This window comes from Arabidopsis lyrata (assembly GCF_000004255.2).
Source record: "Arabidopsis lyrata subsp. lyrata unplaced genomic scaffold ARALYscaffold_7, whole genome shotgun sequence".
Lineage (NCBI taxonomy): Eukaryota > Viridiplantae > Streptophyta > Magnoliopsida > Brassicales > Brassicaceae > Arabidopsis > Arabidopsis lyrata.
In genome coordinates, this window is record NW_003302549.1 from 23,177,906 (window position 1) to 23,245,678 (window position 67,773).

The 67,773-nt window shown below is 33.9% G+C and overlaps 8 protein-coding genes and 1 pseudogene across 11 annotated transcripts; 4 read left to right on the top strand and 5 right to left on the bottom strand.

The window, feature by feature from the left end:
- Positions 1 to 566: 566 nt before the first annotated feature.
- Positions 567 to 3,882, bottom strand: LOC9306848 (annotated as a pseudogene).
- A 6,100-nt stretch (positions 3,883 to 9,982) lies between these two features.
- LOC9304791 (SNF1-related protein kinase catalytic subunit alpha KIN11) lies at positions 9,983 to 13,372 on the bottom strand. The gene is made up of 11 exons (XM_002870733.2): positions 13,147 to 13,372; positions 12,837 to 13,045; positions 12,180 to 12,364; positions 11,912 to 12,094; positions 11,687 to 11,818; positions 11,407 to 11,592; positions 11,232 to 11,321; positions 11,050 to 11,139; positions 10,836 to 10,964; positions 10,490 to 10,666; positions 9,983 to 10,287 (listed from the first exon to the last, which is right to left on the bottom strand). Exons 2-11 carry the CDS (start codon positions 13,024 to 13,026, stop codon positions 10,174 to 10,176), a joined length of 1,476 nt encoding a protein of 491 aa, XP_002870779.1. The 5' UTR covers positions 13,027 to 13,045; positions 13,147 to 13,372; the 3' UTR covers positions 9,983 to 10,173.
- A 4,780-nt stretch (positions 13,373 to 18,152) lies between these two features.
- LOC9306851 lies at positions 18,153 to 21,605 on the top strand. The gene is made up of 9 exons (XM_002868673.2): positions 18,153 to 19,020; positions 19,116 to 19,196; positions 19,289 to 19,732; positions 19,843 to 19,981; positions 20,075 to 20,237; positions 20,312 to 20,440; positions 20,530 to 20,724; positions 20,812 to 20,934; positions 21,021 to 21,605. Exons 1-9 carry the CDS (start codon positions 18,870 to 18,872, stop codon positions 21,144 to 21,146), a joined length of 1,551 nt encoding a protein of 516 aa, XP_002868719.1. The 5' UTR covers positions 18,153 to 18,869; the 3' UTR covers positions 21,147 to 21,605.
- Positions 21,606 to 28,113: 6,508 nt separating this feature from the next.
- LOC110226267 (probable serine/threonine-protein kinase At1g54610) lies at positions 28,114 to 31,868 on the bottom strand. The gene is made up of 9 exons (XM_021017270.1): positions 30,915 to 31,868; positions 30,539 to 30,823; positions 30,131 to 30,448; positions 29,551 to 29,778; positions 29,367 to 29,464; positions 29,178 to 29,286; positions 28,684 to 29,100; positions 28,440 to 28,569; positions 28,114 to 28,346 (listed from the first exon to the last, which is right to left on the bottom strand). Exons 1-9 carry the CDS (start codon positions 31,242 to 31,244, stop codon positions 28,330 to 28,332), a joined length of 1,932 nt encoding a protein of 643 aa, XP_020872929.1. The 5' UTR covers positions 31,245 to 31,868; the 3' UTR covers positions 28,114 to 28,329.
- Positions 31,869 to 35,015: 3,147 nt separating this feature from the next.
- LOC9304792 (probable mitochondrial saccharopine dehydrogenase-like oxidoreductase At5g39410) lies at positions 35,016 to 37,138 on the top strand. The gene is made up of 3 exons (XM_021017289.1): positions 35,016 to 35,507; positions 35,808 to 36,132; positions 36,270 to 37,138. The coding sequence occupies exons 1-3, from the start codon at positions 35,161 to 35,163 to the stop codon at positions 36,957 to 36,959; spliced, it is 1,362 nt and encodes a 453-aa protein (XP_020872948.1). The 5' UTR covers positions 35,016 to 35,160; the 3' UTR covers positions 36,960 to 37,138.
- Positions 37,083 to 39,517, bottom strand: LOC9304793 (phosphatidylinositol 3,4,5-trisphosphate 3-phosphatase and protein-tyrosine-phosphatase PTEN1). Its single transcript, XM_002870735.2, has 8 exons — positions 39,233 to 39,517; positions 38,875 to 39,157; positions 38,611 to 38,787; positions 38,425 to 38,538; positions 38,183 to 38,362; positions 37,855 to 38,097; positions 37,679 to 37,780; positions 37,083 to 37,602 (listed from the first exon to the last, which is right to left on the bottom strand). Exons 2-8 carry the CDS (start codon positions 39,154 to 39,156, stop codon positions 37,462 to 37,464), a joined length of 1,239 nt encoding a protein of 412 aa, XP_002870781.1. The 5' UTR covers position 39,157; positions 39,233 to 39,517; the 3' UTR covers positions 37,083 to 37,461.
- Positions 39,518 to 45,058: 5,541 nt separating this feature from the next.
- LOC9306852 lies at positions 45,059 to 48,067 on the top strand. 4 transcript variants are annotated; one of them, XM_021017282.1, is made up of 4 exons: positions 45,059 to 45,355; positions 45,659 to 45,719; positions 46,132 to 47,691; positions 47,775 to 48,067. In XM_021017282.1, exon 3 carries the CDS (start codon positions 46,159 to 46,161, stop codon positions 47,671 to 47,673), a length of 1,515 nt encoding a protein of 504 aa, XP_020872941.1. In that variant the 5' UTR covers positions 45,059 to 45,355; positions 45,659 to 45,719; positions 46,132 to 46,158; the 3' UTR covers positions 47,674 to 47,691; positions 47,775 to 48,067. The 4 variants fall into 4 exon arrangements, with proteins under 4 accessions (XP_020872941.1, XP_020872940.1, XP_020872939.1 ...); XM_021017280.1 differs by having other exon boundaries at positions 45,060 to 45,428; positions 46,132 to 48,067; XM_021017279.1 differs by having other exon boundaries at positions 45,060 to 45,355; positions 46,132 to 48,067.
- A 1,085-nt stretch (positions 48,068 to 49,152) lies between these two features.
- On the bottom strand, positions 49,153 to 53,598 carry LOC9304794 (putative serine/threonine-protein kinase receptor). The gene is made up of 6 exons (XM_021018525.1): positions 52,306 to 53,598; positions 51,061 to 51,200; positions 50,770 to 50,980; positions 50,448 to 50,685; positions 50,199 to 50,352; positions 49,153 to 50,110 (listed from the first exon to the last, which is right to left on the bottom strand). The coding sequence occupies exons 1-6, from the start codon at positions 53,585 to 53,587 to the stop codon at positions 49,787 to 49,789; spliced, it is 2,349 nt and encodes a 782-aa protein (XP_020874184.1). The 5' UTR covers positions 53,588 to 53,598; the 3' UTR covers positions 49,153 to 49,786.
- A 623-nt stretch (positions 53,599 to 54,221) lies between these two features.
- LOC9306853 (putative defensin-like protein 40) lies at positions 54,222 to 55,103 on the top strand. The gene is made up of 2 exons (XM_002868676.2): positions 54,222 to 54,344; positions 54,735 to 55,103. Exons 1-2 carry the CDS (start codon positions 54,278 to 54,280, stop codon positions 54,956 to 54,958), a joined length of 291 nt encoding a protein of 96 aa, XP_002868722.1. The 5' UTR covers positions 54,222 to 54,277; the 3' UTR covers positions 54,959 to 55,103.
- Positions 55,104 to 67,773: the final 12,670 nt, after the last annotated feature.

Sequence of the window (67,773 nt, forward strand, 5' to 3'; positions counted from 1 at the left end):
TCAAAGAAAAAAAATGAAGTTATCTAAAAAAAAGATAACTTAATCCAAAAATAGATCAAACATAGCAAATATGAACTCATTCTAAACATTGAAACAACAATCATCTGAAAAACATTGATGATTGAGCATTAGAGCACACCTAGCTCTGTGAGAAAATCAGCACATAGATCTAAGAAGATAAACTGATGTCCATCAACTCTCTGGATGTCCAGCAAGTACTTGCCCTCAGACCATACGCAGTGGGGTATTCGTTGGTCGAGTGTGTGTAATTAAATAATCGAAAATAAGGCAAAAGTTGTGTAGGAGTCGGAAGGCGAGTGTAAACATACACTCGGGTGTGAGGGACAGGTGTACTTTTGTGGTTGGTTCGGATTTTTGATATTGAAATATTGTTACTGCGTGTGGCTTACGCGCGAGCCAAACACATCAGAATAGTGGATCCCACATTATAGTATAGTTAAATCTAGAACATTATTTTATTAGTAAATGAACACAAACTCATATCCTCAAAGATACCCCATTGTGGGTGCTCTCACTTACTTTGTATAGCTATAACAAAAACAAATGATACAAAAATTATTTTTAATTATAATAAGATTTGTTTTTCCTATGAACTATTAATTCTAGTATATTATACTTTAATTGAAAATATATACCTGAAGTTCAAATTTGATGACAGTTGGTAAGACCATAGAACATTCATCCTCAATCATGTTAGATTCATCTTTGAGGACATTATCCTTTTGATTTTGATTCTTGTAGTTTGCAAAGCTTCGAACCCATTTGCATTTTATATTGTAGAGTCCAATCTTTTTCCAGCATATTTTTAGACTTTGAAGAGCCTTAAAAACCTCACTCATGATTTCACGAGGACTCCCTTGAGACTGTAAAAATATCAAGATGATCCATTTTAATAATATGTTTTGACTAGTTAAAGTACTAGACAAATGGAATTCGAAGAAAAGATAGCTAATGTTAAAATAATATGAGCTAAAAAGATTCAACCAACCATATACTAACCTGAAGTCCAAGGGTCCAACTTCTATTATCTTGGAATTGTGATCTTAGTCCAGTCAATGCAGGAAACGAATGTCCAACATTTGAAGCAATCTCTTGATCAATTGGAAGTATCGAATTAAATATACCATCTTTTGGGGGTGAATGAGATCTCATATGAACACCATCCTATATTTATAAGATTAACAAGAAAATATTTTTGTTAGAATAAAGTTTTTATTAAATAACCATGAAATGCTAATAGACTAATTCTGTTGAATAATTAATTTTATTTATTTTTAATCATATTTTAAACATGTATTTTATATAGAGAAGTTAATTTTCTTACACGTGAAAACTAGAGAGTTATTTTTAACGATAAAATAGAAGAATAAAATTTTCTAGACGTAAAACTTGTGAACGAGTACTAGTATACTATTTATCATCAATGTAGGAATAAAAATAAAATTCACATAGCATATATTTTCTTGTCAAATTATTGCATGTCTTTTTGGCATTTTTTATTTTTATTTAGCATTTATGTTGTAGAGAAAGGGAGTAAATAGTATACCGATATCTCTTTAAACTTGGAGTGAGAATGGTCATTAGGAACACACTTTCGATTCTGGTCGTTCAGTAGTAGATGGTATGCAACGGTAGCCTAAAACAATGTCAAAATGAAACTTTAGTAATCATTTTTGAAACTATTAAATTATAAATGTAATTATGATATGAAAACACTCATACCTCATTTTGGACTCTATTGACAAGAGATGCAACAACTTGGGTTCTATCAAATCATATGTTACCAACTTTTTGAATGATCTCTTCATCAATCTGGAAATAAATATTAATTCGAAACTTAATGAATTCATACACATGATGTTAGATTACTTCATAATACTGAAAAAGTTCTAACCTTTTTAGCTTGTTCTATAGTATCTAATGGATGAATAGTAAGATAAGGAGGAAGATCATTATTGAACCAAGGATGCTGACGAATCTCAGCAATGCTAATTCTCATTAGAGGATCCACCATTAGTATCCTTGGTATCAAATCTCTAGCAAGAGGTGATAAATGATCTGGAAGAATATATATTCCTCTCTAAACAAAAATAAAAAACATAATTACCAGACTACAAAGCATGTATAACAGAATTTTATAAATATATCAGTCTATTAATACCTTTATTTTATCGAATAGACTAGGTATATTTTCGTCGCTGAAAGGAAGAGTACCACATAAGAGAGCATACAATATCACTCCGCAACTCCATATATCTACTTCTGGTCCAGAATAATGTTTTCCTGAAACAACCTAGATAACAATTTTGGGTATGAGTGATTGAAACTTAGAATAGATACCCAATTTAATGAACAAGAATCATAGATATGTTGGTTTTTCCAAATTTGTATACCTCGGGAGCAGCATAATTAGGGCTTCCACAACTTGTTTTAAAGAAGTGACCATCTTGCATGACATTACCCAATCCAAAGTCAACAATTTTTATGTTGCATTTTGAATCCAAAAGTACATTCTCTGGCTTAAGATCTCTATGAACGATTCTATTGTGATGACAATACTCCACACCAGATATGAGCTGAGTATATACAATTTTATTCAAAATGTTAACAATAAAGAAGATATGATCTCTTATGAGCGGTTTGAAAGAAAATTTATATCAAACCTGTTGAAAAAGATGACGAGCCTTGTCTTCTTGTAATCTACCGTTTCTTACAATATAGTCAAATAATTCTCTAGACTTAACATATTCCATCACAACATAAATGTTATCAGGCGTCTCTATACCTTCGTACTGACGGATGATATGAGGATGCATCAACAGTCTAAGAATTTTGATCTCCCTTTGCACTATAAGAAACCAAAAAAAAAATCATTTCTTATATTAATAATAATAACGAAGATAGTATCGTTTTACCTCTACCCAAACGTAGTTCAAATGACAAAATATTAACTTATGACAATGATCGATATTAACAAATTGTATTTTTGCTTTGAGACCTAGATTTCAGTGAACGTATTTTATATAAATAGCACACGTAATATAAATATGTTTTGTCGGTAATTCAAAATTGAATATCTAAAATTTTAGCATATATAGTCCATACAAAAAGCTATTTATATTATCAGAAGTATAAATAATTGATTATTTATGTAAGAAAAATATGTAAGAATATAACATATTCCCCTCTTCGAACTTATTCCAAACGACAAGAAGTAATTTTTTTTGTCCTAAAGGAAGAATAATTCATGACGATGATTGGCATTAATAAGTAATATTTTCACTTTGAGACCTATGTCTTGAGTGAATTTTACAAAAGCGTATTTATATATATAAAAAACATTTAGCAAAAATATTTTGGGTCTGCTTTTCAAGGTTTAATATGAAATATTAGCTCACAATGCATACGAAAACTTTTTTAGTATCAAGACCATAAAATCATTGAATATTATAGATAGTCACAAATTTATAATTTTACTAAAAAAAATAAAAATATATATTATATACCTTTGATGTCTACGTCCATTTTCTTAATCTTAAGACGATCAAAGATTTTGATAGCAACGTTGTGCCCAGTAGCTACATGCACCGCTAATTTCACTTTTGCAAATGATCCATGCCCAAGTGTTTTACCAATCATATAGTTTGGTAGAACTGATTTCTTTCTACTAGTAGTCTTTCTCGATGATCCCTCCATTTTACTATAGGTAGAAAATCTGCAATGCATAAAAAGACATAATTAAACTCTTTGTATTAAAATCATATTTTAAGTCGAATGATATAATGAGCTATCGAAAATAACCAACGGTGTTCTAATGAGGTAAATAGGAACACTAACAAATCGTGAATTCCCAATCAGAACTATATATATATATATATATATATATATATATATATTAGTGAATTAGTTCGTTCGTTATGTTAATCAGTGTCCTAGTTGAAGGAAGAAATTTGAGATCTCACTAAAAATATAAACGAGTGAAAGCAATAAACTCATAAAATCCATGCCTTTTATCTAACACTTATCTTGAAATTGAACAGAAAATAATGTATAAAAGATTATCTAAATGTAGAAAACTCTTAACATAATCACCAAGAGTCTAATTGATATGAACACTTACACCAAAGAAAACTGTTTATAGAGAAAAGATGAAACATATAAGAAAAAGTTTACCTTTGTCCATGGACACATATATTAACTTGGTTCTTTTGTTTTTTTCCTATAGCTTTGCTGATGTAAATCTGAGTCACATTGTTGACCAAAAACCAAAAGTTCACACTTTTTTCATGACTCATTATTAGCAGTAAATTAATTTCCACACTACATGCCATAAATGTCAATTTCCGTTTTTAGCAGAAAAATTACTTTAAAATTATAAAATATAAAATATAAAATATATTAGTATAATTGTTAGGTTTTCTGTGGTTATTAAAATCTGTTTTACACAGGATTTTGTAATACAAAATATATTTCTCTAAAAAGACAGCTGCAATTAATATTAGTGAGTGGTTTGACTAACTATACAAAGATAGTCATATTTGTTTTTGATAAAATATTTTCTTTTATGACCTCATATAAAAAATTATAAAAAAAAATCTTAAATCACCAAAAAAATATAGTACACACAAATGTCTATTTATGAAATATCCAAAACACTTAAAATCCTAATTCTAATTAAAATAACATATCTTAACAAAATATAGTAATTAAACAAAATAATACATATTTAACTTAGTTTTAGTCATACATCGTCACATAAAGTAAATGACAATATCAACTTATTTAACTAAAAAAATACCGATCATATATTTTTACATAGATCTCATGTCGATTGATGTTCTGACATTACATTGTGTCCTTTCAACGTTAAGATCTCGTTAACGGCTAATTTACTGTTCGTGCGATAATAATTTAACCGTCGATCATTAAATGCATAACACCTACATAATACTCCATTTGTTATTTTCTAAAAACGTGCATATTAAAAATTGATTTTTATAAAAAAATCATTTAACATTTTTTATTTTAAAAAATTAACCTATAGATAATTTCCTTTATTTTTTAAAAAAAAAATTCTTGTTTTTAATTATTTTATTTTACTTAAAATTCTTTTTAGAGTTAGGATCTAGGAATTAATTTTATCCGAGGCAATAATATTAAATAATAAAAAAAACTCTAATTTTATTAACAAAAATAAATCTTCTAAGCAAGTTAAAGTATTTGATTAATTTTTTCAAGTTAACGAAAGTGATTTAAAGTTATTTTCTTAATGAAATATGAACTTATTTACAAAGAAAAAGGCTTTTGTATTGTATTTGTATTGTATTATATATAGATTGGATTATATGGACATTAAATTATAGATTGGATTATATGGACTTTAAATTATAGTATTATACAACACAAAACTTCGGTGTAAGATGAAAATAGAGTAATTGGGGGCATTAAACAAGTACTTGACAGGGGCATAATTAAAAGCTCTTGTAAATAACACCAACTTTGAAAAATTTACCCGTGGCAAATGCCCCCTTATTCGTAACGTACGTCCGCCCATGCGCTATAGGTAAACCATTAATTTTCCGTTACCTATAAGAACCCCCCCCCCCTACCTATTGTAGGGTTGATGCAATGAGAGGTTGACTAAATCATACGTGACATGTTGTGTCCCTAGGGTTTTGGTGGCCGCAAGCAAAAATAACTTTTGGGCCACCTAATTATTGATTTATCCAAAAAAAAAAAAAAATCTTAAAAATGTACTTAGGGGAAATCGAATCCACGAGCCTCAACTCTTAAAACAGCACCCATTAACCAGCAAAGCTGATGACTTCCTACAGAAATTGGGGCCGATTATATTAATAAACCCTTGTACGGCCGTAAGGTGGTGCTTGGCTCGCTTGTAGTCATGGACGGCTCTGGTGTCACTCTTGATGTCTAAATTCCAGGGATTGTGACTTGCTATAGTGGTGAGATTTTCACGAGGTAATCAAGGAGTTGGCGGGTGATGTAAAGTAAGTAGCAATGGTATTTGTGAGTGTTGTAAAGCAGACTACAACTAATTAAGAGCATCTCTTAGCCGAGTGACCTTGTATACTGCATAATTGACATCAAAGGGTTACGTTGTTGGTTATTTTATTTTGAATTGTTCTAGGAACGTTAATAAGATATGAAGAGAAGAAACATGAGCCGAAGAAAGCAACTTAGCTTCATGATTGAGAAGTTTCTCATAAATCTCCATGAGAGTTGGTGGTGTATCACCGATTTGATCAATCACCGATTTGTAATCTTTTAGAAGGTCTTTAGATATATATTCAACTTGATCTTCATGATCAATCAATTTGCTAAACGGAGTTAGATGATCAAATGTGGTTGATAATCCTTGAAAGTACTCATTAATAATTTTCGATCATTTGTTCCATTGCTTCAGCTGTTTTATGTGGCATATATATGGTTTCACAAATGTTGAGGCAAGAGTGGACCACACATCTAAAACACTAGAGGCGCCAGAATGAGGAATCTGAATGAATAATATAACACCAATAAATATAATATAATTCAACTTATATTGCAGTATGCAGGCTTTACGTTGTTGATCTAGACCCGGCTTTAGGTGCTTTGAGTTTTGTTTCGTTTTCTTGGTGGCAGCTTGGAATGAGATTAAATGATAACTCTCTCCCGGTATATCTGATCTTGGTGGGTCGTTATTACCCTTTTATCTCCTTGATGGAGCAGTTTCTCTTCCCAACATTCCCTCCTATTTGGAGTGGGTTGGATGTTCAAGCGTTGTCGGTATTGCAAGGATCTTCCTCCCGGCGTATGCTCTTCTCTGCCTTTGATGCAGTTGTTGTAACCCTTCGGGTTGCGTTGGATGCGATCTTCCGAGATGTCTTCGAGATTGTTGTATTGCAATTTCTTATGGTATCTCGTTATGATTTGTATCGTCTATCAATCTCTTGTTTAACCATCGGCTGGTGGTCCTTTTTGGCTTTTGATGCCTTGCTTTCAAACTTCATGTTGTTTGTATTTTCCCTTTCCTTTGGATGTAATCCCTCCTCTTGTGATAGAGTTTGAGGCCTAATTTTATTAAAATTATCAGTTTGACCAAAAAAAAAAAAAAAATATTCAGCTTATATTAGGGCTTACATAAGGTAATTCTATATTAGGACTCATGGTACTAAATTTAGTGACTGAGTGGAATCTAGTTTTGGTGTAGCTCCATCAAGATAGGAAGCCAAGGCATACCCATCAAGGAAAAAATGCACTTAGCAATTCCATATAAGGTAGTTGGAGATTGAACATCATAGTTTTGGAAGGGTGTAACGAAAAGAAGAGTTCTTAGAAATCAACATAGTCACTGGAGAATGAGAGCGAGAGAGACAAAGAGAAGGAAATAGAAAGCAAAAACATAAAAGAGATGTGAGAAATAGAAAGATATATTTAAAACTGACGAAGAGTTGGCTAGATGATTTTACCTTTAGGTACCTTTTGCTCCGATATCATATATATAGAACGGTAATGAATTGAAAATTTATATTACTCTTTAGATAGTGTAGGGGTTTTGTATGTGAAAACAACAAAAACAATGTATATTCATTCTATACATCTGGATCTAGATCTAATAGTTTTGAGATTTATTCTTCTTCTTTAATATTCTTTATACATCTAAATTCGTACATACTCTTAATCTCTTATGTTGAAATTTTTTAATTGATGTTTTCTTACTTTACAAATATAGTTTCGTTATCAGCTTCTTTCTCTATGAACATAAATAATGTTCTAGAGCATTTGCATTGTTGAATAGGTGCTAACAAATAATTCTACAAAATTCGGACTACTTAGAAACCTTCTAATCAAATTAATTCATGTTGGTGGTTTGAAAATTTTCATGACCTTAGTTTTTTCCTTGTTGACTTATATCCATTTCTTAGAGATTTGGTTCCTAAGTTAGTTTGTGTATTCATATGACGTGGCACTTTTTCATGTATTTCCAAATAGATTTAAAATATTGTGTCTTTATGGAATTTAATAACTATTTGGTGTTCATCAATAAAAGTTTCTATATATTTAGGTAAATATCATTAAACAATATGTGTAGTTATTAGCCATGTCTACAAAATATTATGCTACTGCTCAGGCAAACCCAAGTGGAGTGGGCCTAGGTATGAATTAAGGATCAACATTTTTTATTTAAAGAAAAAAATACAAAATATACTCTAAGGATTTCTGAGACTTGTTTTTAGGTAAAGCGAAAAAAGTTGTTTGTCTGGTTTTCAGAATTGTAAACAAAAATCCTACAAAAAAAAAAAGAATTGTAAACAAAAATATAAATAAATTAACTATTAAACTTATGAATTAAAGGCATTGGGCTTTAGGATATTTCGAACAACAATGACTAGCAGAATAAATGTAACAGGGAATTCAGAAATAAAGAACCATTTTCAAACATGAACACAAATCTAGACTAAGGGGGGTGTATTGAAGAAAGAATTTGTAGTGATTTGAGTTTTAATGAGTTTTGAGATGATTTTGGTGAATTTTGGTGAATTAGGGAATTTGATATCAAAACTCTCCCAAATCCCACCTAAAACCATGGGATTTGGATATTTGTATTTTTAACTAAGATGTTCTCTGAAATCCCACAAAAAATCACTCAAGACATTTCAAATCCACAACTTAAAATGTTTCCAATAACAGTGGATTTGATTGTAGATTTTAAAATCACTAATCCAATAACACTTGATTTTAAAAAGATTTTTAAAATTCATGTTTGAATAACATAAGATTTATCTTTTTAATACAAATCATTTCAAATCCTTTATTGAATACACCCCCTAACTCTCTCTCTCAAGACATTAATCACGAAATTTGACTATTTAACTACTAAACTCTCATTTGTAGTTTCCTAATCAAATTCGCATTATCGAGTTGGTTCATTTGGTTCACAATGCGTTCTAAAGTAAACTTCTCGTTGGCTAAAAACACATTGCTCAATTTACATTGGTTCAGGCATTCTATCAAACACTTTTGATGCACAGAAAAACCTTTGTTCTAAAACAGGGAGATCAATTCTATTCTGGCATTAAGAACATGTAAATCGAAGAACCTATGGATGAAGAATCCCTAATGACAATTTATTTACAAATTCATTGGCTCTTTTACTTAGAACCCTAAAACTCAATTAAAGGACTACTCACTCATTGCAAAAGAAATATTACATAGAGTTATAAACGAAAACATGATTCAATCGATAAAACAAAAGATGGTATAGAAATCTTCTCTAAATTGTCAAAGAGGATGAAAATAAAAATTTAGGTCTCTAAGGTTCTTATACCCAAATACAGAAAATAGTAGATAAATCCGGTTAAAAAAAACCAGAACGGGATGTCATAGGGATGGATCGATCGATCATGTGGGTGGACCGATCGATCCAACCCTCTCTGGGAAGATTTCGTCGATGTTCATTGTTTGGATCGATCGATCCACTCCTTAGATCGATTGATGAGGCCTTCCCAGAGAGTCCATGCTGGATGTCATGATTTGGACCGGTCGAATCCACACCTTGGATTGATCAGTCACTTCCTTGATCCTTCTTCTCTCGAACATTCCTGGCCCGAACAAGCCCAATAATGCCCGAACACTCAAGACACGATTAAAAAGACACAAAAAAGGTCAACGACAAGACAAACAACTCAAAACGGAAACTAAACGAAAAACCAAAGACACCAAAAACGCAACTACTAGGCCGGACCTGCTAATATTATTTGCATATAATCTTAAATATATTTTAAACTATATAAAAATGTAAAATAATTCATAATTACTAGTCATGGATAGTGTCATGTTAATGTTCTCAAAATTAATTTCTGAACTACTGTGTTTTTCAAACAAAATTGGCGTCATAAATCGAGAATGTATTGATAAAAGGTACATGCATTTTCCAAAAAATTTAATGCAAAACAACAAAAATACAATCTATTTTTTTTTTTTTTTTGTTTATTGTCAACGATTAATTAATCCATAAATACAGAAACATAGGAAATATAATTGAATTCTAAACATTGAAGCAATAATCATCGAAAAAACATTGATGAAATGAGCTTTAGAGGACACCTAGCTGATCACAATTATCATCTAAAAACCATTGATGATTGAGCTTTAGAGGACCCCTAGCTCTCTGAGAAACGCAACACATATATCAAAGAAGATAAACTGAGGTCCATCAATTCTTTGGATGTCCAACAAATACTTGCCTTCACGTACTTTGTATAGCTACAACAACAACAAAAATTATACAAATTAGGTTTGAAGTAAAAAAATTGCTCTAACTTGATTTTAACAATGTAAATTGTAGATAATTTTATGTTCTCATCACATAAAAACAAAAATTCTTTAGGTGTAGCCTACCGAAAAACAATTGGTCCTCTATGGACTATTAAATTCTAGTATGTTATCTTAAATTGGATAAATATACCTGAAGTTCAAATTTGATGATAATACATTCACCCTCAATTGTATGATTCTTGTAGTTAGCAAGGCTTCGGACCCTTCTACATTTTATATTGTAGAGTCCGATTTTTTTCCAGCACACTTTTAGATTTTGAAGAGCCTTAAAAATTTCATTCATTATATCATGAGGACTCCCTTGAGACTGTCAAAATATTAAACAATTTTTTTTTTTTATATTGATAAAATGTTTTGAGTGATAAATTATTATGCTAACAAAAATAATCGAAAAAAAATTAAGAAAAAATGAAAGGAAATTGAATGTTAAAGTAATATGAACAAAAAAAAAGATTAAACATTAACCATGGACTAACCTGAAGGCCAAGGGTCCATGTTTTGTCATCTTTGACATGTGATTTTAGTCCATACAATGCCGAGAATGAATGGCCAACATGTGAAGTAATATTTTGAACAGCTGGAAACGTCGAATTAAATATACCACCCTATATTTGTAACATTAAAAAGAAAATATAATTATATAGAGAAGTAAATTTTATAATTCAGGTTGTAGCGAAAGAGAATAAGTACCGATATCTCTTTAAAGTTGGATTGGAAAGGGTCATTAGGAACAAAATTTTGGTTTCGGTTATCTAGTATTAGATGGTATGCAATTGTAGCCTGAAATAATGAAACATTTAACATGAGTATCATTTATAAAACTATTTAAAGTATAATAGAATAATTATATGAAAATATGAAAACACTCATACCTCGTTTTGGATTCTATTGACAAGAGATTCAACAACTTGGTTTCTATCAAATCCTATGTTAACTACTTTTTGAATTATCTCCTCATCAATCTAGAAAGAGTAAAGTTAATACAAAAATTAATGAATTCATACAAATGATGTTATTTTGGTACAATATAGTGAAAAAATTTCTAACCTTTTTAGCTTCTTCTATTGTATCTAATGGAGGCATATAAAGATAAAGAGGAACATGATTATTGAACCAAGGATGTTGACGAATCTCAGTAATGCTAATTCTCATCAGAGGATCAACCATAAGCATTCTCGGTATCAAATCTCTAGCAACATATGATAAATGATCTGGAAGAGTATACATTCCTTTCTAAAGTAAAAAAAAAAAAAACACATAAATATATCACTGAAAAACCATGTATAATAATAGATGAGTTTATAACAATAGTGTTGTCTATTAATACCTTTATTTTATCGAATAGAGTAGGAATATTTTCGTCGTCGAAGGGAAGAGTACCGCACAATAGAGCATATAATATAACCCCACAACTCCATATATCTACTTCTGGTCCAGAATATGGTTTTCCTGAAATAACCTATAAAAAAAAATTCGGTCGTGAGTAATTGATGCTTCAAATATATATCCAAATTCTTGAAATAAGAATGATAAATATGTTAGTTTTCTATACCTCTGGAGCAGCATAATTAGGGCTTCCACAACTAGTCTTTAAAAAATGACCATCATGCATGACATTACTCAATCCAAAGTCAACAATCTTTATGTTACATTTCGAATCCAAAAGCATATTCTCAGGCTTAAGATCTCTATGAACGATCATATTGCGATGACAATACTCCACACCAGATATGATCTGAATATATATGATTGTAATAAATTGTTCCCAATATAAAAAGATATAAAGTCTTATGAAATAAAAAAGGATATATATACCAAACCTGCTGAAATAGATGACGAGCCTCGTCTTCTTGCAATCTACCTTTTTCTATAATATAGTCAAATAATTCTCCAGACTTAACATATTCCATCACAACATAAATGTTATCAGGCGTCTCTATAACTTCGTATTGACGGATGATATGAGGATGCATCAACAACCTTAGAATTTTGATCTCCCTTTGTACTACAAGAGACAAAACAAACATTTATTAAGATTATTAATATAAAGTAACGATTATAGTATCATTTTACCTCTCTCCAAAATTTCGTCCACAAGACAGAAAGTGTAATATTGTTTGTCACATAAACTAGTCCCACGACACAAAAATAGTTCGTGACAATGAACGATATTAATAAATAGTATTTCCGCTTCGAGACCTAGATTGGATAAAAGTATTTTTTAGAAGAAACAAAATTTAAAAATAAATCTATTTTGATGATTTCTCAATATAAAATATGAAAAAGATTAAAGTAAAATCCATACAAACAAACTATTTATATTATCAAAACCATATATTGATCATGGTGGATAGCCGAAATCTCATAAACCTATTAGATCTCATTAAGAAAAATAAATATATATATATAGCGAGAGATATTGTACCTTCTTAAACTTAGTCAAAATGAAAAAGAGTAATAAAAAAAGTAACACATACCTTTGATCTCAATACCCATGTTCTTAATCTTAGCACGATTAAGGATTTTGATAGCAACTTTGTGCCCAGTAGCTACATGCAGTGCTAATTTCACTTTCGCAAAGGATCCATGCCCAAGAGTTTTACCAATCTTATAATTCGGTAGAATTGATACCATTCTATTGGTAGTTTTTTCCGATGATCCATCCATTTTACTACAGATAGAAAATCAGAAATATATAAGAAATTATAATTAAATCTCTATAAAAAATATTTAGTAAATTAATAATTAAATAACAGTAAAATGGACGGATCATCGGAAAAAAACTACCTGTAAAATGAACAATAGAAAATAATTGACGGGGAATCTAACTAGAAAACCCAAAAAATGGTGAACGTCCCAAATCAAAATCATCTTTCAGCGAAATTCATTTCGTTCATGAATAGGTGTCCTAATTGAATGAAGAAATTTATGGGTTGACTGATTATATAAATAGTAAAAAATCAATAGATTCCCATAGAATTCATGTTTTTCTCTCTAACAAAAACTTTGAAATTTAAAGTTGTAGAAAAATGATTCAAACGCAGAAGACTCTTAACATAATCTTATAGAGTAGGGTTGATGATAGAGACAAATTGGAACCCACGATATAAATATGAGCACACACGAAAAATTTGCACCTCTAGAAAATTAAGGAAAAATACAAGAAAGGAGTAATTGTATACCTCTAAAGAATTGAGGAAAACTACAAGAAAAGAGTCCAAGGGCACATATATTAAACCTCTTTCCTTTGTTTGCTTCCCTACTTTGCTGATGTAAATCTGAGTCACACTTTTGACCAATGGTGTCACACTTTTTTCATGAGTCATTATATGACAAGATATAAATTTTCACACAATCATGTTAAAAAATCAGTTTCTGTTTTATATTAATAGTAATTGTCTAATTATAACAATAAATATTAAAATATATTAGTAAAATTGTTAGATTTTTATATTTTATATAGTAATAGAATCTAGTTATTCAACATTTTTTAAGACAAAATTATCTTTCCTTGAAAAACAAATTGTAATTAATGTTATTGGTGCTTTGACTATATAATGTATATTTCTTTCTTATTTTAAAATAGGAAATAATTAATACTGAAAAATGTAACAGATTTTTTTATATTTATAATTTCCTTCAAAATTTGATTATATAAAAGGACGTTTTTGTTAATAAGTTACTACATCTGATAAATTTAAATTCTTGTTAGTTAAAAACCTTAATGTAAGAAAAAATGTGTTAAATTTAAAATGATTAGACAAAACAAAGTTTTCTAAAACAAAACAAACTACAAATGATCAGTAAATTCTTTGTCTTGTTGTTGCTGCTGCTGCTCTTCTATCGTCCTCTTGAATCGCAAAGAAAATGACTATTGACACTAAGACGCATGCACCAAGTATTGCCAGTACTATAGCAACTAGAGCTCTTCTATCGTCCTCCTGAATTGCAAAGAAAATGACTGTTGACACTAAGACGCATGCACCAAGTACTGCCAGTACTACAACAACTAGAGCCTTCAAAACATCGTAGGTCATGGATCCGTCCGTTGACTCCTGGCTGCTCGAATCGAACTCAGGAATTATTGAAACTATTTCTCATGACCTGCAAGTTAAAAAAGTAATCACTTTATTCACAGATTTTAAAATTGAACATCTCTTGAGCATTAGCTCGTATCTTTTGAAATAACCTCCTAACGCTAGAGAACACGCACTTAGCACAATTAAGAATAAACCTATTGTGGATCCATATAAAAAACGAAGTAGCAACATTGCATATCTTCAATGCAATATAATTAAGATTCAAAACAACACCGAACATTCACATATATATAATATGGTGCTGTTCGTTTGGCAGTCGCATGATCATGTGACTAATCGCGCGATTAATTGCTACGACTTGCGACTGATTTTTTTTATCCCAGAAAAAATTAGCGATGCGACTTTTTAAATAACGATTAGTCGCAGTGACTAGTCGCGCGATTGCGAAACGAACAACATCTTGCGATTCGAAATTGCAGTCGCAGTCGCAATCGTCATGCGATTACGAAACGAACATGACCGTACATCCCTTATGTAAAGTGGAAGTAAGCATCAATATTCAATGCCCTATAAACGGAGAGTCTACTTGGCCGTTAAACGGAGAGACTTCAAAATTGTTCACAGGAAAGTTATAGTCTTTTGCATGGACATGGACATTTGTCAGTGTTTCTATAGGAGAGGCAGCATAATTGGCAGCTTCATATCTTCTGTAAGAGAAAACACATTAACTCATCGTTAGAATTTGATGAATCTAGGGTTTGTGGAATCATAGTAACCAATATTATAAGATAACAGAGATGATAGGTTTGGGTGAACATATATCTCTGTACCAACCAGTGGCGGAGGCAGAATTATTTATCATCGAGGTCATATATTAATATAAATATATAATAATTTTGAAAATTTTAAATTTATAGAACTAGGGAGAAAGAAGAAGAAAAATAATATTTACGTAAAAAAAAAACAAAAGATGAAACCCTATATAAAATAGGATTAAGAGTTAAATATTATGTATTATACCTATAACGGTTAGTCAAAAAAATTGGTTAGAGGATGCAAATGAAGAATATGAACTAGAAACATAGGGTTCATATTACATTTTTAAGCTAAATAATTCAAATGTTCTAACTAAATAAGCTTATAAATTTTTTTTTTATAAAAGTTATGGGGGTCAGTTGACCCCATTGCCCTCTATATAGCTCCAACCCTGGTACCAACCGCCATGGAAACTTTAGTTTCAGGGACAAGGTTCGCGAATAAGAGAAAGTACTTGTTTGGGGGAAGTGAGAGGGTAAGATTGGTTGAATTTTGAATTTGGTGGAGGAGAGAGATCTCTGAATGTGAAGAGATTGGTGACGTAGTGCGAATCTATAACGCATAATTTAGGGTTCACTTGTATATCGAAGATGAATATTTGATCCGTCATAGAAGGTGGAACCACGGTGGAGAACGCCGTGGGGAAGAGGAGGAAGAAGACGACGACGGAGAGGGGCATTTTCGTCATTATGCTTTGGAAAATGAGAATAACCAAGTTAAGCACACAACGAGTTTGGGATCATGGATATGGAGGAAACTGCTTAAATACAGAGATTTGGCAAAGATTTTTTGTAAGGTGGATGTGGGAAATGGTAAATTGATGTCTTTTTGGTATGACAACTGGTCGCAGCTGGGAATTCTTATGGACTCAACAGGTGCTAGAGGTGTCATTGATCTCGGGATAACCCGGAAAATGTCATTGGCAGAGAGGCTTTGAAAGACCGTAGACGGAGGAGACATAGAGTTGGTTTTCTAAACACGATTGAGGAAGTCATGGCACTGACCAAGCTTCTCCACAAGAGACTTAGAATCACACTAGGACAGTCTCAAATAAAGTGCCCTGGTTTAAGGGAGTCTGGTTCCCCCATGGAACTCCAAAGTTTTCGTTTTGTGTTTGGCTTGCAGTGCAAGACATACTTTCAAAAGGAGATAGGATGGCCAAGTGGAAGGTAGGGACATCGACAACTTGCGTCTTTTGCAACAACAACAGAAACCCGAGATCATCTCTTTTTTTCTTGTGGTTTCGTTTCAGGTATTTGGGCAGCTCTAGCCAAACCCATTCTCAAAGCTCGTTACACGGTCGATTGGCAATCACTTATCACCTATATCTCAGATCTACAACAGGATAGAGTGGAGAGCTTCCTTGCTCGATACACTTTCCAAGCTTCGGTATACATAGTATATAGAGAGAGAAATGGGAGACCACATGGTAACGATCCGAACCCGGCATCTCAACTTATAAAAATGATTGACAAACAAGTACGAAACCAATTTTCAGCCATCAGATCAAGCGGGGATAGGAGATATGAAAAAGGACTTCAACTTTGGTTTGCGTCGAGAAGCCAACTCTAGAACTCTCTTTCAATTTTCTGTTTCAGCTTAATAGTGTAAGTGTGAAACAACAAATAAGTCCAACAAGCCCATCAATAGAAGGTCCAACTGAAGAGAAAGGCCCAGCTCAGTCCAGTCAACAGAGAAGTCAACAGAAGAAGACAAAGTCTTCTTTAACTCAAGAACAGAGCAACGAAGGTACGGTGCAGAGAAGCTGCCTCAATGCGATGACTCATGACTGCCAGCTACACTAGCCGTTGAAGGATAAGATCGAGTGTGTTCTAGATTGTTCTGAGTATAAATTGATGTATATAAACACAAGTATAAAACCCTAATGTAATCTATCGAGAATAGAACAGTTTTACCAAAAGCTTAAACCTTTCTCTTCTCCTACAAATTTTTTTTAAACTTCGTTGCACTAGTTGTACAAACGTTCATTTTTCTTTTGAATATAATTTAACATTAGATTCAAAAAAAAAAAATACGCTATTTTCTCTTTGATTTTGTCTAATGTAAGATCTACGTAGTTTAGTTTGTTTGTTATGTCTCTAAATATCTATCATAAAAATTTCTGTTTTTTATATAAAAAAGTGATAAAAATAGAATTACTTAACGGTTATTTCTTGAGAAGAGGAATCTTACTGGAGAACTATGTGGATGTGAAAGATTAATGGGGAATTTGGAGTGGAATTTAAGGTAAGATTGGTCATAAAAGGGTTATGGCGTTCTTCAATGGAAGAAAATTGGCTTATGCATGTGTTTTCAGTTTAACTCTAATTAGGTCTTGGCGGATTTCAAAGTTCGAATATGACGACGACGAAGATTACAATTTCTCAGCATAATATACACTAAAACCTCTATAAATTAATAATGATGGAACCACAAAATTTTATTAATTTAAAAACGTATTAATTTATTGATAAATTATTAATTTATAGAGAGATTTTACTAATTTTGTAGTTTCTTAAAAACTTTCTATCTAAAAATAAATTTTTCTATATAAGCAATATCTTTTAAAATCTAATTACACGTAGAGAAACAATTATTAAGTTTAAAAAACAAAACAAACTTTTTTCGAATAATAGATTCATATTTGACTAAAAATTTTACATATAATATTATAAATATATATCATAGTATTTCATATATGACATATATAAATTTATATCATATATAATAAATTATATATATATATATATATATATTAATAAGTTTATACAATTATTAATTTACGATATAGATGAGACCATATGTTTATATGGGATTTTCAAAAAAATTATTATCTTATTAATTTATCGATTTTTGTCATATTTTACACGGGTCCCAACTCCGGACCGGAAGAATTTATTAATTTAGAGAGGTTATTAATTTATAGAGTATAAATTTATAGAAGTTTTAGTGTATATGCTGAGATTCGGAAACTTTAATTTCTGTTTTGTTATTAAAGTATTAAGCTCTCACTGGCTATATATAATCGAGCCTCTTCTTTCGCTTTTTTTTTTCTCGTTTGTTTGTGTGTAGAATACTTGCGTTTTTCCTACCAAATTGTGTGACGCCATGAAAGTGTTAAGAGCTTTTCCAGCATCAAGGTTCGTTTAGTGCATAAACTATGTTTAGTTTTGCTTAATGACGTTTAGTTATGTTCGCTTAAAGATATTAATTTGGTCCTAATATGAGAAAACAGTCAAAGTGGAATCATTCTCAAGTTTTTTTTTTTTTTTATGTTTGATATTCCACTTGTAGATTTTGACTTGGTAAAACTCTAACATGTATCATTCATGTAAGATTTGTTGCTAAATCTTGTGTCCCACTTCCTCTTTGTAAACTAGTTTTCTATTTTATGTCATGGACGGCCAAAATATATTGTATTCGAATGGACAAAGTCAGGTAAGGACTTGATCCAATGTAAATGTAAACTATAAAGTCATGTCTTAGTATCTAGAGATGATTCTATTACAAATATATTCAAATCTTATTTCTTAACAACATCATATCTCTTGAGAAAAAATGTATTTGTATGTTGGAGATATGATTTAAAGCATCAGCGTAAAAACTTGATGTGCTTTTAGCTTTGGCAGGTTCTTGATAAAAATTGTAATAAAAATGGGTACATGTATGTCAACTCATTCAAGAAGAATTAGGCCACGAAGGAAAGGTCGTCGGAGATTTCCAAAACACATTTCTAGAGTGTCTGATATTATTTCTCATCCAAATATTAGACGACTAAGTGATGTTGGAATCCAAACCTCTTTTGGTGAGTATCATTAGGATGAGAGTTGTGATATTGCATTTCTTGTTTATACAGAAAAAGATAGGTGAGGAATGTTGGATCTTCGGTTTTTGTTGCAGATATTTCTCAAAACGATGCGTGGTTTGATTCTTCAAGTCTTTTCTCTGACTCTGATGACGACTTTATTAGCCTACATGAAGGTAAATGTAAATCTACATATGAAATTTTTTGGTTGTCATTTTTTTTTTGTTTTTGGGTAATGAATATTTGATAGAGTCTATATTTGTTTCAGCTGATAATGTTTGGTTAGAGGGTGGTGTAATGGGTAATATTCCAAATGGTCAGGTGGTTCAGTTTGAGACTTCTTCATGCATTGTTGATGGAAATGGAAATTATGAAGAATACCATGAGAGTTACTTGAAAATTGATGGCGGCAATAAAATCGAGAAGTTTATGAGCAACGGTTTATACAAAGATACTAATAGTTTGTCTATTATCACTGGAAACAACAAGAATAAACAATTGGACCATACTTATAGAAGCTTTAAAGTATTGAAAGAAATAGACCCTAACCCTCAAGAAAAAACATTAAAATCCAATTTGAGCCGGTTGATGCCAACCGTTAGTTTCAACGACAAGACTCTAAACTCCCCCACATCTCAAAAGCGGAAGTCAGCGGTTTATCAGACTTCTTTCAAGAGGAGATCATGTGATGGTGAAGAAGTTACCGAGCATAGTAAGTTGTCAAATTTTTACTAAACCGTACAAACATTAAAACGTATATATGCATTGTTATGTGAGCCTGTAATTTTAACATGTATATTTTGAAACGGTTTTTATATGAAGGGTCGTCCAAAAGATTGTTGTACCGTCCCAAAGCCGGATACACCATTCCGTGCTATGCCAATGAGAAGCAGCAATCATCAGGAAGTTGGTGTGAGATACCTCCTTCAAACTTGAAATTACGTGGCGAAACTTATTTCAAGTACATTTCTTAACTTCTCTCTTTATTTATACATATATGCATTTAAGCGGCTATAAGTAGATGTAAGCTGTTAATACAATGATAAATTTGTAGAGATAAACGAAAATATCCGGCTCCAAACCAATGTCCATACACTCCAATTGGTGTTGACTTGTTTGTGTGTCCAAAAAAGATTGATCATATAGCCCAACACATTGAACTTCCCAACATCAAAGCCGAGGTGAAGTTCCCTGCTCTTTTGATTGTCAACATCCAGGTAAAAACCACTAAATAAAGTTCCTTTAGAACAATAGATGTGTTTCAAGGCTCTAATAAGTCTGGCTTTTGTAGTTGCCAACTTATCCAGCCGCAATGTTTCTCGGTGATAGTAATGGAGAAGGCATGAGCATTGTACTTTATTTTAAATTAAGAGAAAATTTCGAAAAAGAAATCTCTCAACAATACCAAGACAGCATCAAGGTTAACCATCAAAAACATAAAGAACGTTCCTTTTTTCTTAACTTTCTTGTGAATGCACTCATTGATCGTTATATATGGTTTGTTTGCAGAAACTAGTGGAGGATGAGATGGAAAAAGTGAAAGGGTTTGCAAAAGACAACATTGTTCCATTTCGTGAACGGCTTAAAATCGTAGCCGGATTAGTTAACCCAGAGGAACTCAGCCTTAGTTCTACTGAAAGGAAGCTTATACAAGCTTACAATGAAAAACCCGTGCTTTCTCGCCCTCAACACAACTTCTTCAAGGTTTTAATAGAACAACAGACTCTTTTCTAACCGATAAAACACCATTTGGTCTCCTAATCATGATTGGTTTGGGCTCTCTCTGTCCAGGGTCCTAACTACTTTGAGATTGATTTGGACGTGCATCGGTTTAGCTACCTCTCAAGAAAAGGGCTTGAAGCATTCAGAGATCGACTTAAAAATGGAACTCTTGATCTCGGCTTAACTATCCAAGTAATGTTTTTGTTATCATCTTTTATAAGACACTATTGTTGTTGAAGAATGTAGAGAATTATATAAAAACTTGTTTTTGCAAATAGGCTCAAAAACAAGAGGAGTTACCAGAAAAGGTCTTATGTTGTCTAAGATTAAGCAAGATTGACTTTGTTGACAACGGTCAAATTCCGACACTTTTAATTCCTGAAGAAGGAGAATCTCTTGTTTGAAAACTCCCTTTGTGATCTTCAATATTGGATAAAGAAATAACAAGAAAAATCTGAATTTTGTTTTGCCGAATTTGTTGTGTATTGTTTGCCAATGTTGTAATAATGATATATGTTCTTTCCGTTTATAATCATGGATTAGAACACCTTAAAGTCATCTTCTTGAGTTTGTCCTTTGTTGCAACTTGTAGTCTTGTACACTCTCTTTTTAATTCAGTTCTATTCTTGCGTTTATGTGTTGTAAACTTCCAAGTCTCTTTTGTAATCTTAACTCAAGAAAATAATATAAAACTTGTAGCTAACAATTATATTTGAGGTCTATTTTTAACGAGATGTGTATAAGGGTCAAAAAGGCAAGAATAAAACTACCAGGGTAATCCAAAAAAATGATAAAGTGTTGATAAGGATGTGTATATTATTAGAGTCCAACATTGGAAATCGGCGAAATTCTTTGGGCAATATATAAGTGTGCGGCTATCCTCCTCTTTTGAAATAGTTTTTGTATGTGAGTTAGGACCACACTAATATATACTACAAGAAAACAAAGACCAGAAAAATTGTTCGAAAAACGTTAGAAATGAACGTTTCCGAGCGATTTTCCGTGGAGGTATTTTATTTAACCGAAGATTCTCTCTATCTATCAAAATTCAAAGACATGGTTTGTTCTATAAAATAAACTCTGGATTATGGAACAGATTTGTAGTATTTGAAATTAAATGTGGTGTTTCTCAGTTTTATATTTAGTTTTTTTTTTCCCTTCATTTTCGAGGTTTTTAACCATTTCATTATTTAAAAAAGCTCTACTGGCTCTAGTAATAATGAGAATATTCTTGAAAGAAAACAAAATCTTAAACGAGGCAAAAATGCCATGCTTGTTATAAACCATATGGATGGACTCCATAACCGGCCCATGACCCATTAGGGTTTTACCTTATTCTCTGTATCCTGCTATTATCCTTGTATATATAACCTTTATACTATTAATGAAAGACATAGTTCACAACACGTTATCAGCACGATAGCCTCTTACCCTAAAAAATTAAAAAATCCCGAAACCCTAAATCTCTCTCACAAAAACCAAAACCAAAACCCTAGTTGTCTCTGCAAACAAAATTTTAAACTCTATCGAGATAAGTTTTCTGTTCATATTTGTTTCTGCACGAATTTTGCACGGATTATATGTTATCAATTTTGTCTGTATTTCTGCATGAATTTTGCACAGATGATCTGTTGTCAATTCTGTCTGTAGTTTTGCACGAATTTTGCACGGATTATATGTTATCAATTTTGTCTGTATTTCTGCACGAATTTTGCACAGATTATCTGTTGTCAATTCTGTCTACAGATTTGCACAAATTTTGCACGGATTATTTATTATCAATCCTGTCTATATTTTTGTACGATTTATGCACTGATTATATGTTATTGATTCTGAACTGTTTTATGCAGTATATTACAGAAACCCTATTTTTCTTTTTACTAATGTAATAGCCATGTTTCTATGAGCAAAATTTTGAGTTTCTCAGGAATCAGGATTATATATATTGAGATTTTGTAGGAGGTCCCAACCAGCTAAGAGACATAACTGTTTCCAATCTCCGTATCAGATCTCGGGTCTCTGTTTCAGTTCTCCAATTAAGATAAGTGCTATTTATTTATTATGCTTTATATACATGATCCAATTAAAGTTTGATAAGATAAAAATTTGCATGACAATTGGCACATGTGATTTGATTTATGATTGGAGAATTAATTGAGAAGTTAGTGAATGGAAAGATGTTTAATGGCATGATAGATTGAATGTTTTAATATAAACCCTAGGTTAAACCGAAAGTAAACCGAAACCCTAAATCATAGGTTAAATCGGTTTAATAAACCCTAAGTCACGGTTTAAGATCAAGCTTCCTATAAATGGAAAGTTTCCAGAAATAGAAAGTTCCATATATAGAAAGTTTCGTAAAATAGCAAGTTTCCCAAAAAAAAAGGTTCCCTAAAATAGCAAGTTTCCCAAAATAGAAAGTTACCAAAATAGGGAACCCCTTCATTAGGAAATATTCCAAAACCCTAAAGTACACGTTTGTTTAGGATTTCTTTCTAGATGAGAAATAGAAAGTTTCCATAAATGGAAAGTTCCATATAAGGAAAGATTCCATAAATAGAAAGTTCCATACATAAAACCGAAATCCTAGCAAAAAAAAAAAAAAACCCTAGTACTATAAATCGTGGATGCTAAAACCCTAAAACTTAACCGCGAAATTCTAATATCCTAATCTAGTATGATCCGATTGTTTGGTTGTTGCATACTAGATCAATCTTCTAGGGTTGATTTCATCCATATATATATAACATGATTGTTTAGAAAACACTTGCTGAAAACAAGCATGGCTCGGTCTTAAATACCGCATGACTTGGTCTAACCGATTACATGAGTTCTCATTTAACTCTATATATTATAGATATCAGAAATCAACTATTATGAATACACGGCACTTAATGCCTCTGATGACAATTATTTACAATGGGCTTTGGACACTGAGATTGTCCTAAAGGAAAAAGGGCTTGGTGAATCTATTATGGAAGGAAACAATGTCACCAGAAGAGAAAGATATAAGGCGATTACTAACATACGCCATCACCTCAATGAGAGTCTCAAAATCAGTACCTCACTATTAAGAATCCTCTGGACCTCAGGACAGAGTTGAAAAAAAAAAATCAATATAACCACCAAAGAACGGTGCTATTAGCCAAAAGCCCGATTCGATCGGAAGAATCTCAGATTCCAGGAATTCAAATCCATGAATGAGTATAACTCAGCACTATTTAAAATAGTGTCAATACTGAGATTCCGTAGTGAGGAAGTTACTGAGAATGACTTGCTAGAGAAAGCATTCTCGACCTTTCACACAAACAATATATTGCCTCAGCAACAATATCGTGAAAAAGGTTTTTACCACATATGCGAGTCTAAAATCTTGTTTTGCTACTTGCTGAGCAAAATAATGAGTTATAAATAGTGAAATGAGACCTCCTGGTCCTACCCTATTATCAGAAGCCCATTGGGCTGAAGAGCCTAAAGAGCCTAAAGAGACTAAAGAGTCTAACCACGTCCAAAGAGATAAGTATCATGGCCACAGTCATGGTAAATGGAATGAACATGGTAGAAGTGGCAATTATAATTTATATGATCAAGGAAACCATTCATATGGTTAAGGCCGCCAACCCGACTTTGGTCGTAATCGAGGTAGAGGCCACGGTATACCCAAACCACAAGACTCAGATAAACTTGTTTGCCACTGATGAGGAATGGGGAAACCATTGGACTAAGACGTGCAGGACACCTAAGCATCTCGTTGATCTCTATCAAGAGAGTTTGAAAAGAATCTAGAAGCTCATTTAGTTCATCACGATGGTGAAGAAGATTTCGACCATGAGATAGATGACTATGAGAATTTAATAAACAAAAAATATCTAAAGACATGGTTCATTAGCCAAATTGCGGGTATAGCTAAATTTAGTGAAGGCCCATGGCAGGCCCATATTCCCAAGGGCACACATCCTCAGATGCTTCATATTCACCCAGCCCAAAGGGGCTTGTTGAGTTTCAAAGAAATGTGTTTGAATGGTTTCCACATTGAAACTAAGGGTGAAGGGAACAAAGGATTCCCATATATTACTAAGAGCACCCAAGACCATGAGAAGGTCTTAGAGACTATACCCGCGTCATAGAATTTTACTATTTCAAGGTCAATGTGATAAAGGCTAATAAAGTAAACAAAAGGGTTTACTGAGAAATTCACTAATGGCATGACCGGCTTGGCCAGCCCGGTTCGAATATGATGCGTAAATTAATTCAAAGTTCTAAAGGGCACACCCTTAAAGAAAACCGAGTTTTCCCTGAGCACCACACGTGCATAGCCTGTTCACAAGGGAAGCTTATCACTCGACCTTCACCAGTCAAAGTGTCTAAAGAGACCTTATATTTTCTGGAACGAATTCAAGGAGACATATGTGGTCCGATCCATCCACCTTGTGGAACATTTCGCTACTTCATGGTTTTAATCGATGCATCGACCCGCTGGTCGCATGTTTGTCTTCTAGGAACCAAGCGTTTGTTAGGTTATTGGCCCAAATCATCAGATTGCGAGCCTATTTTCCAGATTTTCCTCTTAAGACCATACGTTTAGATAATGCTGGTGAATTCACTTCCCAAGCATTTAATGACTATTGTATGGCCATGGGGGTAAGTGTGGAACATCCTGTGGCACATGTCCATACACAGAACGGATTAGCTGAATCCCTCATTAAACGAATTCAACTAATTGCTCGACCATTACTCATGAGGTCGCAGCTTCCGGTCTCAGCTTGGGGACATGCAGTTTTAGACGCTGCTGAACTAATATGCATTCGGCCATCTAGTGAGCATAGATATTCCCCATCCCAATTGCTAACGGGTCATGAGCCAGACGTTTCCCATCTAAAGACATTTGGGTGTGTCACCTATTTACCCATAGCACCACCACAAAGAGCAAATGATGGGACCTCAAAAGGGGATGGGAATATACGTTAAAAAAGATTCTCCCACCATCATTAAGTATCTCGAGCCAAAGGCCAGATACAAGGATTGTCATCTCAATGAATCCGTTTTCCCAACACTGGGTGGAGAGACTAACAAGCTGGTCAAAGAACTTATATGGAATCAAACATCCTTCACATGGCAAGATCCTCGGACTCCATCAGAGATCCAAAAGACTATATATCTACAAAAGCTAGCTAAAACAGTTGCCAAGATTCCTATAATGACCCAAAGAGAGTAACAAAATCGTACATACCAGCTTGTAATGCACCAGTACATATTGATGTTCACAAGGAACACAATCAAGTTGCTACAGAGGCTACAACACGTAAGAAACGTGGTAGACCCAAAAGGTTCCAAAGACAAGAACCCTCGAAAATCAAAGAAAGGTGCAAGGGAAACCGAGAAGGTTCAAGAAACCATAGACATGGCCGGCTAATAGACATAACCCTAAGGTACCAATCAATGAGATTTGGGACGCCAAACCTCAAGGTCCTGAAGGTGTAAAGAGATCTCTATAAACTATATCATGTCTAGAATACAATAGAACCGAAAAGATGTCGACATCAATGATAATATATTTGCGCATAAGGTAGCAACTGAAATGAATGAGGATCAGGAGCCCACGTCTATACTAGAGTGCACTCAAAGACCTGATTGATTAAAATGGTACAAGACCATAAAACGTGGAGCTAATAATCATTAAGAAGAAGAATGTGTTTGGTCCAATACGAAGGACACCATTCAATGTAAAGCCAGTGGGACAAATGAGTCTTTGTGATTATGTGAAATAAACATAGTGAAAGCGTGATATATCAGACACGGCTTGTCGCACAAGGATTCACACAAAGACCAGAAATAGAGGAGATATACTCCCCTGTGGTGGATGCTAAGACATTTAAATTTTTGCTAAGTCTGGCTATATAAAAGAGAAAGATTTGCGGCTAATGGATGTAATGCCTGCATATTTATATAAGTCCACTGGATAATATATGAGATTACCAGAGGGTATTGAGCTCAAAGATAAGAAAGATTTTCGAGAACAGCACTGCATAAGGCTGGACAAATCCTTATATGGACTGAAACAAAGCGAACGTATGTGGTATAACCGGTTAAGCGAATATCTCATCAGAGAAGGCTATAAAAACGATCCGATCAGTCCATGTATTTTTATCAAGAAGTTTGCAAACAAAGGATTTGTAATCATAACAGTGTATATGAATGATTTAAACCTCTGGGTAATTGCCCAAACAGTTGAGTATATCTAAAGAAAGAATCTCAAATGAAAGACCTAGGCAATAATTAAGTTCTGTTTGGGATTACAACCTGAGTACGTGAATAATGGAATCCTTGTGCATCAAATGGCATACACTGAAAGAGTACTCAAGGAAATTTAATAAGGACCAGGCCCGCCCATTGACCATGCCCAATGGTGGTGAGAAGCCTCAAATTGGATAGTGATCCATTCAGTCCGGAAATGCCATACCTCAGTGTCATAGGAGTTCTAATGAATTTGGCTAGACACACTAGACCAAACATTTGTTTTGCCGTGAGTCTCCTGTCTAAATTTAGTTCATGATCAACCCAAAGGCACTGGAAAGGTTTAAAGGAAGGTTTGATTAAGTTTTAAAGTCTATTCTTCCTGCGTTGTTTACTTGGGTTTATTCTATACTGATCTAACCAAAGAAGGTCCAGTTTGCTTTAGTTTAGTTTGATTTACTAATGCAGGATATTCATAAGATCAGATTATGGTATGGTCAATGAATAGGAACTATGTGTGGCTTGATCCCTTCCAAGGGTACGTAGGCAGCCTTCCTTAAGGCGTATCTACTACTACATCAAAGACCATCATATTTGAAGACAATGCATCCTGTATTGCTCAACTCAAGGATGGCTACACTAAGAGGGATCAAACGAAGCACATTTTGCCAAAGTTCTTCTTCACTCATGAATTACAGAAGGACGGTCAGGTCAAAGTTCAACAGATCCGGTCAAGTGAGAATTCAGCCGACCTATTCACCAAATCATTGCCGACTTCAACGTTCCGGAAGCTCATTCATCAGATCGGGATGCGCGGATTTAAGGATCTACAGTGATGCTCAAATCAGGGGGAGTAATGCGTGTTGTACTCTTTTTCCTTCACCATAGTTTTGTCCCACTGGGTTTTCCTGGTAAGGTTTTAATGAGGCAACATTCCCCAGCGCATTATAGAAATCTCGGTTTAGTATCGGGCACGGTTATGTCTTCCAAGGGGGAGTGTTATAAACCATATGGATGGACTCCATAACCGGCCCATGACCCATTAGGGTTTTACCTTATTCTCTATATCCTGCTATTATCCTTGTATATATATCCTTTATACTATTAATGAAAGACATAGTTCACAACAATGCTCTATTTTTTTTTTTTTTAGATTCCTCTAAAAATGAAAAACTTTTTGTTACAATATTTTCCCCTATTATACATCAGAAAACGAAGAGGACTCAGAAACAATTTTGGTAAAAATGGGATTTACTTATTTTTAGTAATGTTTCTTCTTCTTTTTCCCTCTTTTGTCTAACAACGATGAAAAAAAGTGGACTTTTGTCTTTCTCGGTAGTTTGCCTTCCCGGTTTATCTGTCATCTTGTTCTACAAAACAAAACAAAAACAAAGCTGGTTTAGTGTGTATCAAAACTAAAATCATGTTATTTCCGGTTTAATCACTGGTTATTTCCGGTTTACCCCTCTGAAAATGGGATTTTCTGACAGCTTGCCGGATATTACTTTCATTCCTTTGCAAAATCTCATCAATCTTTCCTGATTTAAAAATCAACGGTCCTGATATGCTCTGTTTTCCAAATTGCAGATGCTCCTAAAAACACCAAACAATCACAAACATTTAACTTCAAATAATTCTAAAAATGTATATATATCTCAAATGAATTTCAAAGTTGATAAAGATTCTAACAAAAACAAGAGCACTTACTAAATTTTTCTTTGGAGAATCCTCCTCTCTTTGGCCGAAATCCAAACCAGAACCATCAAGTGATCCGTGCCGTTCCCCAATACGGCTAAGCTTACTCTCACTAGGAACCTCTTCGATACCATCATCATAGTTGTCTCCCTGAACCTCCCAAACTGAGTCACTATCTGGTTTCAGGTTCAAACCAAAAGTGTTCTTTGCAAATGCAACACTTGTTCCACTCAATTGACTCTTTGAGCTGGGTTGATAGTAGGTAAGAGTGGAGATATTATCAGGATCTTTTCGTCTTTTCACTGCCCACGCAAAACCGCTGGCCGGTCCTGTGGTCATTGGGAGGTCAGATACTTTGTAGTAGTTTCCATGTGTTGTTGTAGTAGCTCGAGATGCCTCATTTGGTATGTTCTTAACCTCAAGCGTGTCCTGCACGTTAAAACTTTACTTGAGACTCAAGAAATAAAGGTGAAAGAGGATTTTCCGAGATAGAGAGAAAGAGGGACCTGTCTTATTGGTAACTTAGCGTAATTCTTTGGATCGTATTCTGCTCTATGTGGTCTCTTGTGTTTCCTGCCAACTCCTGAATCTCGCAACTTGAGGTTTGCTCTTTTCCTGTATGAGAATATGAATTAACAGTTTTGACTTTTGAGACATAAAATGGATATGTACAAAGTAAAGAAAAGAATTCTAACCTGCGCATATCGTCACGATATTTAGCATCCATTTCTTTGTTTGGTGGATATTTTGGCAATGAAGAAGGATCACACGCGTAAGGCCTCGTCAAGAAATACTAAGTCCACATTGAGAAGAATTCAGAAAAAAAAAATCTGAGAGTTGAAAGAAAAGGAGGAATGAAATTGAATTTTTTTGCTTCACCTCGGAGTTAAGTGCAGATGAAGCAGTGCCACGCTTGTCAGGTTCCATTGAGAGTAAAGTTTCTAATAGATAAACACCAGTTGTTGATAACTCTTTGCATCGTTCTCTGAGAGTGGCTTCATAAGTATGTTGAGGTTTGAAGGAAGTTGCGTGAGGAAGCTTAGTTCTTTTCCAGAAGCTATCTGGTGGAGATCCACATAGCTTGTAGATCTTATGCAATTGTTCAATCTACGAAAACCAAAAACAAAAAATGAAAAGAAAAAACAGTGAAGCTTAAAGGAAAGACATCAAGATACAAGTTATGTAAATATGAATATATTATCGATAAAATTTGTTGAAATGATAGGAAATATCTTATAAAATCAATTAGAAAACTCTTAATTTTTTACAAACTAAGATATAAAACCTGAAAATATGAATTTTGAAATGAATATAATTTTGAAAAATATATATATTTGAAGGTTTTTTCAAAAGTATTTATGCCGGATCGAATATCATGATTCTAGCGGAGATCCGAACACCGGATATTTCAAAATAAAATCAGCTCTGTGCCCATTTCTAAATCAATTTTTGTTTTTACCTCGGTTCTGCCTTTTAGGATTGGTTTTCCCATGAGAATCTCAGCAAAAACACATCCCACACTCCATAAATCTACTGATACTCCATAACTAGTGGATCCCATAAGAAGCTCAGGAGCTCGGTACCACAAAGTCACTACACGGCTCGTCAATTGATTTTTGTTCGTAGGTGTAACCACATTTGCTAGCCCAAAGTCTCCAAGCTTTAAAACTCCTTTGTTATTCACCAAAATATTGGAGGCCTTAATGTCTCTATGTATTACTCCTCGCATATGACAATGCTCAAGTCCCCAAAGTAGTTGCTTCATGTAACATTTGATCTTGTATGACATGAATCAAAAAGAAAGAAAGAATATCAAAAACTCTATCCAATGTCACAAAGAAATAGACACGAATTTCGCAGTTTGTACCTGTGGTTCGGTGAATCTGATGTCGGGATTAGAAGATAAACCGGCAAGGTCATGTTCCATATACTCAAAAACAAGGTAAATGCTGCTGGATGCTCGAGATGTAACTATACCCTCAAGTTTCATGATGTTTGGATGGTTGAGTTTCCGCAATATCAAAATCTCTCTTGCCATAAACCTAATGCTCTCTGGTTGAAGATTATCAAACTTTACCTTCTTCAATGCCACCATTTTCCCGGTTTCTACTTCTCGTGCTCGAAACACGCTACTATATGTTCCTTGTCCAATCTAACATCCAAATAAATTCATCAACACAAAAACAAAACAAAAAATATCCTTTCGTTTGTGTAACTTCCTTGACAAGAAACAATATGTTTACCTTCTCCAACTTCTGAAACGCCTCTGCCTTTAAAGGAACCCAACCATGGACAGCCTCAGCCGCAGCTGAACAAAGCCAAGCCGGCCAACCAGCAGCGGCTTGCTCAGCCTCTATATTCCTATGAGACAATCCAAGACTCACACCAATCCTCAAATCAGAACCGCCCAATCTCCTTGATTTCCTTGAACGCTTGCTATTGTGACTTGCCTCCAAAGAATGATCAATAAGAACTCGATGTTGCTGGCTCGTGGAGATCAAGCCAGGTTCGGGGACCGGTGACTCACCCTGGTCCGTTAAACATGAGACATTCTTGGAGCTGATGCAACCCATTTGTTATAGAAAAAAATTGTTTCCGGATTTGGAAACGGGTCTAATATGGGGGAATTAGCCCCACATTAGGCCAAAAGATTAAATGGGATTGCAGACAAAAGACACAAAGAAGACGATGATGAAAAAAAAGGAGGGAAAGAGTAAACCAAAAAAAAAGATCACATGACAAAATTATTAAAAGTAAAAGGAGACATTTTTTTTCTGTCTGTTGAATCTTCTTGTGAAAGAGAGGTAAGGGAAGCTGCAAAACACAACCGCAAAAACAGCAAGAGAGAGAATCATGGGACCAAAATTGGGTAATAATCTTTTTTTCTTGTGTTTGCAAAAAAGAGAGAGAGAAAGAAAAAGACATATTTAGCTTTGTCACCTGTCTAACAGAGAAATAGAGAAGACCTAACCGACAAGTTAAAAAGCTAAGAAACAATTAAGGTGGATTAGTTAGTTAATCTATCCCAAGTTGTTCAGATGTCATAACAAAATCATAGTTCTCACAAAGACCTAATAATATCTTCCATATATGTCACAACAAGAGCTCTCAAAAGGTATATATACTTACCAGGAGGTGGGGTTTAAAACTAAAGCTTATTAAAGTTGTACAATGATAATTGTTAGTCAGGTGCATTGCTTTAAAGGGTCTTCTTCTGTCAAAAGGATACTTTAATTTATACACACAAAGTAAATTTCACATAATATACCTTATAGGAGAAGAAACCATTTGATAGTTTATATCTATAAATCGATATCATGATTCACCACCCCACATAAACATTTCTGACAGTAGTACAAAAACATACTTGATTGAAACTATTTGCACTCATTGGTTGTAATGTCTTCTCACATAGTGGTTTGTTAAACCAAACATTGTTTATACTTTTCCGGCTTAATCTTGCTTTAACAACGTCTCTAATATTTCAGCAGTTAGATAACCTCAACAAATTCTCATATGGATCATATGCAACAAAGTCCCGTTACCACCAAATCTCTGAATTATAAAAAAACAAAAGCATAAACTCTCAACAACTATGAACAAAGAATAAAAAAAATAGTAGCACCTACTTGATTGATTAATCAACAAAATATACATAATCGAAGTTAGGGTATCTCATCAAACACGAAATGAACCAAATTATCTTTTGAATGTGTTACTTTACGCGGAATCCTTAGGCATCAAAGAAGTTCCATAGAGTTCAAGAAACTGGTTTGTGGAAAGCAAGCAAGTGAGCAATGATCAGAAACAAATGCTAGGAGCATCAGTGAGAACTTTTTTTTGGTAACATGCTAAATTTTAAACCATTTTTGAGATTCTTTACAGAATACGGAGATGCAACGAAGAGATACAGAAGACCGAAATCTACTAAATAAACAACAATACGAAATGGGGCCACACAACGAAAAGAGTAAGCTTTGACGGAAGAAGACATGAAAAAGCCATCGATCCGAGGCCAGCCCTCAATATCTCAAATCAAGTGGTGCTTAATTCCTAGCAAACTTCCAATTGGAGAGAAAGAGAGAACTTGGTTAAACAAGTTTTCCATTTTCTAGTTACACTACGTGCCGTTTCTTTGTCTATTTCTAAATTTTAGACAGCGTGTAGTTTTAGTAATATCAGTACAAACTACAAAGTGCGTGAAGTCAAGTTTTATTCTTGAACTAGGATCGGATCCGCGGTCCACCGCGGGAGAATATTGGTTTACATATGTTGCGTTTAATATTGTGTGTGTTTTTTAGTAGAACGAATCGTGTAGTATACTTATAAATATTCATAATAACGAATTGTAGAGAAAATGTAAAATTGTTTATAAATATACCTATCGTAATAATTATGATTTACAAAATAGAATTTTGTGTTTTAAAATTCTAAAATTAGACGATTCATGGGAATTAGAGCAGTCAAAATAGGTCAAAAACCGCGGGTCCAGTCCACATCATCTCACTATAGGGCAGATTTGGGAAAATATATTAAACCCGCAAATAAGCGGGCCACATGGATTAATTCGCAGTGGGTCATAGGTATAATCGGTTTTCATCCGCGGGTTGGCGGATCAGTCCGCATATTAGTATTTATTGATAAAATTATAATTTATTCAATATGTGGTAATAAACAAACTTTTAATAGTATTTTGATTTATTTATTTATTTTAGTAATATTTTAAATTTTGGTTACTTTAAAATTATTTAAACAAAATCCATGGACAATCTCGCAAATCCGCATATATTCGCGGGACGTGTTTGTATTTCATATATGCTACCCGCGGGTCGTGCGGACCGACTAACTACAAGTCAAAATATTTTTTGTCTATCGCAAAACGGACTTAACGGGATGAATCAACTCGCTTTGACAGTTCTAATGGGAATATTATTTAGTCATACAACAAAATGAAGTTTGGACATAGTAATAATAGAATATGTATCTTATTTGTTAGATGAGAGATTGAAAGATGAAGTATAATGATTAAAAATTAATTATTATTTTTCATGATTCACAAAATTTAATAAATACTTAACATCTTGTTGAATAATTCTAAAATCATATTCAAGAAATCTTTATAAATTGAAAATTAAACTTCTTTGGTAAGCTATAGGTATGAAAATATCATAATTTTGATTTAATCTAACTAAATTAAAATTAGTTACATGGATTTCAAATCTATTTAATTTACACGACCAAAATAAAAATATCTATTTAATTTACACGACCAAAATAAAAATATCAATTTAATTTATAAAACAGATGGGTTATTTGTGATAAATTTTCTAGAAATCTTTAAAAGCAAGTAAAATATCTTTCAATTAATGATAATTGGCTAAAATGAGCGAAATTAATGACAAAAACGTTGATTGTTATGGAATTAGTCCCAAAAATATATGAACAAATTTATTATACGTAATTTATGTTTTTTATTGTTTGGAATATGCTTTTATTATTAGTTACCATAAGTACAATCAGATTTTATTTGATTTCCATAAATATTTGATTTTATTTCGATTTTTCATTATTAATTCGAATTTATATTCCAAAAAAATTTCAAATATCCGATTTCAGAATTTCGGGTCAATTTTCTGATTTTAACCCGACCCATTTTCATTTGTACTTCTCTTTTAATAGTATAGAGATTCAAGAAATCTTTATAAATTGAAAATTAAACTTCTTTGGTAAGCTATAGGTATGAAAATATCATAATTTCGATTTAATCAAATTAAATTAAAATTAGTTACATGGATTTCATATCTATTTAATTTACACGACCAAAATAAAAATATCTATTTAATTTACACGACCAAAATAAAAATATCAATTTAATTTATAAAACAGATGGGTTATTTGTGATAAATTTTCTAGAAATCTTTAGAAGCAAGTAATATATCTTTTAATTAATGATAATTGGCTAAAATGAGCGAAATTAATGACAAAAACGTTGATTGTTATGGAATTAGTCCCAAAAATATATGAACAAATTTATTATACGTAATTAATGTTTAATATTGTTTGGAATATGCTTTTATTATTAGTTACCATAAGTACAATTAGAATTTATTTGATTTCCATAAATATTTGATTTTATTTCGATTTTTCATTATTAATTCGAATTTATATTCCAAAAAATTTTCAAAGATCCGATTTCAGAATTTCGGGTCAATTTTCTGATTTTAACCCGACTCATTTTTATTTGTACTAGTATAGACTATAGAGATGAATTGAGAATTGTGTCACATATGCGTATGACACATGCCAATCAAATTATTATATGATTGGTAAAAAAATGATTTATTACTTAAGAATAAAATTTCAGAATGACGTGTAACGTCGTCGTTGTCGGTAGACACAAAGCTCCATAATAAGACTTGACTATTATTATTATCTTCGAAATATCTCTCACAAACCCAAAAAGTTTCTCCGTCTTCGATTCCGATCACAATGAACCCAACCCAAAAACCCGACCCGGTTTACGATATCGTCATACTCGGAGCATCCGGATATACCGGCAAATACGTCGTCAGAGAAGCTCTCAAGTTCCTTCAAACACCATCTTCTCCGTTAAAGTCTCTAGCTTTAGCGGGTCGTAACCCGACCCGTTTAACCCAATCTCTCGAATGGGCTGCCCGCCCGAACCCACCTCCTTCCTCTGTCGCTATCCTCACTGCTGATACATCTGACCCTGATTCACTTCGTCGTCTCTGTACTCAAACCAAACTCATCCTTAATTGTGTTGGACCTTTTCGTATCCATGGTGATCCTGTTGTCTCTGCTTGTGCTGATTCAGGGTAAAGTGTGAATCTTTTCCTCTGTTTTCTTAATTGTGTTTTAGTTAAAGTTGATGCCTTTTTGAAGTTTGAGAACTCGTGATTGTTAACATTTGAGCTTTGTTTCAATGATACTTAAAAAGATCAAATTTTTATTGAGTTCTTGACAAATGATAGCTTATAAGAATGGTTAAAAGTTGTAGCTAGAAAAAGTGTAATCTTTTCTAGTTTCATATGATTGCTGCTACATGGTTCTTTATAGGGACAAAAATTGTAGCTTGATGAAAAATGTGTAATCTTGTTAAGTTGGTTTTTTTGTAGGTGTGATTATTTGGATATAAGTGGTGAACCTGAGTTCATGGAGAGAATGGAAGCTAACTACCATGAAAGAGCAGAAGAGACTGGCTCTTTAATTGTTTCTGCTTGTGGTTTTGATTCAATTCCTGCTGAATTGGGTCTTCTCTTCAATGCTAAACAATGGGTATCTCCATCGGTTCCTAACCAGATCGAAGCGTACCTTAGCTTGGAGTCTGACAAAAAAATTGCTGGAAACTTTGGGACTTATGAGTCTGCGGTTTTAGGTGTTGCTAATGCGGAGAAGCTTAAAGAACTAAGACGTTCAAGACCAAGAAGGCCAAGACCATCGGTAAGTAATGCATTTAACATAATGTGACATTGAAACAATTCTGCTTGAGATTGAGATAGCGTTGACTAAATTGTCGATTTTGTACATTCTTCGTTAGTAGGCTTTGGCTTATATTGAACTCTGGAATGTATTTGCAGATTTGTGGTCCTCCTGCTAAAGGACCAACACTAGAAAACCAGAAGACGATAGGTCTTTGGGCTTTAAAGCTACCTTCAGCTGATGCAGTAGTTGTTCGTAGAACTCTCACAACTCTAACAGAGAAACCCCATGGGCTTCCTGGGCTTAATGAAAGTCCTGAGCAGATACAAAAGAGAGAAGCATTTTGGTCATCGATCAAGCCTGCTCATTTCGGTGTAAAGATAACGTCCAAATCTCTCTTTGGGATATTCCGATATGTTACACTTGGAGTGTCCCTTGGTTTACTTTCCAAGTTCTCCTTCGGAAGATGGCTTCTTTTGAAATTCCCTTCGGTTTTTAGCCTTGGTTGGTTCCAGAAGAAAGGTCCAAGTGAAGAAGAGGTAGAAAGCGCTACGTTTAAGATGTGGTTCATAGGTCGTGGGTACAGCGAAGAGAGTCTAGCTTCACAAGGAGAAACAAAGCCTGACCTGGAAATTATTACAAGAATTTCAGGACCTGAGATTGGGTATATAACCACCCCAATAACACTTGTTCAATGCGGTCTGATAGTCTTGGGCCAGCGCGAAAGCCTAGTTAAAGGAGGAGTCTTCACACCCGGCATTGTGTTTGGTTCAACCGATATCCAGCAGCGACTTGAAGAGAATGGTATATCCTTTGAGGTGATTTCAAAGATCAAGACTCAAGGATAAAAAGAGATCTCTTCTCCTGCTTTCCTATTCTGCTTTTAGTTGTTATGTTTCTCCATCTAATTAGCTCGAGTTCGAGCTTTTTAATCACAGTGAAGACCGTTTGATGGTAAGTTGTATTCCAATAATGAAAAACCGTTTCCTTTACTTTTACTATGGATTTATGTACTCAAAACAGAGAATCTGGTTCTTAAAACTGGAAACAGACCATCCTAGTGAAAAAATGGATGGTAAGAGAATCCCATAAATCATATTACTGTCTATCATTTACCAAAACTGCAATCCCTGCTACAAAATAAAACATTGTTCAAAAAGTGGTTCTTTTGCTGATATTGTTTGATACTTTCCCATTAGCCTCTGCATTTGTACATGGAAACTCTGTTTTCAGCCATTGAAGTGTTTTGCAGATATCAGCAGAGCTATTCAAGCCTCCTTTGTGGCTGAGTGATGAAACAGAACCGTTTAAAAACTCAATTGTTGAATCCAGTGAGCTGAAAATGAGGCCTTAAGAGAGAGAAAGGTCATCGCGGGAAAGAAACTTTCCGAATTTTGAACAAGCTGGGCCAAAGAGTAACTCCAAGCTAAAATCAGGACCAGATATCGATCTTCCGTTACCACCAACTTTATCTAGCTCTCCTATGGAAAACTGCAGGAGCAAGAAATGGCCATAAATAAGAATGCCAAGAGAGAACAATGGCTTTGAGGCATCTGGAGAATTTTACCTGAAGTAAGCCATTGGTTATAAAAGCTGTGTTGAAGCAAGTATAAAAAAGACGGCTTCCAATCATTTTCTGGTAGAATGTGATGCGTATGTCTCCACTCACCTGTCCAAGAATCATATGCTTATCAACATATTATCAAAAACATTGTCTGGAAGAAGATTTGTTTTGTGACTTACTCTCACAGGTTTGTCAAAGTAGAAATCAAGACATGTTTTCTCGTCGATAATTGAACTCTCTGTATCCATTTGAACAACAAGACGTGGCTCTTCTCCATCTGTTACTTCCTCATCTTCTTCTGAATCACAGTTCACATGAGATATATAATACCGTGGACTCGAGCTTCTACAATACCCTTTCTTGAATTGTCTACAACAACCTCTTGCAAGTTCTACAGACGGTCGATACATCTCATTTGGAACCTAACATCATAAATATCATTGCATCAAAGTTTATATATTAAGAAGCAACAGAGTCTGCAATGCATCAAAGTGTATATATCATTACCTCCTGAAGTTCCGAGACCACAAAGAAGACGGAATCAACGTTGGCTGTATCGTAAAGTCTAATTCGAAGCAACTCTCTGCTATGTTCTTGAGGTAATTTAACCTCGGGAGGTCCCCTTTTACGAAACGAAAGTAAATCTGACCAGTATTTCACATAACGACGTTGGCTTGGTATTGAGACCTGTCATGGTATTGTTTATTAGATTGATTCTCTATTAATCCGTAGCTAAATTAAGTACTTACTCCATTATTGTTTGTTGTTCTTCTGCTTGCATACATCTCAAGAGCTTCTTCAGCTGACATTCCACCATAAACAAGGTACGCCGATACCATTAACCCTGTTCTGCCTTTTCCTGCCTGCACAAAGTACATTAGAATATGAAAATGCAACAATGTGGAAGAAACCGTGTTGTGGTTTTAAGAAAGTACCATGCAATGAACAACCGCGATGTTCTTGGGATCTAGTGAGAGCCAAGAATGAACACTTTCGCAGAAAAGTTGGATCATTTTGAGAGATGGAACATGATTGTCATCAAACGGAAATCGTTCCACGCGGCCATAGAAGTTTTCTGGATCATAAGATTCCTCTATACATAGATTATAGACCTAGGAAAGAATTGCAGGACCAAAAAATGTTTAGAGAGATTGGTTAATTTGTTGATCAATGTTTGATTAACCATATGTCTTATAGACCTTGTAATGATCAGGATGTCGCATATCGAGCACGGATTTGACTTGCCAAAGAGGGTTTCTATAAACTGCTCTCATTCGTTCAGCTGGAAAAGACATTGCCAATAATTTGTCAGAGATGTAAGACATGTCGAGATCATATCCACCGATGATTAACCGTCTTCGTTTCTTGGACACCAAGCTACGTAGGTAAGAACTTGTGCTAAGGTAAGTTAGAATGTGAACCCTCGTAAATTCCAAAGTTGATTTTTCTTTTACAGGCCCTCTTGAGAGCTTGAGACCCATTCTGAAGGAAAGAAACATATCATTAGGTTAGGTAACGTACTTCGCAAGAAAAACAATATGATCAAAAGGTTTATACCTGAAGAATTGAACATGAAGTTGAGGAAGAGATATTCAGGTTCCCAAATTGAGGGAATTGGGAACCCGAGAAAGAAGAAGATGTCGCGAGGTAATACAAAACGAAAAACTTCAACTTTTTGGAGGAAATGGGTTTTGTTACCTGAATAGAGATAATGGTCATTCATAGAAGAAAACGATGAACAACGATGCAATTCCATTTTTGGAGCTCCTGAAATTTAGCCAAGCTTCCCTTTAAATTTAGGTTTTTCTTTCTACTCTTATATTCTCTTTCTACATTTAACGGTTAGTTTTGGCGGGAATGTATAAGGGTATATATATAAGAAGAGTGATCATTTTGATTCTTCAATTTCTCAAGCTTCCAGCTTTCGTTTCGTAAAGATTCCATTAGTATGAAGAAAATTATATATATATATATATATATATCTATGGCTTGAGTACATTCATGTTCGGTCGGTTCCATTCGGTTCAGGGTAGTTTGGTTAGGGATTCTAAGATTCATGCGGGTATTATGATGAGAATGACTGAAGCAGTACAAGAATTAATCTCAACCAAATCTAAGTTCTCCTCATGAATGGATATTTAACGCGAAGATGCATACAATCTAGACTATGATGATGATATCATATATAGTCACCTTCTCAACTACTTATGGGGACACATTGAATGTGTCTTTACTTCGTGCTTCATGGTTACATAGAGACTACTCTGTTGCAAGAATGATAATCTTACTTATGATGTTAATAATTTTTCATGGGCGCATAAACGGGTTGTTGTGAAATTTCCTTTTCTTTCGGTTCAAGTTTTGTGATTGCTTCAAGTTTGGTCCCAAATGAGATTCAGTGGTTCTAATCTATTTCTATACCAAGATGTGTGTGTATCTATCTTGCTTCAATGATTTGTCCACTTAGATATAATGATTAAAGTGGCCAAAGTTTTAGCCTTTTTCCCCACCACAGAAGAAAGGTAAGAGTGAAAAAGCTTCTTTAGTGTTTCTTTCAAGTTCATCCACTTTACATGCATTCATATATGCTTATGTATTCACTTGTTCACCAAAATATGCAAATCTATCCGTCTAAACCATAACCATTTGGACCTTTTAACACAATAATTGTTTTTTTTGAATTTGATAAGCAAGGTTATAACAATCTAGAAAAGATACAAATAAAATTATTTAAGATAAAAACCCCTAAACGTAATCTCAAAGAATAAAACATACAAAGTAGATTAATTTAAGGGACTGTAAAACTTTTAGTCAGATATTTTTTTCTCCTAATTTTAAGTTTGTTTGTTTTGCCTTTTTAAATATACTATTTAGAATTTCAAAATTACGGATAACATCTTGCTAACTCAGGAAATGTTTCATGGCTTACGGACTAATAGAATGTGTAGAACGGATTTTTTGGCAATCAAGACGGATATGAGCAAAGCGTATGATAGGATAGAATGGGATTTTTTAGAGGCGGTCATGACTAGGTTGGGTTTTAATTCTGCGTGGGTTTCTTGGATTATGTGGAGTGTTAGTTCAGTCTCGTATCAGGTTTTATTGAATGGAGAACCTAGAGGAAATATCATTCCCAATAGAGGTTTACGGCAAGGTGATCCCCTATCGCCTTATTTGTTTATCTTATGTACGGAGGTACTGATTGCAAATATTAACAAGGCGGAAAAGGAGAAGAAGCTCACCGGAATTAAGATAGCGAAAAGAAGCCCTGCAATTTCACATTTGCTTTTTGCGGATGATAGTCTCTTTTTCTGTAAAGCAGATTCAGAGCAATGTAAAACGGTGATGGATATTATTGGGAATTATGGTAAAGCTTCAGGGCAAGAGATAAATTTTAGTAAATCATCGGTTATGTTTGGTAAGCGCGTAGCAAACCAAAAAAAAGATCAACTTAAAAACATCCTTGGAATCACTAAGGAAGGTGGCATGGGTACCTATTTGGGTATTCCAGAGAGCTTAGGAGGCTCGAAAAGTAAAATCTTTAATTATGTCCGAGAAAGACTTAATGAACGGATTAATGGCTGGTCAGCTAAATTTTTGTCAAAAGGTGGGAAAGAAACAATGATCAAGTCAGTGGCTTTGGCACTCCCAACCTATGTTATGTCTTGTTTTAAACTCCCTCAAGAGTTAACATCTAAGTTAACAAGTGCTATTTCTAATTATTGGTGGAGCTCTAATGGAAGAGATCGTGGGATCCACTGGATAGCATGGGAGAAAATGTGTAAGGACAAGGAGGAAGGAGGTCTAGGCTTTCATTCCCTCGATACTTTTAATGATGCCATGTTGGCCAAACAGAATTGGCGCTTAATCCAATACCCGAACTCTTTAGTAGCTCGGGTGTTAAAAGGTAGATATTTCAGGAATATTCATCCTTTACATGCAAAAAAACCAAACTCTCCATCGTTTGGATGGAAGAGTATTTTTTCGACTAAAAGACTAGTTACGATGGGAGCTAGATGGTCAATAGGTTCAGGTTTCAACCTATCGGTATGGCGAGATCCTTGGATTCCTGATATTAATCCACGGCCCGCGAATGGGAGAGGAAAATCATTGCTTCCAAGTTTGATGGTTAACCATTTAATTAATCCGGATTCTAAAAAATGGCACCTTCCCATTTTACAGGAATATTTGGACCCAGTGGATATTCAGTTTATTAGAGGACTGACTATTAGTCAAGTTTATAAGCCAGATAGGCTTATTTGGCATCATACAAAATCAGGAAGATATACAGTAAGGTCAGGCTATCAGGTTGCTCGAGAGATGACAGAACCGATCGAATGGGGCCCAAGTTATAAATCATTATAAGCACAAGCTTGGAAAATCAAATGCCCTCCAAAAATAAAACATTTCTTATGGCAAATTGCTTCAGGAGCCTTAGCAGTTACTTCAAAATTAACACATAGAGGGATTCAATGTGATATTATCTGTAAAAAGTGTGAGTTGGCAGAGGAAACAATAAATCATGCTTTATTTTAGTGCTCACATTCTCAGAACATATGGGAGTTATCAACAATCCCTACGGCATCAGGTAGTTTTCCTCTAAGCTCGGAACTTTTAAACCTAGATTATCTTTATTGGAGGCTACCATCTATGTTAGATGGGGGGGGGGGGGGAGAAAACCGACCTTTATGCTTGGATCTTGTGGTTCATATGGAAAGATAGGAATAAAAAGGTTTTCAAGGGATTATAATCGGATCCCACAGATATCTTAAATCACGCTTTAAGTGAAAAATCATTGTGGGAAGAAGCTCAGTTAGAACCGATCGAAACTAGTCCCATTACAGAAACTATGGAAAGCCCAGTTCAGACAATAAGATGTCGGATTGATGGCTCTTGGAAAAATTCGGACCCAACTATGGGTATAGGATGGTGGTGTTTTCAAGGAACTGAACAAACGATACTACTCGGTGCAAAGTGCCTGCGGAGATGTCCCTCCCCACTTCACTCGGAGATGGAAGCTTTAATATGGGCTATGAAGAATATCTTTTCAAGAAGGATCGATTGTCAGGCGTTTGAAACAGATTGTTCGGAGTTAGTCTCGATGATACAGTCACCTGATGAATGGCCCGCTTTCTCCAATCTGCTAGATGAGTTTGGTTTACTCCGCGCTTATTTCCCTTTCTTCTCGCTTTCTCTTATTTCTCGTTTATGCAATGTTAAAGCGGACTGCTTAGCCCGCTCTTCTAGACTTTTATTCTCTGAAATTTCTTTTGTAGACTTTTTTCCTCCTAATTGGGCAATCAATCTAGGAGTTATATATTAATTAATGTGTAGTTGATAAAAAAAAAAAAAATACATAGTACAATCTAGAATATTTTTTTTCCATCAAAATAGTTTATGTTGAGTTAATGTGATCAGTACATAGTTGTTGTTGTTATAGTCTTTTTTTTTTTTTTTTTATTATAGTCATATAAGCGGGTTTACAGAATCAAAAGTTAGAAAGATTACAACCAAATTTAGCTAGACTATGCGCAGTGCGTCGTTCCTCGAAGAGCCATTGACTAATATCTTTAGAATGTCTAAGTTTTCTTACCAATTAAAACATTTTTTTATAGTGGCAACTAAATTTTGGAATCCTTAACTAAAAAACGCACACGCTATATCATGATATTTTCTTACAAATATTAAAATAAAATTTGATTATTTACTGCATTTATATCCATAAAAAATATTCAAAATCAAATCTCTAGTCTAGAGAGAATGTTCATCAATTTAAACGTTCTATACTAACATTGCACCATATAACTTTGTTTCTTGGTATCAATGTTAAGTATTTATACTATTTTCGCAAGTTTTTGACAAATATTACAGAGAATACAAGAAAAAAGAAAGACCGAAAACTACATAAATCACCATAAACTACAACACAAGCAGAAAACAGAAAGAAAGCACAAGTGAAAACTCTACAAGTAGAAACCGAGGAAAAAACACCGATTCCGAACCACAAAATACGGTTTTGTTTTCTGCTTCTTCGTTTTGTGTCAACTTCTAAAGGTTTTTAGATTGTATATACGAACCTTCCTCTACCTTATAATACAATGTTGCATTAGCTCTGTTAATATTTCAATTATAGTATATGTCTGAAATTTGAAGACGTCAGAAAAAAACTTTGAAAAAGGCGAAAAGATTGCTTTGAGGTTGGAGATAGTATTTAATTTAGAAACCGACCATTCATTAATCATCATTAAATTAAAATATGTATTGTTTTTCAAAACTAACTTTCTTATTCCTCCAATGAAAATGTAAAGGAGAGACTCGGAATAGCTTATTGCCTTATTCAAATGATTGTTCGGTTATAGCGTTGAGATAAATCAAATGAAAACTGAGCTTTCAAACTTTCATGAGCTGGGTTGTGATGTGTTTGGTTTACTATTTTATATTTACTTTAGCTTTCAAGAGTTTTAAAAAAAACTTTTACCATTTGTAGGAAAGTTATAAAATATACCACAAAAATATATCAATATTAATGTAATAAGTATATTTTTAAAAAATCAATAAAATAGTATAAAATTTAATCTCTGAAACTTTAGATTATAAACTCCATAAAGCGGCTTTTCTTACAATTAAAAGTGAAAAACATGATTTTCTTTGTTTGATTGGGTAAACGACTGTCGAACATCGCTAAAGACTTGAAAATTTAAATTTAGACTTTGATGTCTATCCATAATTATAGTTATAGTTAATTCTTATAATTATTCATGTATATTATCTAAAAGTATTGTAAAAAAAAGTTTATATTTATTTCTTTGCATTGAAAGTCTATAAAAATGACAGGTAAAAGGTTTATATTTAGTTCTTTACATTAAAATGAAATTTATTTCAAATGACAATACCACTAAAATTTAATGGAACTTGGAAAGTAATAAATTGAATACCAAGACTTAATTAGGAAGAATGACTATAAATACTGAATCAAAGAAGTAAATTCATGAATAAAATACATAATTGAATAAAAAAGTTACTCTCTTTATTCCTAAAAGGTTGATGTTTTAGTTTTTGTTATTTGTTCCACAAAAATTGATTTTCTAAGATTTTCTTTTATTTTTATTGACTTATAATAGTAAATTGTAAACTTCAAGATACAATGATTATAAATCATTAACTTTCTTAGACTACTATTGGTTGATAATTATAAAAAAATATTTTAAATTAAAAAATAATGTTAAAATGATCAAAGAATGATTGAGTTCTTAATATGTGATAACTCCAAAACATCAAACTACTAGGAACAGAGTATTAATTTATTTATAACTCAACTCCGGTTTGGGTCCGGTTACAGTATACAAAACCGAACTAAACCGAACCATGTGATGTAAAGTAAGGTTCCGTACTTTTTATATAACCCCACAAGCTCCTTCTAAAATCTAAGAGAGGTTGCAAAAATATTAAATACGATCTCTGATTCTGCGACGAACGCGGAAAGCGAAATTGGAGAAGAAGAAGAAAAGCCCCCCACCACCACCACCACAACAACGTAAAGGAAACCCAAAAAGTCGGAGGCCAAAATAAAAATAAACCCTTTATTTTAAGTCGCTTGCACGATCTCGGAGAAGGAAGAAAACACCGACCCAGAAGAAAAGGATTCAGCTTTTCTCTGAATTCGTCATTCTCTTTGAAAAAGTATTTTTCTTTTTTTCTATTGAATCAGTTCTCAAAACTTTTTTTTGATCAGAATGATTTTGCCATTTATTCGGTAATGTGAATATTTTCTTACAATTTTCGAGGGTTTTATTTAGTTTTGGGATTTAGGATTTGCTTAAGAAACGTAAAGTATGGATCTTTATGCTTCAAGATGAAGTTTAGCGTTATAGTTTTATTCATTTTATTTTATTTGATTAAAGAATCCTTCAAGCTACCTTGCATTTATGACATTTTGTTTGCTTAGTTTTCGAATAACTTATTTTCTCTGTTTTTGTTTATCAGATTTGTTCTTTTGAGAGCCAAGAGCCAAGCTTGCTTAACTAAATTTGAAACCTTTTGATAGGTAATGAATGTTCTTTGCTTTGTAGTACAAAAATGGTCGTTTCAAGTTACAGAAAAAAAAAGGTTTAAGTTTTGGAATCTTGTGGTGGATTGGATAAATATTGTTGCTTGATGGATTATTTTATGACATTTCCTATTTTTAGTCGGTTTTTTTACGGCTCAAAGTTTTGGTTTTTATGTTTTTAATTAGTTTCTGTTAGGGGTTTTTGTGTTTAATCTCTTCACTAATCTGTTTTTGAGTTGTCTACTCTTTAAAATTCACAAAGCAATGCAAAATTAGACGGCTATATTGAGCAGTAACTCTTGCAAGAAGTAATTTGTATATATATGATCTCATATGTGTTTTCTTGTTTGTATATATATGAAGTAGTGATTATGTTTGATTTGGTGTTAATGTCTGAAATTATGAACAGATTGTTGTCTCTTTCTGGTGCTTCTTGATGGATGAAGAAGCTGTGAAACCCTTTGGAACGACTGAAATGATGAATAAGGAAGATGGTTCTAGCCCGGGAGGTGATTCTACAGGGAAGGCAATGGCTTCAAAGTCTAAAGAGAAAAAGATCCCTCATTACCTCAGAGCATCCACTGGTTCGTGTCATGATCTGTGCAAGTATGGGAAGAGACAGATACCTGTGGAGAAACCATGGCGTTCGACTACTAAAAAGATCTTCAAGAAATCTCTTGATGGGGAGTTGAATGAAACTTTGAAGCCGGGTTCTTCTAAAGTGAAGAAGGTAATGGATGTCAAGAAAAAAATGGTTAGTGATGATTCTTCTGAGGTGATTAAAAGAGAGGTTGTCAAGCATCAAGTGAGTGGTGTCTCTAGTGGAGTGAAGAAGCCAGAGGTATTGATAATATCATCTGGTGATGAAACTCCTGTGAAGCAGATGAAGAAGAAGACAACATTAAGTTCCAAACTTAAACCTTCACCAGATTTGGGATCTCGTTCATCAGGAAATGTTGATGCCCTGAAGCCGAAAGTTTTAACGAAATCGTATTCAGCACTAGCAACATCGAAATCTAAGGTAAACCATGAGCATGTTGCTTCACCAGTTTTGAAACCTAAAATGGGTAACAGAAGTGAAGGAAAAGACGAAGATGCAAAGATAAAGAAGGTTACAGTTTCCTCAAGAGTTGCTTCTAAGAAGGTTCCGGTGACTCCTAGAGCGTCGCTTTCTCCAAGATTATCACTAAGAGTAGCTGGAAATTCAAGTTTGAGAAAGAGTCAGAGCTTAAAGGCCGGCTCTTCCTCTTCTCGGCAAAATCAGAAACCAAAACGTGTGAATCACACTGATGAATCTAATAAGCAGTTGGATGATTATCCAGTCGAGGAGAAAACATTGCACGTTGTTGAAATGGAAACAACTAACAATGTCGTCTCTGAAAATGATCAGAATCAGCAAGGTTTTGTTGAACCTTTTCTTCCTCCTCTTCCACCGACCCACTCAATTCCAAAAGATGATGAGTGTACTGTTTCAGAAACAGAGGAGTATGAGTACACTTCAGGAAGCAACGAAGCTGAGAGCGAAGAAGAAGAGATTGGATTGTCCAATGGAGAGAAAAAAACAAGAGCGGCGAGAAAGGAGGGTGATTCTGCAGATGAAACTGCACGGAAGTTACGTTTCAGAAGAGGAAAAATTATGGATCCTGATACTGTTGGTGAGAGTGCAAGGAAGCTCAAGTTTAGACGAGGAAGGGGTCTAGGGGAAGACAAAGCGCAAGATGCACAAGTTAGGAGAAGCTTTAAGAAGAGGGAAGATATCAGAGAAGAAGAAGTCGATGAGGATGGTGAAAAAGTTGTGCTGAGGCATCAAGATGTTCAGGAGAAAGATGCACAGGGACTGTTCAACAATGTCATTGAAGAAACAGCGAGTAAACTCGTTGAAGCTCGAAAAAGCAAAGTTAAAGCTTTGGTTGGTGCTTTCGAAACCGTCATTTCTCTTCAAGAATCTTAAAACGTCCTGCTAACTCTGGTATTGGACATGCAAGAGCAAAAGCTAACATTGAATCTTTGATTTTCTAGTAGTAGTTTATTTGGTTTTGGTTTGGTCTGCAGAAACTGGTAATCTAGATTGAGCCGGTTTGAATCGTTTCGGTTTGTTGAACCTGAAGAAGATTTGATGCTTCATACAAAGTTAAAGGATATGTCTCTGCCAAACATTAATAGTGGTGCTTTGTGAATAATACTTGATGGATTGGGGTTTGTGTTTGGTTTTGGTTCTTCTAGACCGGTTTGTTGGTTTTCATTGGATTGTTTGAGTTTATGGTTCAGTTTGTATAGAAAAATTCTGCTCTGTTTTCTTACATTTGTTGTTGGTTTTTGTCTTGTAAAAAGAAGCACTTTCAATAGGTTTTCTTTCTGCTTAAACCGGATCCTAAACCGTATTTTCTGGTTTTGCATAACACCGATCGTTATTGGTTTATGAACAAATGAATTGATGGCCAACCTGAAAATGCCACGTCATCTAAACCACGCTAGTAAAAGCACAAAAGCAGAGCATATTTGGCACATAAGTGTGATTGTACATAGTCATCAACACGAGACATAATCTAGTAAGCCAAATTCAAATATTTGATTTTGAAATTTTTCTTGTCCATACCACATATCTCTATCGGGAGATCAATGAAATCGATGGAGATTACGAACCAAAATCGAAATATGATTATGGAAATATGGTGGATTTGCATATCCGAGTTTAGGCTATTTAACATTATCTCTAAATATATTATTTATATTTAAGTTTATTTTAATTTAGAAAACTTAAATTTATTCCAAGTCTATATAAGTACCTTGTATCTTTTATTCTTATGAGGGTCTACTATAATTCTTTGGGAGCTAAATCACGTGGAACTCGAACGTTCTCCAAATCCCACCATCACAACCATCAAAGTCAAAATCAATTAGTCCCACATTGGCTTTTAAACTTTACTTTGAATTAATATCAAAGACTTTGACCGGGTGGCAAAAAATTTGGGTAAAAGTTTTGACTTCCAAAAATAATTTGTTACATAAAATAGTGAACAATTATTACAAAATGTAGTTGTATCTTTCAAGGTTTTATCAATAACATTCAGATGACAACAAAAAATACAGATATCTCATAATTCCAAATGTTACGCATATAGGTGTTTATACATGCACCCATGGACATATATTTAGACCGGTTCGGTCCTTTTAAGGTCTAGGACGACTGGTCAAATCCATCACCACTTTTGTATATCTTAAACCATATATAGCTATAAACAAAAATCAGCTAAACCCTACCAACAAAATTCTATTGTAAATTGATTTATATAAGACTTGTTTGTATGTACAATGTAGTCTTTAATGATCTAACATTGTAACTATGAGATAGAATTTTATGTTGTGGTCTCCTCTCTTGCAAGTTAAACTACTAATCAAAAGCACAATGTAGATAAATGTCCACCATAAATCGTTAATTACATAGAAAATTGCGCGTTCAAAAATCGTCTGAAAAACTGGTTTCTTTTCTTGTAACATATGGGATATAGTATTTTCAGGTCTTACCGTTTTTAAATGATTAATTCTTTGTATCTAAAATTTGAGAAAGAAATTAAGTCTGCAAAACGTTACGTTTTAGAGTGTCTGAAAATTGGAGATTATGATTACAACATGTTGTCGCCTTATGCACCACAAAAGCAAAGTATTTGACTCTTACAGAGAGCATGCATCAAGGATGAAAAGATTGCTAAAAGAAGTGGTTTTGTGCAATAAAAATATGAAGTGAACTGCGGCAGTCTGAGAGCTATATACATTATTGTCTAAAAATATGAAACGAAATGTGAGTACTTCATAATTTGGCAAGTACTACATTATAATTTTACTTTCTGATCAAATAACGTGAGAAGGTTTCTGTATTTTTTGCTATTGATTTACATGCTACTGATCTTTATAGTAAAACAGACAAAAACATTATAAAATATAAATTTAAGTACTTTGCTATGTTTTCTTTTTATCAAGTTCCAAGATACTTCCCACACCGGCTGGAAATGAACTTTTAGAATCCTTCTCCCATAAATAAATTCCTTGCGAAACACGTCGTTTGATTACCGAGGTTCAATGGCCGAGTAGGTTGCTTCGGCCACAGTCCAAGATTCTTCGTTTAGCTCCTTTCGTGACGAGGAACCAGTCTCAAGATGACTTCTACGGACTAAATAACCAGGCGGTCCAGGCGGATCGATCTCCATTGTGTCGCTTGCGAACATGACAGACACTAATAACATCGTGGGTCTATCCTCTGCACGTTCTTGAACACACAAGAGACCAATCTGTATGCATCTTTTAACTTGGTGTGGTTGAAATGTTGATGAATCAAGGATAACTTGATCTATGCTGTCGAGCCCTTTTCCTTCCTTCCAATTCCTCCATATCTGTTCACCATAAAAAAAGCTTTAAGCGTTTATCAATCACAACAAAGAAAAAGAAGACGAAAATGCTTTGGATGATTATTAAACTTACATATGTAAGAAGACTTTCTTCGTTCTCCGAGTATATATAAAAGTCTCTGTTTTTTACTCCAAATATAATCTCAAGAAGCACGACTCCAAAGCTGAAAACATCTGACTTTGTTGAATAAGTTCCGTCCTCCGCGTATTCGGGAGACATATAACCGCTTTGTCAAGAAACAAGAAACACAATTGTGAGTTTTTGTAAAGTGTTTGCTTTATTTCCAAATGTAAAGATGATGCTGATAGTTTGTTTGCTTACAAAGTTCCAACGATCTTTGTTGTGTTAGCTGCTGTCGTACGCTTGTCGAAGAGTTTACTCATCCCAAAATCTGATATCTTCGGAATCATATCTTGATCAAGTAATATGTTGCTCGGTTTTAGGTCCCTGTGGACCATCGGACGCCGCGAATCTTGGTGAAGATATAAAAGTCCCCGAGAGATTCCATTAATAATTTGGACCCTCTTCTCCCAGGTTAGCTTAGAGCTTTGGCTTTTGTCTAAGAAAACCAAACTCACATTAGTTTCTTTTCAATAACTTTTAACCTTAAAAAATACAACTTCTTAAACTGTGAGGCACTAACCGAATATAAACTTATCGAGGCTAGAGTTTTCCAAGTACTCATATATTAAAATCATCTCACCACCCTCAAAACAGTATCCCAGGAGCTGGACGAGGTTGACGTGTTGGACACTGGCGTTCAGACTCAACTCATTCTTAAATTCATCGATACCTTGAGTTGACATCTTCAACAATCTTTTCACAGCGATTTCTTGTCCGCCAAGTAACCTTCCCTGTTATATGTATATTATATAAATTACACGGAATTTACTGAACTAGTAGATATCTTATGTGTATATATATGTTAATCTACCTTGTAAACAATACCAAAACCACCTTGACCGATTTTATTTGAATCCGAAAAACCTTGGGTCGCCACTACAACTGTTTCAAGTGTCATTTCCTCACAATGTAATTCTCCTGATATAGTCATTAGAAGTAAAAAATTACTTACTCAAGTGAAAAAAAAACAATTTCCATTCTGACACAAATATGAAGAGAAAAAAAAAAGATAATCACAAATGTACCAATAGGTGCGGTAATTGCTTTTGTTGGCGGTCTCTTTTTTCTTTTCCAAACGCAGACCATTATAATAAAACTTAGAAGAAGCAAAATGACAACTCCGACAATAATAAATATTATTTTTGTATTATTTTTTTTATTTTTATTTTTTCCTTCGTCCCCTGAAAAACAAGTAAAAATGTCACAAAATTTATCACGTTATTTATGTTACATGATGAATATATATTTTTTTATGTCATCACGTAATCGTATATGAGTGTTTCGGTATTTTCTAACCACATCCGGCATCCCATGTATTTTATTTGCCACAATATACTGTTATGTTACGTAAGTGTATATCTATTTATTATTATTCATTTTTGAACAATACATCATTTTTTAATATTAAAAAAATCTTTTGTTTTATGTGCTAATTTGCTAATATATCCTCACTCAAAATTAATTTTAACTCATGTGCCTAATATTTTTTCTATATTTCAATGGAAACAGTTTTTTTTTTTTTTTGTTGTTGTTGTGTGTTTGTGTGGAATATATAACAATAACTTCCGATCCCTTATTATTAACGTAAATCTTTTTAATATCTAATATGAGTTGTTTTATCAACATCCCATATCCATTTTTCTTTTTGTTAAAGTAAACCAGCAGAGTTATTGTATATCGTTCAAAAGTCAAAACCAAACTGTTTGGTTTGATTAAGGAATCGTGATATATTATTACTAGAAGCTATTATGATGACATGTAAGTTTTCTAATAGATGTAAAACTATAGTCACTAAAAAACATGTGTTATGCATCCTCGGTTTAAGGCTTAATCGAATAGATTTAAACAAAAACAGAGCAATGGCCGAAGTCTTGTCGCAAACCAAAGTAATAAGTTTTTTTTTAAAATGAGGTGATTAATATTAACATTGTAAAATTCTTTTAAGAAATCATTTTGCAATGATAATTTTTCTGAAAAATATATAACCTATTTTAATATTTTTGATTTTTATAAAATTAGTTAGATTTGTATGTAGTTTTTGGAGGGAGAAACTAACCGATATCAATGGCTTCCATCCTAAGTCTAACATAAAGATCTTGACCAGCATTCTTGTATTTCCGGAGATCGAGTAGCTCTCCTACCCAAATAACACAACCTGATCCACCATTTTCCATATTTGCGTTCGCGTATGCTGTACAGTTGCAAGTCGCTAAGCACTTCTTCTTGCATTCCTTCAACCCAAGTTTCATGTCTACAATTGACACTACTGTATCTGGCAGCTTCATGGTCTGCAACTTCAAGAATTGATCACCATTGCACTTCGACTGTGTCTTCCGCACACACCCTTCTTTTTTATCTCCTAGCTCCCATGCTTCTTGATGTCTCGCCTGAAACCCTTTGATGCAGTTACAAATTGGTGATGTGTTTATGTCACAGAGACCATTAGGACCACACATGTTGTACACATGGCATATATCATCTACTTCTGGTAATAAATACCCTATCCTCTTCAATTCCCCTGAAGTTGGGATCCATGTGGACCGGTTCAATATTCCGGAATGGTCCATCCTCAGTATTGAGAAAACGTTACCGTTAGTTACGCTAAATGAATAGCTGATTTCCTCACTCTTCATAGTAATGTTTTCGGTTCCGTGCGTCAATTTTCCAATCACGTTAATGTCACTTACACTATTCCACGGACCAATTCGGAGTGATGGCTCACCCTTTTCCCGTATGTAGCTCTCAGGAGGCTCACGGATTTCTACTTTGTAAGTGTAATCGCCAGTTGAAGGATCATTAATGCTTTTCCATGATTTTAGTATCCTATTTAGACCCGACTTCTTATCCCAACCCAGTTTCATATCAGGGAGTAATGTATCCGTCGGAAAGTCGAAGCTTTGCCATAAAAATCCACTTGTCTCGTTGTTACTGGAGTATCGCAATACCAAGTTGCCATTGTCAAGAAGCTCGGCGGTCAGGTCCGACTTCAGACTTTGGCCAGTCACATTGGTTGACCAAACAGAGTTACTAGTATGATCAAAGAGATGGAGGTTGTTACTGAAGATTTTGAGTGTTCCGATAGGCTTGGAGAGTGGATTGTCTCTGTTGGCAACCCAAACAACTTCATTAGGCAGCTTTCGGTACCACATGCCAAGGTACCATCGGTCACCAACACTGGAACTTGGGGCCGGTTTGAAAAAACCAAGCTCAAGAATACTCTTTGGGGACGAGATCTTGTTTTGGATAGATATATCGAAGGCAGCTGACGATGAGATTCTTGAATTATACACGGAGAAACCTTTGTGAAATAAGACGAATAAAAATAATACGATCCTCATCTTTTTCTTTTTTTTCTCTTTGTCTTCTTAATCAGTTTCGTTCTTTCTTGTTTGAACAACTGGATTCTTCTTAGAATTATATATTCTCTGGACAATAATTTATTCTTTTTCAACACTGCTTGACTTTTACTACAAGCATGCGTCGTTAGGACAAAGTTAAATTTTCAACGGGACATAAATGAAACTAAAAACTACATACATGTGAGATTAATTTCTCCCACGGCAAACATTGCATATGTGGAACTAGTTGTCAATTTAAATCCTAATAAAGGTCCCCAAATCTATAGCACATCAACTGCTGGAGGATCGAGACTCGTTGATGAAGTCCATAAAACCGTTCATTTTCCATCATTTAAACTATTGTCGAATATGGGAATTTTTGGTGTTGAAGTTTTAGTTTAAATTGTCATGTTTTATTTGTTCCTAGTTTCTCTAGTGTTTTCAGTGTACCATAATTAAGTTTTTTTTTCCTTCCCTATTAAACAATTATTAAAATGAAATTTTATTTATCTTCTACTTATCTCTCCTATTATTTCTCACCCATTTTAAGTGTTCCATAGGCACTATCTATGGATCACCTAGTATTTTTATCTTAAAAAAAGAAACCAAAATTCTTTATATAGAACACTGAGGTGATTTATACACATAAACTATTTCATCTAAATAAAAGAAGCAGAAAGATAAAGAAAAATGGCCAGGATTGCAAATGGTGTTGGAATCGTTGGTCTTTTAATAATTTTCATGTTGATTTGGGGAGGTAATTTACATTATAATATGAATCTAACCAAACTCTCTATTGTTGTGTGTTTGTATTCATAACTAGATCATCACCCGTACTACAGTACGGGTTAAATTTTATTTATTACAAAATTTATAAATTGTACTCCCCAAATAATAGTATAGGATTAAGTTGTGTGTTTTTATAGTGTATTTGTTTAAATAATTTAAGCATCTTAAACAATTTTCTAAATGATAAACAAACACGGAAGAGTAATATATTCTACAAAAAAAGCATTCAAATTTTTCATATTCAAATATGTAAAACAAAACACTTGTAAATGAAAGCGTAAATGCAAAATTTAACTTTTAAAACAATCCAAACCCAAATCATAACGATTACTTTTTTATTTATTTTGTGAGTCATTAGGAATGCCAAAAGGAAATGCTAAACGCTCTCATCTTTGTCGGAAGATACCCAGTGTATTAGCGGCACCTGGGAACTGCTTTAAAAGTAATGGTAACGCATTGTGTAAAGAGTCTTGCGTCAATGAAAAATTTCTGCATGGCGCATGTCTACATCTACCGAAGCCACAGTCAAAACTCACATGCCACTGCTGGATGAGGGATGATATATCTTGTTCATACGGCTAATCCTTCCAAACCTCGCGTCAATATATTGATACTAAGGGGAATCTCATCAACTTGCATGCTTATTAATATCGATAACTGTATTTTCTGTTTTGTTTTTTTAATGAATTGAATAATTCACTATAATAAAATGGTGTTTTGCATCTTATTAACATATTAATATATACTTAGTATTAAGTCTCCTTTAGCTTAATACTATATACTAGATTGTTACCCGCGGTACACCGCGGGTTGAGTATTTTTATTATTTGTTATTTAATAATACAATAATAATTGGTTTTATTTTATTTTGATTTTTTTTTGTGGTTATATATATATTTATATATTATAGTTGGGATTGTGTTATAAGTTATCGATATTATTTGTGTATAACATGTTTTAATCGAGTCATATGTGTTACATAAAAATTATTTCCTTTTATATTAATCGTCTAATTGATACTACATAATTATTTATTTTTAAAAAGTTTGGTAATGTGTAAACATACAGCTTGTTTCTATGGTAAGATTAATTTTCATATATGTGCATTTGGCTTTTATATGTTAAATGTCAATCTGTTTGCATTGGTAATATAATTCTCAGATTTTAGATATCTTGTACGTATTATATGATTTATTTAGATGTGAAGGATTAAAATAATTTTAATCAATATAAATTGCACGATAGTTTGATTTTATTAAGGAAAAATTAATTTTTGATCATGTAAATATGGCTGTGAATAGTTTTTTTCATATGCAAAAACTTATTGTTTGAGATAATAATATGTTTTAATTAATTAGTTTGCATGATATATATTGAACTTAATAACATAATTAACATGTTAATACAAAATCAGGTAACCTCTCATACATGCTGGGCTGTAGACAACAAAGTCCTTTAATGTTACTGGGAAAAAAAAAAAAATGCAAAAGAACCGGTCAGATTAGTTGATCTGATCCGGTAACGTACCGACCGGTTAACACAGATTTGATCTCGCGAAGACGGGTCATTTTCAATTCCGCGAAACACAATCAACCTAACTTCTTCTTCTCCATTTTCTTCATCTTCTTCTCCATTTTCTTCATCTTCTTCTTTAATCTCGTCTTCTTCAGCTCAAAACCTAAACCAAACAAAACCTTAACACCACTTCTTCTCTCGATCAATCAATCAGCGATTATTCACCTTTAATCGACCATAGATCTTTCCTTAATCGTCGATCCCAATTAACATGGCTTCGAACGGCGCTTCTCCGGTATCTTTCTCACTCGATATCTGTCTGCTACAATTTAGTATCTTTATTTTGGCTCCTTTTCTAATTGACAGTCTTAAACTGACCCATTTTGTCAATTTCGGAAAATGCGTAGAGGATTGTTGATGCTACTGATAACAGCTTGGATAAGATCAAGCAGCAATTGGAATCGAGGGTTATCGGAACTTGCTTCTGGGACCTCTTATTCAAGCGAGCTGAAACTGTAAGTTCAATTCTTATTCTGACAATAGTATATTCAATTGTTTGTAACTCAAATGATTTTCACTGTTCTGAGCACAGCTAAACTTTGAATGACATAGCAACTGTACTGATTAGCTAATCGATTAATGTGTGTTTGTCTAGGAATTAACATAGAATCCGACTAATTGAAAGTTAGAAACTCCTCAACTTAGCATAAGCAGATCAAAAAATGAAGAGAAGGTAAGAGTACAGTTAGTGATTTTGGGCGGCATAAAGGACTTTATGATGATTATTTTGAAGTATCTAACCCTTGCTGTATATTGAATAGGAAGCTTCTACCATCAGAAGACATCAGGACAAAAATCTGAAACCAAGGAGAATCAAATCTACATCCGCATCTATGCAAGGTTAGTTTACACTTTCTTCTCACTGAAATGTAATTTATAAACATCTACAACATTTTCATTAATGTTAAGCTAAGATAAATTGAGTGAAAATGAGAAAACTAAATGATTTTGCATCTACCTGATTGATTGTACTTTATTCAATACATAAAAAGAATGACATAACCAAATATGACGAAAGTAAGAGTGTTTAAAGAAGTCAAATATAGTTAGCACAATAACTGGAATTGAAAGTCGATTGATTGGTTGTTACTTTCTTTTGAACTATGAGACATTGAATCTGTGAAAAGGTAAGTAGATTGTTAGTCAAATATATGATTGATTGACTGGGGGTTTTGCTTACCATAAAGCAATTATATTATAAAATAAAATGGTAAACTAAACATACCTTCTTTGATAAGATTGTTTGACAAATAATGCAAGAAGCATTATGAGTCAATATTCTGAAAAACTTCTTTGAAAACAACATTAGTTGTTTGCTTTTGAATCTTCCCTTCTTTGTCTAGAATCAGAATTTTCAAACCTGTCTTTGAGGTAACCCTAGATAAAGCAACATATAGTTGCCCATGAGAAAACACTGGCTTAGGCAGCAGATAGAGTCCAACCCTCTCTAGTGATTGTCCCTGACTCTTGTTGATAGTCATAGCAAATGCTAGTGATACTGGGAACTGTCTTCTACGCATCCGAAAAGGTAGCTTTGTATTGGATGGTGTAATATTGATTAATGAAATCAAAACAATATCACGAATTCTGTCTCCGGTTATAACTCTTGCTTGAAGAACACGTGGGGTCATCTGAGTTACCTGAAGCCGAGTACCGTTGCATAGACCACCTTTAGGATCAATATTCCTGAGTAACATTATTGGAGCACCAATCTTCAGACGCAAAGCATGGTGTGGCAAACCTGGTAGCCTGATACTGTTTAAGAAATCTGGTGTGATAACAGGATTTTTAAGTGAATCGGAATCTTCAGGATCAATACTATCAGCACTGTAAAAAACTTGCTCATCACCTGTTGAAAAAATAAAAAAAAACCTTTTAGCTGTAAGAAAGACTTGAAGGAAATAATTTCACAAAGCTAGTAAGCTATGACTCACCCTCCAACTTGTCTAACATATATTGGTTGATTGTGTGTACATCATCATTGGTTGGCGCCAGAATTGCTCTCTTTTGAAAAAATACTGGATCTTCAGTACCTTTTAACATAGCTGGATCTCCATATATCTCACGAGTAATGGATTCAATTGGATCTTTTGCTTCGGTAATCAGAAGTTCTTCAGGTATATCAATTAGAGCCTCACCATCATTAGGTTCCGCAATTCTACCATCACCAACAGCTAGAAGCCAATCACTGAATTCTTTGATGTCTTTTGCTTCTTCTACACTCAAATCCTTCTTAAGTAGCCTCATGTTCTTAGTAAGCTTTAGAACCTTACAGTGATCCCAAAGATAAGACGCATTAAGAGCTGCCATCACAATCTCAGCCCTGCCTGCACCAGCGATAACAGGTAGAACTTGTCTAAAATCACCTCCAAAGACAACAACCTTTCCACCAAATACTTTGCTATCTTTATTACCAATGATATCACAAAAACTCTTATCTAGAGATTCAAAACACCACTTGCTCATCATAGGTGCCTCATCCCATATAATAAGAGAAGCTTTCTTTATCAGATCAGCAAGATCAGACTTCGGCTTTATCCTGCACACTGAACTGCTATCAGGTGTAAGAGGTATGGCAAACCTTGAATGAGCAGTCCTTCCACCTTCAAACAACAAAGAAGCGATACCACTTGAAGCCACGTTTAGAACTATATCTCCTTTAGATCTAATAGCAGCTGAAAGTGTTTTCCAAATAAAAGTTTTTCCTGTACCTCCAAATCCATACACAAAAAACACTCCAACTAGATCATTGAATACTGCAGTGGTAATCTCATCATAAACACCTCTCTGCTCCGGTGTCATAATATCTATCCACTCAGCATGCTTTTCAGCCAATGATGTACGGTCATACCTCATTTCATCAACAATCAAACGGTTAGAATTATCTATACCTTCTCTAGTTGGCTTAGGAAAGTTTTGTATATCTTCGAGAGTACCTCCATTAGACAACATCATTTTTTCTAGTTCTTGAAGAGTGTAGTTCCTAATTTCTGCCTCTGTCAGATTCAAATCTGCATATAAAATAAATGGCAATGTCAAGAAAAAAATAGAATCATTGCTTATTTAACTGAGAAAATGTATATGATATAACTTAAGCAATTTCATTATTTATCTCACCTTGATTGTCAAACTCATTTCTCTTCTTCTGTTGAATATCTTCTGCTAACAAATGCCACGTCTGTTCCCAAACATATTCTGGCCTAGATAGGGAATCAGATAGTAGCAACATAGCGAAGAAATTCCTCAAAAAATCACCAAAACAGAATTGACTCGCATCAAACAGACTGTCAATGAACACCTGGTCATCATCTAGAATTCCTCGTGCAAAACATGCTTCTTTGTAAGTTGGATAGACAACACCATTATATGTTTTAATGTCATCAAAACATGTAGGACCTCTGACGATGTTAAGAAGGACTCGTAGAAAATATTCATCTTCTAGCTTCCTGGGAACATAATTAATCCGACCTAAGGACCATCCTCTAGACCTCTTATTCCACAGCTTATTAGTTCCATCCCATGTAAAATATGCAGGTATCTCTGCATATAGGAGTTCTCGAGCACGCTTTCCATTTTTTCCAATTCCATCATTCCTATTCAATGTTAGCCATGCCATGAATTGAGAATCTCGATTGAGAATTCTGTCCAAAACATCTGATATCACCTCTTTTCCTTTAAAATAAGCTTGTTGCTTTCCTTCTACATGAAAAGATAGCTTCAGAACAGGTGTTGATTTATGCTGTATCGGAAACTTAAAAATTCTCCAAATTGCTTCAGATGCTGACACATATCTACAATTTTGAATAATAAACAAATCCATTTCAGGATCCAGACTGACCAATCACAGAAATAAACTGAGAAAGAGCAAAATTAGGATACAATACCTGCAATCAAAATAATCTTTTATTTCATTCTTCTTTTTCTCCTCTGGTAATGGTTCTGATCCATTAGCTGTTTGATCTTCGTGTGAGCCATTATCTGTTGGTGGTGGCTTGACAGGCTCCACAACAAATGCTAACTTATCTGGGCCTTTATTTATATACTTGAATAAGTATTTAATAGACCCAGTTTGATTACACCATTCAACGTTAATGTGAGCACCATACCTAACTGATAGTTTTTTATTGTATGGAACGACATACCTATTATCACATTTAATTCCACATTTCTCAACATAGTGGTCAGAGCGCCTTCTTCTATAGATAGGAAAACCATCAGCGCCTACCCTGGTGATATCCTCAAATTTTTTAGGATACGATTTAGAACACTGGCCATCCACCATACATGGAGAACTCATATTTGCTGCACCACATGGGCCATGAATCATTGAATTACTAACAACTTCATAAAGCTCTGGTTCTGTTTCTTTATCTGGAATCTCAGCAGATATCATCCTGTCAATATCGCTTGCTGTTGGAAGTTTGCTTTTAGCATCCATGAATAAAAGAATGTGAGCATGTGGAAGGCCTTTTTTCTGGAATTCTACAGTATACATAGCTGCATAACATAGAATATAGTGTGAAAATATTGAAATAGTCTCAGTTTATTGTCACAGAATTGGAAGTAGTCAGACAACTTACATGCGACAGTCTTTCCAAGCATCTTCTTTTCTGTTAGATCGTTCATCAGAGAATCCAACTTGATTTTGAATATCCTAGCAACAATGTCTGGCCTATCCTCAGCAGTTAACCCTCTTGCTGTGACATATCTTGTTATCTCAGGCCACTTAGGGTTACATGTAAACGTGATGAATAAATCCGGGAAACCATAATGTTTACATATGGCCATAGCATCATAATAACTCTGAACCATATACCTTGGACCACCAGTAAAAGATGCTGGAATCAAAATCTGATTTCCTTCTTCTTCCATATTTGTTACACCAGAGTCAGCAGCTTCTTTTAGTGAGTTTGCATTCTCACATCTAAGCTTAGACTGATTGAACCTTATGTAGGATAGACGATTTGATTCAATAGTGGTGTAAGCGTCACAAAGAAACTGCTGAAACAACCTCTTCGACAGTAGAAGAGTATGGCACTCACCTGGCCTCTCCTGAATACGGAATGCAAACCACTGACGCATACTAATACACTTTTTCTTCTTCTGGTTATTACCCTTATAACATTTCTCTATACCTGGGGTGTAACCATCTTCACCATAGCAGAAAATCAGAGGATACTGAAGAGCCAGATAAGAAATATGAATCTGGCTAATCCTGGTTAGGTGGCCTGTAGTCCTTTCTTGAAGAACTATATCACGGTTTGGCATACCTTCTGTAAAGTCTCCTGGGATTAACGCTGCAACCTCCGAAGTCGTAGGCATGCTGTAAGTCCTTCCATCAGCACCTTTACGACCAGAGCATATCCTCATATGAAATGGTTGGGGATTAACTACCCCAAATCTTTCCTTGGCAATTCTAAAATTCTTGACATAAGGATTAACTTCATTGAGCATTTTCATAATGGCTTCAATTGTCTCTTTGTTCAGTATATCCTTGCTTCCTCTTCTAGATGATTCTTTCCCCTTGCTACATTAAAAAAAAAAAAGATGCCCATGATTGAGTATACCACAACATAGAAATACATAAGAATTGAATAAGCCTGTTAAGTAGAAATAATACTAACCCAATAACAGTTGCTTTGTTATCTACTTCATTCTCAGTATCTACGATATAGAGTTGTGAATACTTCGCATAATCACCTTCTGCAGGTTTCAAACTGCCTATCAAATGATAGTTACCTCCTTGTAAACGAAACATGCTTGGACCTTTACCCTTAGGTATAGACTTATCTACTTTCCCACCTAGTGAGGTCATTGCGAAAACCATATTCCATATTCTCAAGTGCTTTCTATAATTCCTACTTTGAGGATCTTTCCCAGTCAGAAGTTTCTTGATCAATTCTGGTGACTCTTTAAGAAAAGGCAGCTTAACAGAACCTTGACCACAACATAGTGTAAATGTAGGCTCTGTCGTTTTAACTTTTTTGTTTATTCTTTCAGCATGCCACATCAATGCACCACAATACTTACACGAGTAAGTAGGGTCACCATGATCAAGATAAGCTGAAAAACATAAATATGTTTCTCATAAGTTTCACATTCAGAATTACCAAAAATAAAAAAAAGTACTGGGAAGGGCAAGAAAATTTACTTATTGGTTTGTTTTTCTTTTTTGATTTTCTTTTCTTTTTTCTTTTTGGAGGCACATTTCCTTCATGTGTTTCTAGCTGAACAGACTCAATAGATGATCTTGCCAAATCATTGGTATGAGATGAGACTTCAGTGATGTGTGACATCATTTCAATCTGTTCCTCGTCAGAAACTGACATTTCATTGTTATCTACTACTTCATCTTCACCTTCACTGCAACTAAGATCATAGCTTTGAGCTAGTATCTCATCTTCACTGACATTACCAAACTCAGGATCATCATACATTTCATCATCTTGGCTATAATCACTATCTTCATTATCTATTACTTGAGTTGTATTCTGACCTTGAGAATACAAAACAGGAAAATAGGTTAAGACATGCCTCTTAATTACATTTTGTTTCCAAGCGAAAAACAATACAGTAAAGACTGTTACCTTTAGATGAAGAAGAGGTTTCTGCATTTGTAAAATCAATATCTAAGTTTTTCCTTGGCAAATTTATTGTATGAGAAACAAAGCTTGATGTCTGGAGGTTGGTTATACATGATGGATTTCCAGTGTATTGAACACCTACAACAGATATTAAACTTATTACTTATACAATATACTTCTCTATTTAAAACATTATCATACCATAATTGTTGCAAAAATTATTCATATGTGGAACTTAATTAATCTAACCACCTATTCTCTTTGGTGTTACAGAAGGTGGAGGCATTATTGGAGTTGTAGGTGTTCTGCTAAAAAGACTCTGGCTTGTATTAGTCATGGCGCTTAATCCAGATGGAGTTAACAATGGGTTAGGTCTGGTGTAAGGAGAGCAAGGTACCAGAATTTTTCCACGAAGTGAACCTGTTTTAAAACTCATCAAGATTTAGAGATAAAGGTATTTTCTATTTATCTTTGATGAGAATGAAAACAAAATAATTGTAAATGAAAACTTGTCTATAGAAACTAACCTTGATTCTTACTGTTCTGTTTTGCAGATGAAGATGTATTAGCATCAACAGAGTTCTCAATGGGGCTAACTTGTGGGTCTGGAAGGTTAGTAATATCTCTAAAAGCACTACCAAACGCTGTACTAAGAGGGACAGAACCATTCCTGAGTATAGGTAGATTAAACTGAGAAATGTTCCTTAGTCTAGTGTAAGGCTCATTTCCTCGATTACGTTTTGGTGGATTAGACTCAGGAACATCATTTTCTGTTGGAGATAGAGGTTTTTTTTTCATATTTTAGTCTAAGAATGTCTATAGATGATTAGACTACTTGGTAACTATATAAAGGAGATTAAGGTCTAAATAGAAAGCATTTTGATATCTGTAGATTGACTATTATTGTTTAATGATTGTCTGTTGCCAAAGATATAGGAACTAAGATATGTTATTTTCTATAAGTAATGAATGAGAACCTTTAGATAATATGCGGAATATACCAAACTATAAGATTGATTCCGTGATTATAGTGATTATTGTTTTAATTATAAGATTACTAACTATATTTTTTGTATCAGGAAAGAGAGCAATGAAATATTCTTGCTATTCACAATCAATAGCACATAAGGAAGATGGACTATTCAAATAAGGTAAACTGAACAAAACTGATAGTTTAGCAAATATCTCAAAACTTGTTAATTTATCTAATGAAATTATAACTTTGATACAATAATTATATATTTTATTGATCATAAACTAAAACTTACTATAAAACAAATAACCATTAGAGTAGATTAATTAGATAAACATTAAATTCAAATAAAGGATAAAGCAGTTGATAGTCAAAAGAAACTTAAAACAAACTTGTCTTCAGAAACATAAAACAATAGAGAACCGAGAAAGTATTTTTATAATAATAAAACAACTGCAGCCACTGGTAGAACCAAATCATCACACTTCCAACTTCATTCTAACATCCTGAACATCATCTTGTTGTTCTGCAAAGCCACGTCTGTTTCAAAAAAGAGAAACATTACTTAATCCAATCAGTAATCATAGCATTTGATTACTTATTTAACTTCTGATAGGTAACTACTTACATGTATCTCGGAATGTCCAAATCAGGAAAGGTTGGATCAAGGAAAAGCCTTGAACAACCATACTCACTCATCAAACAGTTTTGACCTATTAAAACATGTTGATAGTTACCAGTTAGAGTTATTGTCTAATGTATTTGACAGTTATATATAGTTTAGAGGAAAATAACTAACCTTCAAACTCAGCAACCCTCCAAAAACGCAGGACAATGACAACTGGGTCATAATTGTATGTCACAGAAGTTATTTTCCTAAACCATTTAGTCACAAAAGCCTGACAGGACCTACCCTTTGCAACACAGATTGTTTTCCTACCCCTACATGATCACAGATTCAATGCATTCAATACCACATCGCCAATACAGATACTAATTTGAGATATCTATTAAAATAAAACTTACATGTCATCCTTGATTTCGACAACAACAAATCTGGCTTCATAGTCTGTCTCTCCTTGACGACAAACAAATGGAAATCTTTGAATAGCAGAGACACTCGAGACCACACCAATAGCATCTGAGAATAAATTACAAATATACTTAATTAAAGTCAGAATAAAGCAAAGTTTTACTAATTTTCAATCAAGAAATAAATATACTTGAACCTGACACATGTTGCTTATCCTCTCATCCAGCATACTCAACTTCATCAGAATGAATGAAGTTGAAGAAATTTCCATTACATCTAGGAGACACAGGCCACATAGTGGTAGGCCATATACACTCTAGTGCAAAACGATTCCAGGAGTACTTAACAGGTTGAGTAGATGGTACCACATGGAAGTCAGCCATGTAGTACCAGTGACCCTCCTTGAGACCTGGCCGGAAATTGTATAAGTAGTTTCCAGGAGGGATAAATGCATCAATCTGATTGGCCTAGGCATATAAGAAGAACTAAATAGTAAGTTTTCTCTGTGAAGATTCAAACAAATTAGTAAATCTGTGACTTAAGAAACAGAGGTTCAATAGAAGAAATTTTCTAACCTTTTCATCAGTCAGAATCATAATCGTAGGTTCATCAATAGCGTCTATACCTTGATTCCAGATAGATAAAATCTTCACGTACAAAGTCCATCTAGGTCTTTGCAGGTTGAGATCGGAAATGTAGTCAATAGTACCCATTAGAATCACAGAAAGTGTAAGTTTTTCTCAGTTTTTTTTTATAGAGAAGGTTAGGTTTCTGAATAAATCTAAAGGTTAAGTCTGAGTATTTATAGAATCGTGTAGAGATGTGAATGAATAGATTTAATTTCCTATATAAAATAGATATTATATATTGTAAATCATTGAAACCGTTTGAGATAAGTAAAGTTAGATATAATATATCAAGGAAACTGAATCGTTAGCCTGTAAAAGATCTTTATTCATAATTATAGTAATGATTATATAAAACTGTGCTTTCCATATTACGATTTCCAAGATTTTCCATCATTGTTTATAATAGAGATTTCGTGTAGCAAACATAAGGATGTTATAGCGGTTCTACTTTAGGTTTTGAGGTCTAATGATTAGATTAAACTTTTTAAATTTGCTATTTCAATAACTGAGTAAGACAACGGTACAGTAGACAGAAATTGAAACAGGTTTATTAGAGGAGATTAACCAAAAAATCAAAATGAAACATCAATTAAAAACCAAAGTAAAAAACCAACAAATGTCTAACAATGAAATTTTAAAAAACTTGGAATTATGATAACTCCTTATTGCTTAGCAAACAGGTGCTAGATCACTATTTCTCTTTTTTGATCTTCATTCCAACTGCTTTAGCCACATGCCTAGTCTCCTTCTTCTCAGTCACAGGAAGATCACCACTGTCTTGAACACCCTTTCCTTTGTTGCTTTCAATCTTGACATTCTCTACCTTCACAACTTCAGAGATCTTGTCAGGAACTCCATTTTGAGACAGACCATTCTCCTCAAATTCTAGTTCTGACTTCTGTAAGTCTTTAGGCTCGATGCACACCTTCTTAGAACTGGAGGATTGCTCTGACTCAGACAGATTAGGAGCATAAACACGCTTGGAAGATGGAGTGGATGAGTCAGACGTGTCTTGACTCATTGTTAACATGAGACACTGAATATAGAGATTATCCGTAGGAGTGATTGTTAATATAATTTTAAGGAGATTAGATAGTTAAAAAATGTTACCTGATCTCCAGAAACAATTGAGGCAGGATTAACCAATTGTTCAGATTCCTCAAGGACATCTTCTTGCAAAAGTCCATCTTTGTTTAGGATTCTTGAAACCTTGAAAGAATCCTTACCATCCCAAATGTTTTCTTTCTCAACACATAGCAGAAAGAGAAAGGTCTTCCCAACCAAATTCCTTATTACGTCAGGCAAATCATTAGGGTCCTCAATCTACATAAGGAATTTAGTACTTATCAATTGAATGTTTCATGTATGTCAATTACATATATGGTTTAGCATAATAGAATGTTACCTCATTGAATGATCCACCTAGCAATGATGCAGCAGTTTCACCAACAATTTCTGAGCATATACTGTCAAACAAAAGACATTTTGTTTCACCAGTGTTATCCATCACCTTAACATATAGCATGTACCTTCAATAAGAGAAGTCATATTAGTAATTATTTCAAAGGGAAAAACACAAACTTATAAATATGCATTATTATCAGATTAAGAAAAGAAGACTCACTTTGCTACAACATTAGTGACAGCATTCCTGCAGACGTCACACCAAAACTTTGGCTTTTGTTTCTTCATGGAAGCAGTATTCACTCCAGAATGAATATGAGTGACCTTTTTGTTACAGTTACGGCAACTAAAGTAATACCAAGCCCAATCTGTATCAATTCCATAGATTGTGCAGATAACTCTAGCCTTTCCAATCTACAGGGTATAGGTAATTAATGAGATTTCACACACTAAAGTAGATAAGAATGGTATATGAATAACTCAGACAAATACAAACCTCTGTTGAGTTAAAAAGATCTGATATTGTCTTCCTTTCAAACTGAAGACAATCATCATCCTTATTCACTGTAACCATCTGGAACTTAGGAACACTTTCACGGAAAGTTAAGGCTAGACCATCAGAGGGGAGACTGTTAATAGAAAAAACAAAGAATGTAATTTTCAGTCAGTTATAAGAAAATTATAAGTTTAGAGTAGTTTGAAAAATAAACTTATACGCTCTGGTGAAAGCTTCAATCTCAGGGAAAGGTGGATTGATGTGAACTTGTGAGGCATCAAAGGAATTAGAGAGACTCCTAACACCTAGAAAGAAAACAGGAACAATTGTCAAATAAAATTTATTCATTACAAAACCTTAGGTTGAAATAGTAATATACCTTTGTATGCCTTAATCTTTGCAAATCTGATAACACAGATCACCATGATTCCATCAGCTGCTTGGCATGCTTGAAACATTTTTTCAGCAAAAGCCCCCCAGAGTGTGCATGACATCCTATCATCACTACAGTAGAAAACATGTAATCAAATATTAGATCATATCAAATCTCATTCTATAAATTCTCAGGTTACTTAATAATAAAACAACCATATCAGATCACTCACTGTTCATCACGCAACTCAAAGTCAAGCTTAGTGGTTGGCTTGTTATTAGCTTCAAGGACCTCTAGCTCACCAATATTCACCACTTGACCCATGACATC

What these genes read in the sequence shown, in the direction of transcription:
- LOC9304791 (XM_002870733.2), bottom strand. Translation starts at nt 13,026, where the DNA reads ATGGATGGATCATCGGAAAAAACTACCAATAGAATGGTATCAATTCTA. An exon ending in CATGGGTATTGAGATCAAAG is followed by an intron (nt 12,365 to 12,836) that starts GTATGTGTTACT and finishes TGTCTCTTGTAG; the next exon opens with TACAAAGGGAGATCAAAATT. An exon ending in CTCTATTCGATAAAATAAAG is followed by an intron (nt 11,593 to 11,686) that starts GTATTAATAGAC and finishes TTTTTACTTTAG; the next exon opens with AAAGGAATGTATACTCTTCC.
- LOC9306851 (XM_002868673.2), top strand. Translation starts at nt 18,870, where the DNA reads ATGGGTACATGTATGTCAACTCATTCAAGAAGAATTAGGCCACGAAGG. An exon ending in TGGAATCCAAACCTCTTTTG is followed by an intron (nt 19,021 to 19,115) that starts GTGAGTATCATT and finishes TTTTTGTTGCAG; the next exon opens with ATATTTCTCAAAACGATGCG. An exon ending in CTTTATTAGCCTACATGAAG is followed by an intron (nt 19,197 to 19,288) that starts GTAAATGTAAAT and finishes TATTTGTTTCAG; the next exon opens with CTGATAATGTTTGGTTAGAG.
- LOC110226267 (XM_021017270.1), bottom strand. Translation starts at nt 31,244, where the DNA reads ATGGGTTGCATCAGCTCCAAGAATGTCTCATGTTTAACGGACCAGGGT. An exon ending in CGTTTCAGAAGTTGGAGAAG is followed by an intron (nt 30,824 to 30,914) that starts GTAAACATATTG and finishes TTTGGATGTTAG; the next exon opens with ATTGGACAAGGAACATATAG. An exon ending in CATCTGCACTTAACTCCGAG is followed by an intron (nt 29,465 to 29,550) that starts GTGAAGCAAAAA and finishes ATGTGGACTTAG; the next exon opens with TATTTCTTGACGAGGCCTTA.
- LOC9304792 (XM_021017289.1), top strand. Translation starts at nt 35,161, where the DNA reads ATGAACCCAACCCAAAAACCCGACCCGGTTTACGATATCGTCATACTC. An exon ending in TCTGCTTGTGCTGATTCAGG is followed by an intron (nt 35,508 to 35,807) that starts GTAAAGTGTGAA and finishes GTTTTTTTGTAG; the next exon opens with GTGTGATTATTTGGATATAA. An exon ending in CAAGAAGGCCAAGACCATCG is followed by an intron (nt 36,133 to 36,269) that starts GTAAGTAATGCA and finishes ATGTATTTGCAG; the next exon opens with ATTTGTGGTCCTCCTGCTAA.
- LOC9304793 (XM_002870735.2), bottom strand. Translation starts at nt 39,156, where the DNA reads ATGGGTCTCAAGCTCTCAAGAGGGCCTGTAAAAGAAAAATCAACTTTG. An exon ending in GACATCCTGATCATTACAAG is followed by an intron (nt 38,788 to 38,874) that starts GTCTATAAGACA and finishes ATTCTTTCCTAG; the next exon opens with GTCTATAATCTATGTATAGA. An exon ending in GAACAACAAACAATAATGGA is followed by an intron (nt 38,363 to 38,424) that starts GTAAGTACTTAA and finishes ATACCATGACAG; the next exon opens with GTCTCAATACCAAGCCAACG.
- LOC9306852 (XM_021017282.1), top strand. Translation starts at nt 46,159, where the DNA reads ATGGATGAAGAAGCTGTGAAACCCTTTGGAACGACTGAAATGATGAAT.
- LOC9304794 (XM_021018525.1), bottom strand. Translation starts at nt 53,587, where the DNA reads ATGAGGATCGTATTATTTTTATTCGTCTTATTTCACAAAGGTTTCTCC. An exon ending in CCTCGATAAGTTTATATTCG is followed by an intron (nt 50,686 to 50,769) that starts GTTAGTGCCTCA and finishes TGGTTTTCTTAG; the next exon opens with ACAAAAGCCAAAGCTCTAAG. An exon ending in AAGAAAGTCTTCTTACATAT is followed by an intron (nt 50,111 to 50,198) that starts GTAAGTTTAATA and finishes TATGGTGAACAG; the next exon opens with ATATGGAGGAATTGGAAGGA.
- LOC9306853 (XM_002868676.2), top strand. Translation starts at nt 54,278, where the DNA reads ATGGCCAGGATTGCAAATGGTGTTGGAATCGTTGGTCTTTTAATAATT. An exon ending in TTTCATGTTGATTTGGGGAG is followed by an intron (nt 54,345 to 54,734) that starts GTAATTTACATT and finishes GTGAGTCATTAG; the next exon opens with GAATGCCAAAAGGAAATGCT.